The sequence below is a fragment of the Microcebus murinus genome, chromosome 12 (assembly GCF_040939455.1).
Source record: "Microcebus murinus isolate Inina chromosome 12, M.murinus_Inina_mat1.0, whole genome shotgun sequence".
Taxonomy (NCBI): Eukaryota; Metazoa; Chordata; class Mammalia; order Primates; family Cheirogaleidae; genus Microcebus; species Microcebus murinus.
In genome coordinates, this window is record NC_134115.1 from 13,984,413 (window position 1) to 14,045,360 (window position 60,948).

General features: G+C 43.3%; 1 protein-coding gene across 1 annotated transcript; it reads left to right on the plus strand.

Moving 5' to 3' along the window:
* Positions 1-6,533: 6,533 nt before the first annotated feature.
* Positions 6,534-60,607, plus strand: GOLM1 (golgi membrane protein 1). The gene is made up of 10 exons (XM_012787261.3): positions 6,534-6,704; positions 16,324-16,473; positions 17,387-17,566; positions 37,899-37,953; positions 42,117-42,219; positions 47,180-47,309; positions 51,941-52,100; positions 52,841-53,107; positions 54,903-55,016; positions 60,304-60,607. The coding sequence occupies exons 2-10, from the start codon at positions 16,345-16,347 to the stop codon at positions 60,378-60,380; spliced, it is 1,215 nt and encodes a 404-aa protein (XP_012642715.1). The 5' UTR covers positions 6,534-6,704; positions 16,324-16,344; the 3' UTR covers positions 60,381-60,607.
* The last annotated feature ends 341 nt before the right edge of the window (positions 60,608-60,948 follow it).

Sequence of the window (60,948 nt, forward strand, 5' to 3'; positions counted from 1 at the left end):
CATGCTAGCATTTGTTGTTTGGGGACTTTGTGATAAAGGCCATTTTCACTGGAGTTAAGTGATATCTCATTGTGGTTTTGATTTGCATTTCCCTGATGATTAGAGATGTTGAACATTTTTTTCATATGTTTGTTGGCCATTATTCTGTCTTCTTTTGAGAAGTTTCGGTTCATGTCCTTTGCCCTTTTTTTGTTAGGGTTGTTTGATTTTTTCTTGCTGATTTTCCTGAGTTCTAAATAGATTCTAGTTATCAGCCCTTTATCAGATGTGTAGCTTGCAAAAACTTTCTCCCGTTCTGTGGGTTGTCTGTTTGCTCTCTTGACAGTTTCTTTGGCTGTGCAGAAGCCTTTTAATTTGATCAGATCCCATTTGTTTATTTTTGTTGCTGTTGTGAATGCCTTTGGGGTCTTCTTCATAAATTATTTGTCTAGGCCAATGTCTAGAAGAGTATTTCCAACATTTTCCTCTAGCATTTAAATAGTTTCACATCTAAGGTTCAAGTCTGTTACCCAGTGTGAGTTTGATTTTGTGAGAGGTGAGGGGTGTGGGTCTTGTTTCAGTCTTCTACATGTGGCTATTCAGTTTTCCCAGCACCATTTATTGAATAAGGATTCTTTCTCCCAGTGTATGTTTTTGTCTGCTTTGTCAAAGATTAGTTGGCTATAGGAGGATGGTTTTATATCTGGGTTCTCTGTTCTGTTCCACTGGTCAATGTCCCTGTTCTTATGGCAGTCACAAGCTGTTTTAATGACTATAGCCTTGTAGTATAGTTTGAAATCTGGTAAATTGATACCTCCTATTTTGTTTTTATTGCCTAGGATTGATTTTGCTATACGGGGTCTTCTCTGATTCCATACGAAGTGTAAAATTATTTTTTCTATATCTGCGAAAACTGATGATGGTATTTTGATAGGGATTGTGTTGACTCTGTAGGTCACTTTGGGTAGTATAGACATTTTAACATTGTTGATTCTGCCAACCCATGAGCATGGTATATTCTTCCATCTGTTTACATCCTCTGCTATTTCCTTCTTCAGTGTTTCATAGTTCTCCCTGTAGAGGTCTTTTACCTCCTTAGTGAAATATATTCCAAGGTACTTTATTTTCTTTGTTGCTATTTTCAAGGGAATTGACTCTTTGATTTGGTTCTCACTTTTACTGTTGTTGGGGTATATGAATGCCTCTGATTTCTGTGTATTGATTTTGTATCCTGAGACTTTACCAAATTCATTTATCAGATCAAGGCATCTCTTGGTTGAATCCTTGGAGTTTTCTAGGTATGATATCATGTCATCAGCAAAGAGTGAGAGTTTGATCTCTTCTGGTCCCATTTGGATGCCCTTAATTCTGATCTCTTGTCTGATTGCTGTAGTGGCGAGAACTTCCAGCATTATGTTGAACAGAAGTGGGGATAGTGGGCAACTTTGTCTTGTTCCAAACAATTAAAAAAAATAGAAATTATACCATGTATCTTTTCAGACCACAATGGAATAAATGTAGAAATTGATCCTAACAGGAGTCCTCATTTGTACACAAAGTCATGGAAACTAAACAACCTTCTGCTGAATGATCACTTCATAAATGAGGAAATCAAGATGGAAATCAAAAGATTCTTTGAACTAAACGACAAAGGTGACACAAGTTACCAAGCCTGTGGGACACAGCTAAAGCAGTCCTTAGAGGAAAGTTTATTCCCATAAATGCCTATATCCAAAAGTCGAAAAGATCACAAATAGACAACCTAATGAATCACCTCAAAGAGCTGGAAAAAGAAGAACAGACCAACTCCAAACACAGCAGAAGAAGTGAAATCATTAAGTTCAAATCAGAACTAAATGGAATTGACAACAGGGAAACTATACGGAAGATTAATAAAACAAAAAGTTGGTTCTTTGAAAAAAATAAACAAAATTGACACACCCTTGGCTAGACTAATGAAAAGCAGAAAAGAAAAATCTCTAATAAGCTCCATCAGGAACAATAAAGGAGAAATTACAATGGATGCCACAGAGATACAAGATATAATATATGAATACTACAAAACCTCTATGCACACAAACTGGAAAATGTGGAGGAAATGGACAATTTCTTAGAAACACACTGCCTCCCTAGGCTCAACCAGGAAGAAATAGAATTCCTGAACAGACAGATATCAAGTACTGAAATTGAAACAGCAATAAAAAACCTTCCTAAAAAGAAAAGTCCTGGACCAGATGGTTTCACACCAGAATTTTACCACACCTACAAAGAAGAACTGGTGCCTATCCTGCAGAAATTATTCCACAGCATCGAGAAGGACAGAAGCCTCTCCAACACATTTTATGAAGCGAACATAACCCTGATATCAAAACCAGGTAAGGATGCAACAAAAAAAGAGAACTATATCCCTAATGAAAATAGATACAAAAATTCTCAACAAAATCCTAGCCAATAGAATCCAGGTGCTTGTCAAGAAAATAATTCATCACAACCAAGTGGGCTTCATCCCAGGGATGCAGGGATGGTTCAACATATGCAAATCTACAAATGTAATTCACCATATAAACAGAAGTAAAAACAAAGACCATATGATCCTCTCAATAGACGCAGAGAAAGCATTTGACAAAATTCAACACCCTTTGATGATAAGAACTCTCAAAAAAATAGGCATAGATGAGGCTTACCTAAAAATGAATTTTATTTTAATAGGACACCACTGTTCTACACATACCTTCTATATACTCTTTACTTATTTTCCTAAATGATATGACTTATCTCCCACTTTTGAACTTCCATGGCTCTTTGAATTTCTCTGAGGCTATTTATGGAAGAAATTTGCTATTTTTTTTTCTGCCCGCCAGCATCCTATTTCCTCTTTTCACTGGCATTCCAATCTTCTTTCTGGGGAATGTCCCATGGTGTGGAGTCCTGATGAAAATTGTTGGCCACTTCCCACTACATAAACCACAAGGGTTGTGTCTGCTAGCCTGGGGGATGGGCACACAAATTGAATCAGACTCCTCCAGTTGGAAACTTCCTCCCCACATTGTTTATCTTGAGCAAGTGTTCCCAAGTCATGTGAGGTCAGTTGGAGGTCCTATTCCTTAAAGCCACAGCAGATTATCACACATATACTACAGTCATTCTTCCTGCTTCATTTCTTTTGCAGTGATTCCTGCTGCCTAGTCCTATGCAACATCTAGGTTTTCTAACCTGACTGGAAATCAATCAATTTGATTTTACCAATTCTCACCACTGATTCTGTGAGACCCTGACAACTGTCCAATTCCCATTTTAAGATTAATAAAAGTTTGTTTCTGTTGTTTGCAACCAAGACCCCTGATTAATATTGCACAAATGCTATTCTACTATGTTTTACATTTAGTTCTAGCAAGCTCTAGACTCTGGGGAAAGTCTCAGAATTGAAGCATAAACAGGAGAGAAAGGTTTTGGGATGCACAGGAGCCAACCTTCCAGCTCTGTATACCAAGAAGGAAGGGTGCCATCATTGAAATGAGTGCACACCCATACTCTGCAGTCCTAGGGATGTATCTGTGTTCATTCCAGAAACAGAGTGTGATGAACAGTCTGAGGTTCTAGATCTGTGGTAGACAGAATAATGGCCTCCCAAAGAGTTCCACATCCTAAAATACCAGAATCTATGACTGTTATCTTACATATGGCAAATGTGACTTTGCAGATTTGATTAAGTTAAGGATCTTGAGGTGGGAGGTTATCCTGGACTATTTGGGTGGGACCAATGTAATCACAAGGGTCCTTAAAAGTGGAGAACGTTTCCCAGCTAAGTCAGAGAGATGTGACTATGGAAGCAAGACTAGAAAGAAGTCACACTTCTGGCAAGCCAAGGAAGGTGGGTGGCCTCCAGAAGCTGGAAAATGCAAAGAAACAGATCTTCCCTGGAGCCTCCAGGAAGCAGCACAGTCCTGCTGACACCTTGATGTTAGCCTGTGAGACTTCTGACGCATAGAACTGTAAGGTGATAAATTTGTGTTCTTTCAAGACATTAGGTTTATGATCACGTGTTATAGCAGCAAATAGAAAACTAACTCAGGGTCCACCCTTTGACCTGGAGAAGACACTGCCCAGAATAGTATTTGGCCATATCCCTTGGACAGTAGGGAGGAGGCCACAGTATGAAAATCAGGTGTCACTAGCAAATGAAGGGCTATGGTTTGAATGTGTCCCCCATAAAACTTGTGTTGAAAACTTAATTCCCATTGCAACCGTATTGGAAGGTGAGGCCTAATGGGAAGTGCTGATGTAATGAAAGCCCCACTTTCATAAATGGCTTAATGCCAATTAAAAAAGGGCTCAAGGCTCTTGAGTGCGCATGTGCTGTCTTACCCATCCACCTTCCGCCACGGGACAATGCCCCAAGAAGGCCCTCAGCAGATGCCAGCACCTTGGTATTAAACTCCTCAGCTTCCAGAACTGTGATAAATGCATTCCTTTCCTCTATAAATTACCCAGTCTGTGATATTCTGTAATAGCAACATGAATCAGACTAAGACAGGAGGGAAAGGATGCTGAACAGGCAAAACATGGATGCCCACTGCAACCAACCACCCCAGCGCCTTGTACATTGTTTAAGCAAAACCCATCCAGATGAATGTTTAAGGCCAGTAACTGATTAGCTTACATATTTTGGGTGAAAAGACTTGAGGAAATAGAAGGGAGCTTTAAGGAATATAAGTCATATATGTACATATATATAACTACATCTTAAAAACTCTAAATTTTATCACAAAGAATCTAATGAAACTTGAAAAGGACTAATTCTCCTTCAGTAAAGATGTAGCTAATTCAGCCAGCTGCCTTAGCACCTAGACATATGTACCTATTCCATAAATTGCTTAAGAATCACTGACTTAGGCCAGGTGTGGTAGCTCACACCTGTAATCCTAGCACTGTGGGACACCAAGGTGAAAGAATTGCTTGAGTTCAGGAGTTTGAGACCAGCCTGAGCAAAAGAGAGACCTCATCTCTACTAAAAATAGAAAAACTTAGCCAGGCGTGGTGTCGAGGGTCAGTAGTCCCAGCTACTCTGGAGGCTGAGGCAGGAGGATCACTTGAGCCCAGGAGTTTGAGGTTGCAGTGAGCCACGATGACACCACTGCATTCTACTCAGGCAACAGAGTGAGACTGTGTCTCAAAAAAAAAAAAAAAAAAAAATCACTGACTTAGTTACTAATTAGTTGCTGATAAATGAGAGACTAACAGAGACCTTCTTAGTGGCAAATGAGATGGAAATTATGGACCACCAGTCTAAGAATGCAAAAATACTAAAAAATCAAAAAGGTTAATAAAGGGGATTTATTGTACCTGTCCAAAAATGCTGATTGTGGTCACTCAGGGTTGCCAGAAGGTCAGAAGGACGATGCAAGTGACATCACCTGCACAGCTAGGGCTGATGTCAAGCATAGCCTCAGCTTCTAAATCCTTGGTCTGACCCTGCAAGAGTTTAACAGTCACAGGTAACAACAATATCATTTTGGAATATAACACAACTTTATTCTAAAGGGGTCATATATTGTCAGCTTCTAACTCAGCTGAGAGGTTTTGGCTCCTAAAAATACTTTTCCCGCAGTTAAAGGAGAGCTATGCTTGAACGGGCAGTAAGGCGTCTTGGTCACCTTTTTCAAGGTGAATCTTTGTTCCGATTAGAAACAATTTTTGGCTGTGAGCATTCCTTAAGGAGTTCATATATTGACTTGCCTGTGTTTTGTTGTTGGGATTTGGGAGTGGTGCAGAGGAAGGGGTTTCCTTTCCAGAGCTAAGAAGGCTTTAAAAGAGAGGATTCTAGAAACTTTCTCAGTGCTGGCTATATACTGTATTCCCGATGATCTGGGAGGCTTTAAAACAAACAAACAAAAAACCAGTGTTCAGTTTGAAAACTCTGGAGGTGGGACCCTGGCACATAAACGGTCTAAAAGCTCCCCAAACAACTCTGGTGTCTGGCCAGTGCTACCAGAGTTAAGAATCACTGCTTTCGAATTTTCTGGCGCGGTTACCGCGCGGGTCATTAGTTTCGTGGCCTCCTCTCAGGGCGGTAAGCTCTCACAGTGCTCCTCACGCGTCACTGCGCCCGAGAGTCACCTGAAGCGCTGTCTGAAACCCAGACTCCCAAGCTCCATCCTTAGAGAGTCCTAGAAGGTCACTCTTGCAGGCGCTAGGAGCCGTCGCCGTATCCGTTGCAAGTAGTCTGATGGTCCCTGAGGGCCAACAGGGACTGCCCGGTGCGCAAGAGACATTGCGTGAGTCTTGACTCCCTGAACACCAGGTTTTCGTCGGCCTCCCTCCTCTGGGCAGTTCTGTCCCAGACCACTGAAGAAGGCGACGGGAGTGCGGCGGGAACCGCGGCGCTGGGCGTGGTCGGCTCTATCTTCGGGAACATTCCCTCCGGGCGGGAGGGGGCGTCTCTCCCGGCGACCTTTCCCCCGCGCGTCAGGTTGGGGGCGGCTCTCGCCCGGGAAGCCGCGCTGGGGTGGGGGCGGGGCGGCGGCCGGGCGCGCGCACCGAGGCCCGGCCGCGCCTCTCCGCGCTCGCGGCGCCGCCCGGGGCGGGGACTCGCCGCTGCGGGGCCCGGACGCCAAGGCGCGGGGCGCGGCAAAGGGGGCGCGGGGCCCGGGGCGGCGGCGGGAGCGGCCGGGCGGCCTCGGAGCCGGGCCCGCAGCGCCGAGCGGCCGCCCGAGCCGCGGAAGGAGGTGAGTGTGCGGGGCGTCCCGGGCGCCGGCGCCGCGGTCCCTGTCCTCTCCGCTCCCCGGCCCGGCCCTGCGACACGGGTCGGTCCCGGTCCTCCCCGCTCCACTGTCCCCGGCCCTGCGACACGGGTGGGGCCCCGCTCGCTCCTGGCAGCTCGCGCGGCTGCAGCTTTTGCCGGCGGCGCTCGCGGCTGGGCGCCCGCCTTCCCGCTCGCGGGCACGCCGCCGCCGCCGCCGCCGCGGGCCCCGGGCTCTGTCCCCAAGGCCGGGCGCGGCCCCGGGCGCTGCGGCGAGGCCCGAGCGAAGGTCGCCTGCGCCCGCGGAGGCGGTGCGGGGCCTTTCTTTGTGTTCCGAGCGTTGTCACGCGCTCGGCATCCAGAGTCGGGAGCGTGCGCCCCGAGGTCGCGGTGGTTTCGGTTCTGCGGCGGATCTGCGCGAGGGCGCGGGCTGGCCGAGCCTGGAGCCGCCGCCGCCGCCCCTTCCTCCCCGGCCCCACGCGCGCTCGGCCGCCCGGGTCCCCGCGTCGCCGCGGCCGCCGCCGGGCAGGTGACCTGAGCGTGGCGCCGCCGGCTCCGAGGGGTGCCCCGGTTCTCTCGCATCCTTGCCGGTGTGCAGGGGCTACACAACTTTTGCCCTGCTATAAAAAATAGTGGCCTGGGTCCATTCACTCTTTATATTTCACACCCTATTTAATATTTGTAATTATTTGTTTCTAAAAATTAAAGCAAATGGGAAAAATACCCATTTCGATAAATGTTATTTTTAGCGGTATTTAAGAATCATCATATTCGAAATGCCATGGTGATGGTAGTCGTTTTCAGATGTCCCATCCCCAGACTTGGAAAACTAAATTGTGTGTCTTTCATGGGTTTGAGCTTTCCTTTGTCTGATTTGGGGTCCATGAGCCCTGCATTATACAAACATTGAGGACCATTTCTAAGGGCAGGTTATTAAGATGTACAACGACCTGATGAAGTATTTGGCAGCGCTAGAGTGACTTTGGTTCACGACCATCAGATTGCCTCAAATTTGGCAGTTTTGGTATTTCTGAATTTAAGGGGGTCTGGGGAGCAGTACAATCTCTTGTAGGTTTTTGTGGCTCTCCGAAGGCATTCTGGCTCCTTCTACGTGTGTTATAAAAGGTTAAGCTAAGTTCATGCTATTGGTAAGAATAATTTTACTTTCTTTGTGAATATAAACCAGTAACTTGCTAGGACTTACTGCACTTAGGGCAGGCACCCAGTTCTTAAGGTGTCAATGGACACAGATTGAATTCTTAGAGAGGATGTTTTACAAAAGAGAGGTTAGATTTTAAGACATGTTTTCCTCTCCCAATGAGCGGTTATCACATTTTTTTCATTGGGTTTACACAAAAATGAGAGAAATGAGAGGAAGTGCATGCTGGGGAGGTACAAATTGTGGTGACATGGATAGTAGGAGCAAAGGATGCCATCTGCTTTCTAATTACTGGTTATAGGTTCAGTTATTGATAGGAGATGAAAAGATTTAGCATTTACATTCCTTTTTTCCTATTTTTTATTTGAGAGGTGCGGCAGAAACAACAGTTAGGACACTTGAGTCTGCAGTAGCCATGCGTTTATGGGGCCACCTTCCCCCAGCAGGGAGGGAACTGCTGACCAGACCGTGTCCTGTGAAGGTGCAAACTGGCTTTCTGCATCAGAAGCAGAAAGGACAGAACCTGGGGAAAATGCCTCCGTGTGGGCCAGTTGGAAGGGTGGAGCATCATTGCTTTAAGCAGGTGTGCTGAGCAGGAGAGGGAGTCTGTTGATGGACACTGTTAGTGAAAGGGAGCTTGTAGGCAGCGTGGTTGCTGAAGACCAGCTCTGCTTCTCAAAGGACCTGGGGTGGAGAGGAAGGAGGAAGGTGTTCTCTTCTGTGCCTTTGGTTTTAATTGTGTTGCATTGTTGTTCTTATTTGTTTTTCCTTTTTTTAAAAGTTGTCTTATGAAAAGATTTATTTCTTTTTTAATAACCTAATGTGTGAAATAACATCTGTGATTGGGATTTTTTTTTTTTTACCTAAGCCCTTCTTTTTTGTAAAGAAAAAAAATCTTTAAAAACTTTCCTCAGCTGGGCATGGTGGCACATGCCTGTAATCCCATCACTTTGGGAGACCACGGTGGAAGCATCACTTGAGGCCAGAAGTTCAAGACCAGCCTGGGCAACATAGAGACACCCTGTCTCTGCAAAACAACAACAAAATTAGCTGGGTGGTGGTGCATGCCTGTAGTTCCTCCCAGCTACTCTGGAGGCTGAGGCAGAAGGATCGCTTGAGCCCAGGAGTTGGAGGTTATAGTGAGCTATGATCATGCCATTGCACTCCAGCCTGGGCAACAGTAAAATCCATTTCTTAAAATAAAATAAAATTTCTAAACATGTGAAAAAGTAGAAGGAATGATCCTACTATGCTTACTATGTTTTTGCTTTCCCCTTAGTAAAGGGTGTGTGATATTTCTCTTGCCCCCAAAAGATGTTTGTATAAATCATGGTTATCTTCTTTTCTAGACTTTTCCAGTTGCTGATGAAATTATGTTAAAAGAGAGACTGCTCTTGAAGTTTAAGAATTGTTTCCTAAATCTCCAGAGAGCCTTTGCTTTGTTTTACACAGAAAGTTCACATACATTCAGAAAAAGAGGTCCATGTCTTCTCAGATTTTTACAACATTTTGATCTTTATTTTCCTTTGAAATCTTTGAGGGTTATAGTAACAGAACTACTTTTTTTTTTTTCTTTTTGAGACAGAGTCTCACTCTATTGCCCAGGCTAGAGTGCCGTGGCGTCAGCCTAGCTCACAGCGACCTCAAACTCCTAGGCTCAAGCAATCCTTCTGCCTCAGCCTCCCGAGTGGCTGGGACTACAGGCATGTGCCATTATGCCCAGCTAATTTTTTTCTATATATTTTTAGTTGTCCAGTTAATTTCTTTCTATTTTTAGTAGAAACGGGGTCTCACTGTTGCTCAGGCTGGTCTCAAACTCTTGACCTAGAGTGATCCTCGCACCTTTGGCCTCCCAGAATGCTAGGATTACAGGCATGAGCCACCATGCCTGGCCAGTAGAACTTCTTGATAAGATTTTGGAGATTAGTGCCTGTCAGGAAAAAAGTACATATGTAAATACTATATAATGTGATTCTAGTGGTTTATATTGTAATTTATTATAGTTTCCCAACTTTTTTGATCATTCTCATTAGTAAAAAAAGGAAAAAAAAATAGCACTCCCCTGTGGGTGTGTTGCTTATTTATAAATTCTATACTTGTGCTGTTATGGTTATAATGTATTTCAAGGCCCAATATACACTGAGGGCTGGAGTCACTGTTAATGACACTGATAGTAAAACTCTATTCAACATGCTCTTTCTCTTAATTTTGAGTATTTTGGGCCTGTTTCTTGTCAGGTCGGATTATATTGTCATAGTTTTTGCTCCTTGATGTGCCTTTTGCAGAACTGACTCAATTCACAGTTTTGCCAGCCATGGTCTTGTGCTCGCCAGTGCTTGCATTTATAAGTGTAATAAGCAAGTCTCAGATTTGGTAGGTCTGGGATGAGCCGGAAAATTTGCATTGCTAACAAATTCCAAGGTGATGCTGATGCTGCTAACCTAGGTTTGAGAACCACTGGACTACGGCAGGCATTGGCACCCCTTTTCTGGAAAGGGCCAGATAGTATTTGCAGGCTACGTGCTCTCTGTCACAGCTACTTAACTCTGTTGTTGTAACCCCATAGCCATAGATGGTCTGTAAATGAATGGGCGTGTTTGTGTTCTAATAAAACTTTATGGACACTGAAGTTTTAATCCCGTGCAGTTTTCATATGTCATGAAATATATTTCTTTTTCCAAATAAAAAAACTATTTATTGAGCACTTACCATGTGATATATGCTTTATAGCTATTATAATTTTTAACCCTCACCAGAAAAAAATTTTTATAGATTTAAAAATCTCATATCACTGCACACTGGAACATGGGAACAGTAATACCTACTTTACTGGACTTTTATAAGGATTGAATAGGATACAGAGAGGTTGCATAACTCACCCAAATTGACACAAAAAGTAAGAGAGAGAGCTGGGATTACAACCACATTCTCTAGCAGTCTGGGAGGCTGAGGCGGGAGGATCGCTCGAGGCCAGGAGTTGGAGACCAGCCTGAGCAAGAACGAGACCCCATCGTCTCTACTAAAAAACAGAAAAATTAGCCAGGCATGGTGGCATGTGCCTGTAGTCCTAGCTACTCAGGAGGCTGAGGCAGGAGGATCGCTTGAGCTCTGGAGTTTGAGGTTGCTGTGAGTTATGATGACACCACTGCACTCTACCCAGGGTGACAGAAGGAGACTCTGTCTCAAAAAAACAAAAAAAAAATGAATTCTACCTGCCCCAAACGCATGTTCTTCTAAGGCACACTGCTTTAATAGTACCACTGTGGATGCACTCAAAATAGCATGTGGCTAAATAGACATCTAATATCACTTCATAGCCTGGAATTTCTCTGGTGTCTTAAACATAAGGGGCAGTGGAAAGAGCACTGGACTGGGAGTCACCTGACCAGATCCCTATCCGTCTAGCAGTAGGTCTGTGTGGGGCTTGGGGACCACATTGAAAGTTGCAGCCAGTTCTTAGTTCTCCATGGTTTTGGGTTTAGCTGGGCTCTCTTGGGTCTCCCTCATGCATCCAGCCAGCTGGGAATACGTGCAGAATTTATCTCAGCACTTTTGTACCGCTCTTTTATGAATATTATTCTTTTAACGTTTTGACCATTAAAAAAAAATAAAAACTAGCCTTTGCTTGTGGGTGGTATACAGAAACGGGGGGCTGGCAGGATTTGGTTGTTGGGCCGCAGTTCGAGACTCCTGGACTCAAGGAAGAATTTGGGAGCTTCTACCAAGATGTAGCCTTAGTGGCGGGCAGGGGTGGGGCTTTCTTCAGAGAATTCCAAGTACTAGATTAAACAAGATGGAATTTGGTTCTTTCATTTTCACTCATCCACTCACTTTTTGGTGTTTATACCGTCTCACACTAAATATGCACATTCATTTTTAAAGTTTTAATCTTTAGAATCTATCAGTTTCCAGCATTGGGGAGGACATGGTGATTACAACTGGGGGTTGGGGAAGTGAGAAGAGGGGATTCTGTGTGCTTCCTAGTAAGTTTTTAAAGTAGCTTAAGCAGAATACAGTGTTGGTCATTTAGCCCTAATGGGTTAGAGGGGGAGTTGACAAACTTTCCAAATGGCCAGATAGTAAATGTTCAATCCTCCCAATAACCCTAGGTTTAGGTCTCTGTCTCAACTATTCCATTCTGCCACGTAGCTGGAAAGCAGTACTTAATGAATGGGCATGGCTGTGTACAGTAAGTAACGCTTTAAAAAGCAGGCTGGGGTTTGCTGAACCCTGGCTTACAGACATTCTTGGGACAGAGTGAAATATTTTGAAACTGTTGAAAAACTTGGCGAGCTAGCAAATCTTTCACAAACTCTGGTGGGTGCTAGGGTGTGCTCAGGTCTGTTTGCGCGCTTTCACAAACTCTGGTGGGTGCTAGGGTGTGCTCAGGTCTGTTTGCGCGCTGAAGTGACTTCTGAACTTCCTGCCAAGCAGCTCACAGCACTGTTTCAGGCGGGGACCTTCCTGAGCAGGAACAGAGGTGTGGCCCCACTGTATGCGGAAACTCAATTGTCTCTACACTGGTGACATTGGTCAAACATGCTAATCTGATCTGATTGCTTGTGTATATTTGCCTATATGATTAAAAACCCTTTATGAAAAGAAGGAAATTTCAAAATACAATATTTAACTAGGAAGTTCAAGGGGCTTATGTACTTGGCAGGTTGTCCGTTTTCATATGTTGTTTCTTTAATAAGTAATCAGAGGTCTCAGTCTCTTAGAAAAATTTTTGTTTCATAAAACAATAATTTTAACCAGTAGGTTGAATTTTTTTAATTAACTAAGCCGGTAGGTAAGAATCTACAGTTTTTTGATGAGTTATCAAATGCAAAAATACACCACTTACCTTCATTCCAGGAACGCCAGGCGTTTCACAGAGTTTAGCTTATTTAAGTAAATCATTTTTCAGTATGTCAGATGCTCCTAATCAAGTATGCGACAAACACATTCAGAAGCCTGAATTTAACATAGGTATTAAATTAATATCTGTTTGATGCAGTATATCTCTCACCCACTCTGTCTTACCCCCAATCATAAATTCTAAGGCAGGGAAGAGGACAGTGTCTGAAGTATTAATATTTGACCACTGTCAACTCTGGCTCTGAGTCCCTGCCCTCAGTCTTTATCACTCTTGGTCATTTCTCACCGGTATCTGTCCCTTGTTTCTCATTCAGCAGTAAGGGTTTCTGCCATCCCTGAAAGCAGCGATGAAGTGCCTTGCAGGCTGAAGGCTCAGTGTGTGCCCTCCGCCCTGCGTCACTGTCCTACCTGGGCAGCCCTGGGCCTCTCCTGACGCTGCTCTTTGCACAGCTACTCACCTTCCTGGTCAGAATTGCGCTGGGTCTCAGTGATGGGCTTCTAGGGCTGGGCTCATGTTTGGCTTCCTCACATTTACCCTTTTTCATAACATGGTCCTGGTCTGAGATGGCTACTGCTGCCGTGACATCTGTGAGTCAGACTGATGGCAGTCACCATTGGTTCACTGGCAACCAGTCAGTGGGAGGGGAGCAGAAGGCTGGTCACCGCGAAGGTTTGGAAAGGAAACAGGCATCACCTTTTCCTCATAAAATGGGAAAAAATTGAATCTAGAAATGATCTGTCATTTATCTTTCCCTCCATGATAATAACGTCAACATTTGTAGAGCAGTTGGTATATGCCAGATGTGGTTCTAAGCTCTTCTCACTTAACTAATCCTCCTAATAACCTTGCGAGGAGGACAGTGAGGCACAGGCAGGTCCTGTTGCTCCTGGCAGGTGGAGCCAGGCTCACATGTGACTGTGGGCTTCCAGTTTGTCCTCTTAACACTACCCCGAGCTGCCTCATGCCAGCACGGCACCGACTCAATGGTAGTTGCTCAGTAAATTTTTTTATTGATTGGCTAAAGGAAGGACAATATGACATGCTCATTTGTACTCTTCCCTTGAAGTGAGAATTGTGTTTATGTTTTGCTTCCAACCTTGTAATACACCCGTCCCTGACTTATTGCATCTGCTGGAACAACAACAGGACTTGCCAGGTCCCATCTAAAAGTATATTGTTAGGGAATTTAATGTATGACAAAGATAGCTGTTCAAAACACTAGGTAAAAATAGATGATTCAGTGAAGGGTGCTGGAAGAACTGGCTAGTCATTACAGGAAAAAAAAAAAAAAAAGAAGCCATATTCTTTGTATTTCCTCCTTACGTAAAAAAGAATTCCAAATGGTTAAACTTAGAGTAGGAAATACCTTTCTAAGTGTAAACAAAATTCAGAAGCAATAAAAAAAACTGAAAAGATTAGGTTATTTAAAACAACCTTTATATAGGGTCTAGAGTGTCTGTGGATTGGGGGGGGGGTGGCAGTCCTGGAACCAATTCCCCTATGGATATTGAGGGAAACTGTATAAGGATGTTGGTAGCATTGTCGGAAATAAGCCTGGAAAACCCTGAATCAGTCCCTCTGTAGGAGACTGGTTAAGTAAATCCTAGCACAGAATGGTGCCCTATTCAGCCCTTTAAAAAGAATGGAACAAACTATAATGTGCTGCTAGGAAAAGGACATGGCAAGATGTGTTATGAGGAGACACATAAGGATTGTCAGAACAGTGTGAATGGTGTGATGTTGTTTGGATTAAGAATAAATATGTTGATGTCTGTGTATGCATCAGAAAGCATCAAGAGTAGTGGCTGCAACGTTTGAGTCAACTGGGAGGTTAAAAAAATACCAATACCTGGGGCTTGTCCTAAACCCATTGAATTAGAAATGCAGAGGTGGGGCCCAGATATTGGTATTTTAAGAAAGTGTCGCAGGTAATGCTGATGCCCTATGAAGTTGAGGGCTGTGGAAAAGAAGGACACAGACGTTGGAAAACGCTGCCTCTTTCTTTCGGCGTGGGATGAGGGAGATGTAATTTTACGCTTTACTGTGTGTAGTCTCCCCTGCCATAGTATTTGAACTTTTATATTTTTTTAAAAAAGGTTAAATGTAAAAAAAAAAAAAACACTTCTGTGATTAAAATTTGCTATGGTGGGGCAATAGAGACACATTTACGGCAGATCTGTGGAATCTTCTAGTTTAGTTTTTCTGAGCGACATTCTCCTTTATACAGTGCTTGTTGATATCAGCTTGTAACTGAATTAAAAACATTTTTTCCTCTTTTTGTCCCGAGAGACCAGAAGCTGCAGGTGAGTAAGGCGTCGGAGGAGGTCGGACTGGGTCATCAGCTCCACCAGTGGTGTCCCAGTGGTGCTTTGTTTCAGATGATTCACCTGGATTGCCTGTTTGTCCCCATTCAGGCCCCCACATCAGTAGCTAGCTGTTTAGACAGAAGACCCCTTTTGATGGCACACTGCAACCACAGCGTGAGAATCTGCTCTCAGGTGTTCTCACTTGTGAGAACTTTGTCCTGTAGTTGAGTCCCTGGTGGTCCCCCCTCCCCTCTTCTCCCCTTTGCTGGCCGCAGCTGTCATAAAAGGCTCTCTGTTCTCAGAGGCCAATTGTCGCAGCACAGCTCTGGTAAGGTTCGTTTTATCTGGCTCAACAAAAGCTGTTTGGAAAAGTCAGCTTTTCTTGTTCTTGGTGACCAGTGCTAGCATCCAGCCAGACCTGGTTTGGAGTTGAAGTCCATGAACAAAATTTATAATGCCTTTCTTCTAAGCCATATTTTTGCACACTCAGCTGTCACGCTGAGGGGCCAGTTTTTCTAACACTGCAGTCTCCGAAGTGGGACACACGAATGTTCCAAGGACGTGAATGCCTCATTTCCACCTTGAATTCTAAAATGGAACATGTTCTCCCCAGTGACAGGTCTCACACCTCCCTTGTATGTTGTGAAGGAAGAAGAGACACTCTGCCACCAGGGCCTTGCCTGAACAGTGACTTACGCGGGGCGAGTTCAGCGTTCACCTCCAGAATGGGTCTCCTGCATTGCTGGAGAAAGGCTTTAATTGGGTGTCACTGGTAACTTTGTCAAAGGGTTAACCAGACTTCCCTTGTTAGGAATCAAATCAAAAAGTTCTGTCTGGGAAATAATGAGAAATGTTTTCTTTCTCATTTGTTGCGGAAACAGTATTTGCCATAGCTGTCTGCAGAAATGATTAATTCTCAGACATTGCTGTTTATAGAACTGATTAAGTCTCAAACTATGTTGTGAAGGTGAGTACTACAATACCCGTTATGTAGATGAGGAATTGAAGAGTGAGAGAAATCCTGCTTTACCCAAGGTCTCGAGCTAGTCTGTGGCAGGCTTTGGGGCCCGTGCCCAGCCTGGCCACGCCGTCAGGGCACACAGAGCTGGGCTCTGCCTGTGCCACCCGCTCGCTGTCTCCTCCACAGCTTCAGGAGTCTGTGCGTGCTGGCAGGTCACCTTCCCTGGCGGCTGTGATGATGGTGCAGCCTGCTTTGGGGGTGGCGATGCTATCAGTGTGTATAAGCATTGAGGCTCATTTGTTTGTTATTGTTCGGCAGGTCCTCAGCCCGGCTTTTGAGATGATGGGATTGGGAAACGGGCGCCGCAGCATGAAGTCGCCGCCCCTCGTGTTGGCTGCCCTGGTGGCCTGCATCATCGTCCTGGGCTTCAACTATTGGATTGCGAGCTCGCGAAGTGTGGATCTCCAGGTGTTTTGGGTGTTTGTTTTGTTTGCGTGGATGCCGTGAAGTATTTAACGCTGCAGGGTGATGTAGTCCAGGACTGTGCTGCTCATGGTCCACCCCGTCCAGCCCTGGGCCAGACTTCACGCCAGCTCTGCTTTGGGTAGGAGAGGACCCCGCTGACTATTCAGGATTGCTGTTGAAATAGCCCCCCTGAGCTTTTCCATGACTCAGTAGTCATGACCCCTATTGCAGTAGTCTTGAGTAAAGTCTGTCTTACTGTTTTAATAAATATCAGAATGATTTCTCTTTACCAGCACTTTTTGTGCACAAATCCTCCAAGGTTGAGACTTGACTTTCTCCATTTCACAGGTGGCCCAACTGAGGCACAGAGAGGCTAAGTTACAGGTGCAGTAGGGATTCCGACCAGCGGGTTCTCAGCTGTGGAACTCCATCCCATCTGTTCTTTGTCCTGCTCTCAGGCTTACCCACTACAGTTACAGGCCCAGTGCCTGAGCTTGGACCAGAGCCCTGTTCTCTGGGCAGATGAGGTGTGGATGTCCGGAGGTGGAGAACTGAATCTGTTTTCAGAAATTTTGCCTGATGAGGAGTTGTTAAGGGCTTTATTAGCAGGGAGGAGGAACTAAACATTGGAGCACCACCTCACACCAGGTAAAGCGTGAGGTGTTCTGTGTGCTTCCCTCATTTAAACCTCACAGGAATGCTGTGAAGGCGTGGTGGTGAGCTCAGAGCGCCTTCCTCCACGTACAGCGCCATTTCTCCAGGAAACCCTGATCTAGCTTCTCTGCAGTTGACTGAGAACATGGAACCTTGGGCCCGCGTCACGGGCATGAGGCTGGGTGGTCTTGGTTGGGGGAGCTCAGAGGGTCCAGCCTGGGGCTGGCTTGGCATTGGCCCTGACTCCGTGGTCTCCTTGCAGACGCGGATCGTGGAGCTGGAAGGCAGGGTCCGCAGGGCGGCCGCGGAGAGGGGCGCCGTGGAGCTGAAGAAGAATGAGTTCCAGGGAGAGCTGGAAAAGCAACGGGAGCAGCTCGACAAAATCCAGTCCAGCCACAACTTTCAGCTGGAGAGCGTCAACAAGCTGTACCAGGACGAAAAGGCAGGACTGCTTTGTTTTCCTCATAGTTCTCTCCTTAAGGACAGTGTCTGTGTTGTCTGTCGCTAAGCGGCTGGGTGTCGATTTAGTAATTATGTGGAATGAGCCTGGGCACTTAGCCCCACCCACCCCTAAGTCTCTGGCTGGGCTGTCATGAAACCCTTTGCAAGCGCGATAGGCGGGAGAAATGCGGAAGAACTAAGGCGGCATCGGATTCATCCTCCTACTGGCCTTTTTGCCACTTTCTGCAAACAGGTATTAAATACCTACTCTGTGCCAGGCCTGTGCAAGGTGCTCATATCTCAGAGAGGAATAACATTTGTGCTTTCAAATATCTCAGGGAGGAGAGATGCAGACCCTTAAATAAATACTAACAAAGAAAGTAGGGGACTCAATAATGTTTGACTTTTAAGTTTTAAAAAACCAGATCCTGCATAACCTAAAAAGGGGCTTCTTGCTAATTAAAATATCTAAGCTTTAAATGTCTTGCTTTTTCTGTTTTTCGTAGGAATGAATGACTGTACTTTCTTGGATATTGAATTGTGTAACTGTGAGAGTTACTAATATCTTCCATTTTAAAGGGTATCAAACTCATGGCAACTTATTACCTAGAAGGGTTTGGCTTTTATAATGCACACACCTCTCTCTGTGGAATGGCTGGTTTATTGGAAGAAGGTTGTATATATCAACTTCCATTATCTTGAGTTATTTCAGAAAATGAATTATTTCTAGGAAGGGCCTCAGACTTTTCTTGCATAACTGATTTAAAATGCAAGAAGTACTTTTTTCATTTGCAGAATACTTTCCCATATTAGCAAATTCATGTTCTCTGGGCATTGTTCCAATTTTAATATTATTCTAATAAAGTGTTTCTTTATTTTTCTTCCCTTTTCTCATATGTGGGAGATAGTAGTATTTGTGCTCCTGAAATCCCCTTTACCTGAATGTAATAGGACCTGCGCATTTCTCGCAGTGTGTATGTACCCAGATGGGACCCCTTAAAACATTTTTTTGGAAGAAGTAGAGCTTATTCTGAAGGAATAAGGCTTGCAGAAATTCCATCTGGGGTTTGCAGGCTGTGCAGAGGACGTTGCTAGTGCCCTGGCAGTGGTTAGGAAGATGTCTGGTGGGAACTAGGGAATGTTTGGGGCCTGGGAAGTGAGCACCCAGGAGAGGCCAGCCAGATTCCCGACAGGGTCAGGGCTGAGATGGGCTCCTGAGGAGGGCAGGGTGAGTAGGATCTCCAGAGCTACTTCAGTGACCGCCTGTGGTCTGGAATGAGCCAGAGCACGTATTTCCCGTCTGCAGGAAGTGAGGAAAAGTATGGAGGATGTTTTGTGTGTCTGTCTGCCTCCCACCCTCTGTATGTGTCTCATTACCTGAGAGTTTAGCTCTCTTTTTCTTAGAAAGAATTGTGTTTTACTCTGAGCCTCTGGTCTTTCAATGCTTCTGTGTTTAAAATTTCTTTCTTTCTGAAATGGTTGTGATAAAAGCTAGTATGAGTATTGGTGAGTGCATGTGTCTGTGGTGTTCGGTTGCTGCTGTTCTGTGGTTTTGATTGTGGAGTCTGGTGTTTCCTTGTTTCCTTAAGTCTGTCAGTCTGCTCAGTACTTCTGAAATTATACTGGTCCATGAAGTTCCAGACTCTAGGAGCAGCTGATCTCTGTTCTCATAGTCCTCCGAGCTCCTGAGCATTGTTGCGCGTGCATGGGCCAGACAGTCTCGCCGTAGGGTGCTCCCCTTGTCCAGGGCAGCACGCGAGGGGTCTCCAGACCCTCTTGGGCTTCCTGTATTGTGTGGAATGCAGGAAGGGCAGAATCCTCAGAGAACGTGCTGCACGGATTCATTCCTTCTAGAGAATTCACGGTAACTCAGTCAGTGAAACATCATTACCACAGCAAGTCCTAGATATAGAAATTCTAGTTTGTTTGGATATAATCTGTTGTGGACCACAAGACCACAAACTTGGAATTTTAAAAAATATGATCGACTAGCTGTTTCTCTAAAAAATCTGCCTATAGAAAGAAATGAGGGAGAATATCTGCCAGGTAGAAACCAGGTGACTGTTTCACCCTGATTCTTAAACTTCGCTTTTACGGCTTCCTTTTTAAGAAGGGGCATATGTTTGAGGATATACAGGGTAGGAAGCTCTACTAGTCACAATAAACAAACTTATGGTATATATTTGAAAAGCTAGGAGTCATAGTTAACAAGGTAAAAATAGTTGAAGGAGCATCAACTAGCTGTTTAAAAAGACAATCTGTTTTCACTGAGAGTTTTTAACTTTTAGAATCTGTGATATAATTTTTTTTTTCATTATGGTAAGCAAGGGTGGGTCCCCTCATCACATGTTAGCCCCAGGAGCATTTCAGGTTTAGCTTGGTGTAGCGGAAGGTGTAGGCCTTCCAGTCAGGCAGATCTGGGCTCAGAATTTCCTTAGCTATGTGATTTTAGGCAAGTCACTTAAATTCTCTGAACCTGTTTTCTCGACTGTGGAATAGGAATAATGACAGAATCCCCTTACAGGGTGCCTGTGAGAATTCAGTCAGTGTGTGTAAATGATTTGGCACAGTGCTTGACATAGAATAAAAGTTCAAAAAGCAATAGCAAGTGTAACTACAGCTAATTGTACAAATAGTAGCAGCAACAGCAATAGAGGCATTAGTGGAGGCATTAGTGAACCACAGCAGCAGTAGTGATGTTATCTTTTTTATGTGGACTCTGTCTTAGTCCATTCTGGTTGCTATAATAAAAGACCATAGACTGGACGGCTTATAAACAACAAATATTTATTTATCGCAATTCGAGAGACTGGGAAGTCCAAGATCAAGATAACTGCAGATTTGGTGTCTGGCCAGGGCCTGCGTTTGGTTCATAGACGGGACCTTCTCGCTGTGCTCTCGCCTGGTGGAAGGGGCCAGGCAGCTCCCTCGGGCCTCTTTTATGGCACTGATCCCATGCATGAAGCTCCACCCTCACCCTAATCACCTCCTAATTGCCATCACCTTGGTGATTTGGTTTCAGCATATGGATTTGGGGTGGGTGGACACAAACATTCAGACCATTGCAGACTTATTTTTCCCTCCCTAATTGAAACCATGAAACCAAACTATAAGACTATAGTGCTAGCTATAAGAAGGGATTAGAAAGACGTTTTGGAAGGTGGGACCAAGAACAATGACAGTCACCACAGTAGCAGCAAGAGCCAAAGTTTGTAGAGCCTCTGCTTAGCCAGACGTCAGGCTGAGCACTCTGCAGGGATTGTTTCATGTGTTCCTCTCTCAGCCCCGTGAGGTTGGGGCTCACTTACTAGATGAGGGAACTAGGGCTCAGAGAGTTAGTAGCTAGAACAAGACATAGACCCTCGACAGCCTGCGGGCTGACTTCCACCCTGCTTTTCTCCCTCTTCCCTCTGTATAGACACAGCTTGAAGGATGGTGGGGCCATAGAGGAAACTGGACTGGCTGGAGTTGATCACTGTTAAAGCTGGGTGATTGATACATGGGAGTTCATCATACTGTTTTGCCATTAAAAACTTTTCACAGTATAAACTTTAAAAACATCATTTTTATATCTCTCTGCTTCCAAAGACTACTGTGTTCCAAGTAACTCTCTTTTGGCCACACCTCCTGTTCTCAGGTGAGACATACCTGATTCTTTCAGTGTGGCCAGGCTGGTTCTTCACCTGCATACTTGTCTCTACATTGTCTTTTCTAATCGTGGACGATTAGTACTTGTGGTTGGAATTGGAAGGAGGCTCCTTTTTAGAATTTTAAAGAATTACAGTGATTCTCAGCCTAGGAGCTGGGATGTGGGGACCTGTGGGTGGGGGTAGTTTGCAGATCTCACGTGACCTAGAGATTTCCCTGCCTGTCTCCCCCAGCGTTCCTGCCTTAAGCAGTCACGGTCACTCTGGGCAGCATTATGTCCCTCCAGTAGGGGCCTGGACAAAAGCTTGAAAACCAAACCTATCGGGGAAGGTGAACAGACACCTTTTCAAAATGAAATTACTGCTTTAGGTCAGCCCTGTCTGATAGAATCTTCTGTGATGATGGAAATAGTCTGTGATTGTGCTGTGTAGTACAGTAGCCACATGAGCCCGTGGAATACCTAAACTCTGGCCAGTGGGATTGAGAAACTGAATTTTATTGAGTTTCAACTAATTTCAATTTTTCTTCTACTTTAAATTTAAATGGCCAAATATGGCCTTACTGCACAGCACAGGTTTAGGCGATCGGCAGAACGTGGCTCATAAGCCTTGTTTGGGCCTCTGAGATAGAGTCATGTTCTGTGGAGGAGTAGAAGGCAGAGGTTGGGTCTCATGAGGTCTTTGGTGCCTTTCTCCCCTTTCCTGTGAGGGTCAGAAGCAGCCAGGGAGGATTGGGAGAGGGAAGATAAGATCAGTGTCTGGTTAGGTGGTTGTGCTTGCCCTGAAAGTCTCTGCAGCCTGCTGCTGTTCTGATGCAGAATTATCAGTTCAGCTTATCAGATTGGCTGTGGTTTATGGTCCATCTGGGGGTTTTGAACTTACTTGTTAGGAAAGTTGTTTCAGAGCGATCAATCCTAGCCTGGCTGTATACCGCAATCACCTGTGAGATTATAAAAAAAAAAAACAGATAAAAAAATACACTGGATCAGAGTCTCTGGGTGTTGGAGCTCAGAGAAATATATGATTTTTTAAAGATTACACAAGGGCACACACAATGCACAATTTTTTTCTGCATTCCCGAATCACTGTGATACAGCTAGCTAATCCAGAAACTGGCGAATGAGATAAGTGGTTTGCGGTGTTATACTTTTAAAAATAAAAATGCATTTTCAGGATTTTAATTTTTTTCAGGTTTTTTTAACCCTTCCTCAGTGAAATGATTTAAAAGTTAAAAGGCATTATAATTGAGAGATAAGCAGTCATGTGCTTCATAACAATGTTTCGGTCAATGATGGACTATATATACGATGGTAATCCCATGAGATTATAATACTATATTTTTACTGTACCTTTTCTATGTTTGGATATATTTATATACACAAATACTTACCCTTGTGTTACAGTTGCCTACAGTATTCAGTACAGTCACATGCTGTGCAGGATTGTAGCCTAGGCGTGTAGTAGGCTAACCCATCTAGGTTTGTGTGGTACACTCTATGATGTGCATACAATGATATAATTGCCTAATGACACATTTCTCAGAACACAGCCTTATCATTAAACAATGCATGACTGTAATTCATTTAAACATAATTTGCTAGAGCTGTTACAAAGCAATGGAGTTAATTGTTTTTCTAAGATACTTCTTTCATCTTTACCCACATTTACTGGAATCCTTGAACACTTTTAGAAGCTATGCCAGATTGGAAACTTGCTGCTCACCTCTTTTTCCCCAGGATAGATGACTCAACTGAGAATTTGAACATAGGTGGGTCTTGAGGTCCTCAGCACTGAGACCACTTGCTTAGACACCCTTCAAAAGTCACCCAGGACCAGTTATAGTGGCTCACACCTGTAATCCCAGCATTTGGGGAGGCCAAGAATTAGAGAACAGCCTGGGTAACATAGCCAGACCCCATCTCTACAAATAAAAAAATTTTAAAAAATTAGCTGAGCATAATGGTGTGCATGTCCCAGCTACTCAGGAGGCTGAGGCAGGAGGATTGCTTGAGCCCGGGAGTTTGAGACTATAGTGAGCTGTGATCACACCACTGCTCTCCAGCCTACATGACAGAGCAAGACCCTGTCTCTAAAAAAAAAAAAACAGAAAAAAGTCACCCAGAATGGGCAAGCATGAGACATCACGTGAGCTTCTTGACTGCTGTGTGATGGTACTGTAGTGAGATATAGAACAGTTTTCTTATGAAATAGCAGGACATACAGAAAGGTCGGAAAAATAAGCTCACATCTGTGTGCCCCTCAACCAGATATTACTTAACACAAAAAACATCATAAAGTTGAGCTCCTATGCGTTCCCCTTCCTACTCCTTTTCCCTCCTGCCTGTGTAACCACCATTGTGAACTTGAATGATTATCCTTGTACTTTATATTTCTGAACTCTTACTGCACATTGTCTAAGAACAATATTATTTTCTCTCTGAGTTTTTAATATATATTTTTGGTTAGTCTGTTATTCTATAACTTGCTTTTTGTAGTCAGCATTGTTTTTGAGGTCTTTAATTATTTTATAGATCTAATTCATTCATTCTGACTACTGGACCCTTTTTCTTTGTATAAATACACCACAGTTTATTTACCCACCCCTACTGAGGGGCCCTTGCATTGTTTCTAGTTTTTCACTATTTGAGAGAAGGTTATGGTGAACACGCTCATAGGCACTTGGCAGTGTCTCTTAGCCTACAGGTTGGGAACAGGTCCCAACCTGTTCCAGCCACAGGTTGGGACTTGTTAGTGAGCTGTGCATAATAATTTTGTGGGTTATGACCTACATTAAAAAAATTAAAAGTATGAGAGTATACATACTGACTATTGTTTTGTGAAACCATTGTTTTAGTTTATATAAAAATATATATGTGTAAATATTTGTACTGCCTTGCAAGATAAAATTTGTCATCGTGGGTCATGGTTAAAAGAGTTTGAAAGATAGAGGGCTATGTCTAGATGTTAAATTGCTGGATCATAACTTGTACATATTCTCATTTTTATTAGCTGTTGTCACATTGCTCCCCAAAGCGGTCCTACTGTTGTCTTTCACTGTGCATAGCTTCCTGGCCTGCAAGTCAGTTGGCCCTCGGTTGCAGTGTGTAGCATTTTCACTCTTTTCTGATTTGTTTCAGTCTAGGTTAAGTTATGTGCCTGATCATTTGGCATGTCTCATGGGTTTGAGACTGGCGTTTGGTAGAAGTTCAAGTTCTTGGTAGACGAGTGAGTGGGAGTCTTAGTCAGTGCACCTGCACTCCCTGGGTGTCTAGTGTGTGCCTGGGCCCTCAGCAGCTTGCTTTCCATCTTCCTCATCTTCCTCCAAATATCTAGAGAATAATTAGTTTTTAACAGCAACAGGAGTTATATGAAAGAAGAGATCAATATTGACTAAAATATTGTAGCTTTTTCCTAAAGGATTGTTTTTGAGCCTTAGGGGTTTACATGGGATTTAGAGAAGCTTGTGGAAGGATGGCATTTAGGCACATAGGGTAGCATGAAGCAGAGAGTTAGAGTGGGAACGTGGAGGGTGTGCTGGACCCTGCCCACTGGTGGGAAGGTGTGCTGGGCCATAAAGGTGTACATGGACCGGTGTCATGGCCAGCCTTGGCTAATGCTCGCCCCCGAGAATGCCCCTGCAACCTTTGCCGCTGCCCACATGGAAGGCTGGCTGGCCACTCAGGTTCCACTGTATCAAGTCCACGTCCACAGCCCACTGGACAGGGAGAGGAAGCTGGCCCAGGGGGAGCTTTCCAGTGGCCAGAGCATTGACAGTAATCAGATTCTCTGTCTTGATAAATTGAACCAAATCCCACAGACTATGATAATTTGATGGTAGATACTTCCAGCGCGATGTCAGCTGTCCCGATGAATTGGGAATTGAGCTGTCATTTTCATTTTTTTTTTTTTGCCTCCCTGTCTGTTGCAGTAGTAGGTGTGGTGAGGACGGTTTGACTGCATAAAGGCAATTGTGCAAGTTCACGAGAATTTATATAACTAAGTGGAAGCACTACACTTCCCATTCTGTATGTAAGAAGGGATATTAAGCTTTGTTTTGAAATGATTGTGTATATCCATTTTCAAAAAAATTGTCTTTTCCTTGATTAACAAAGTATTACTATTATTCTAGACAATTTTGAAAATACAAAAAAGAAAATTAAAGTCACCTGTAATTCTAATCACTCACATTAACCATTGGTAATCCTCCACTCTTTTTTAAAGTAGAGATTACATCTGAGCTTTTATCAATTATTGATTATATTCAAGCTTTTATAAATGTAGATGTGCCATGAAAATGATAGAATATAAGCAGAATCCTTTAAAGGATAAACTCATCTAAATGCTTCTAGTTTTTGCACATCATTTTTTTAAAACCCCAGAAATTTCTAGTTTATTATGCATTATTACCTCAGTTGAGGCAACTACTTCATAGGTGGGAAGTCGGGGGTATAATTGCAGACAAGAGGAGTCTTCATACATGTTTGTGGAAGGGAGCTTTGTAGATTGCCTTGGTGTTTAATGGGCACAGGTGACTGTTTTGAATGCGAAGCTCTACATTTGAGTTCTCGTGAATAGACATAGACATATATGGGCTGTTCTGGTTATGTTACTAAATTTCAGCTTGCTCTGAACCACAGTACTTTAAAACCATGACAAACAACACTTATTTTGCTCCGGCACCTGCAGTTTGGGAGGCTCAGCTCAGTGGGAACACGTTGTCTCTACTCCACCCCATCCTGCGGTGCTTGAGGCTGAGGCTAGAATCCTCTGAAGTCTCCCTCACTCCGGTGTCTGGCGATCAGTGAAGTTGTCACCTGAGACCTGAGCTGGGGTGGGGAATGTGAGGCTTTTCCACGTGGCTCTTTGGCTTCCTCACAAGAGGCTTGTCCCACGAGTTAGTGTCCTCACCCAGCAGGGAAGAGGGACCAGCCAGAGGAAGCTGTGTCATCTTTTGTATTCCTTTCCTAGGGCTGCCATTCAACTTACCACAAACTTGGTGGCTTTAAACAACAAAAATGTATTCTTCTGCAGTTCCAGAGGCTAGAAGTCCAAAATCAAGGTATTGGCAGGGTCATGCTTCCTCAAAGGCTCTGCAGGAGGGTCCTCCTTGCCGTCCTGGCTCCTGGTGTTTGCCGGCACCCCGACTCCCTTGGCTGTGAGTGCAGTGCCGCCCTGCGCCCCCACGTGGCCTTGGGGCTGCGTCTCTGTGTCTTCACCTCCTCTTAGGAGAACGCCAGTCACAGTGGGTACTGTACCTCATGACCTCATTGTAACTTAATTACACCTGCCTGGACCCTGTTTCTAAGTGAGGCCATCCACAGGTTCACCCACAGGTTCCAGGTGCACGTAGATTTGGGGAGCACACTGTTCCACCCACAGCACCTTTTACCGACCTTGCCTCGGAAGTCACAGGGTCACTTCCGTTGCATTCATTAGAAGGTCACTAAGGGTGGCTCAAATTTCAGGGGAAATTGGACTCTCCCTTTGAAAGTGGCACCAAAGAACTTGTGGTCATGATTTTAAACCATCACCTTTGTGTCAGTCTCAATAATCCTCAAGTAACCACTAGTGACACGCTGTTTTCTTTGTATGGTGCGCATGTGTGTCTGTATAAAACAGGATTCTCAGGGGCCTACGTAGAAACGGATCTTAGGGTTTTAGTTTTTGGCAAAAGCCAAGGAAGATGCACTTGTAAAGGTCTGTGTTGTCTCCCAAGGAGGGGACAGGTTGGTTTAATTCATTCTGAGTTTGTGGTGTTGTCAGAAGGCTGATTACTAATATGAGTCTGAAAACTTCAAAATGCCCAGGGTACTCCTTTACTCACTCCTGCTCGGGAGCCAGCAGTGGGGGTGGGTGAGAGCCATGCCACGCAGGCGTGGGCGTGCCCAGTCCCTGCCCTCTGAAACCTGCCTGGGGAAGAGTCTGGGAGACGCTGATTTGCCTGGTGGCACTTTTTGAAGGGAAATGCACATCCTCCTGCTATTGTGTTCATCTTTGCTTGCCAGAAGTTAGATCAGAAGTAGGTTTGTTTTTGGTGTCTGTGTTCATGGCGACCTTGCTAGGCTGCTTTCTTGCAACTGTGTATCCACTTTGACGTTTGTACTTTTCACTGATTTGTGCAGACATGTAACCTAGCACCGCAGAGGTACAAAGCAGATGTTTTAGCAGCAGTTCCTTTGTCATGGAAATACAGTTCCTGTGTCATTCCTGAAGGGGGAAAAAACCTTGCTGCAGGAAGGAAGGGAAGAGTAGTTGGTGACATGCCCACTGTATTGTGTCCGGAAGAAGGAAAGCTTGAAGACAGAGGTGGCGGGGGAGGTGGAGGGAGGACCTGCCTCAGCGGCCCATCTGTCACTCTGCTCACCTGTGCAACCCCCCCTTGCGTCAGGTGGCTTCAGCGGGCCGCCAGGTTGCTCCTCTTGCTCAGGAACGTGGGGCGCAAGGGGGCTCTGCGGGGCGCAAGGGGGCTCTGCGGGGCGCTGCCTGCAGTGTGTGGCGTGGAAATACTGTACGTACCTTTTGAGTGCTTTCCTCTTGTGCACAGCTGGTTTGTGGAGCCGGGAGAGCTTGAGGTGTCTGGCTCTTGGGTTCTTGTGTGTCATTCAGGTCTGGGACAGGGCTGCTTCTCCCAAGTTCAGTAGCATTTGTTGATGTAAGTGACTTTTCCTGAAAGATTCTTTCTGCCTCTTGAAAAGGAAATGACTAACATTAAGAAGGCTGGTCATTGGTCTTCCTTTAGAGTTTCAAAGTGCTTTTGCACACATGAACACATTACATTTCTCATTTGATCTCTTCAGGAGATAGTTATTTCCTTTTCCAAATTTCTTTTTTAAAGTTTTATTTATTTAGTTTTTTAGACACAGGGTCTCTGTCACTCAGAATGGAGTGCAGTGGTACAGTCATAGCTCATAGCTCACTCTTGGGCTCAGATGGTCCTCCCACCTCAGCCTCCCAGTCCTTGGACAGCAGGCACCACCATCCCTGGCTCTACTGTTGTTTCTACAGACAGAGAGGAAGAGACTGAGAGCTTGTGGAAATGGCCCCGGACCCGAGAGTGGGCGGCATGGGGACAATCCTGGGCTTTGGGGTCGTCCCACCAGCTCCACTGACTGCGTCCTCAGATGTCCAGACACAGTTCTCAGAGGGTCCTAGTTAGTGTCTTTTCTCTTGGCCAGCTTTTCTTGTCACCTGAGAATGTGATGGTTTTCTCCTGGAGGGTTGGTTTCCTTGGAGAACCAGAGTGGACTTGTGCGGATAAAAGTCCTGTCTTTGATTTTTATCACCTTTTATCTCTGTGATTGAGGAATCCAGGGTTCTAGAGCAGGTTTTCTGTTTTTATTCCCACTGATTTTCTGTGGCCGGTTCTGTCCATCTGCTCAGTATGTGTTCTGCCAGGCACTGGCTAGTGCCCAGTGGTGGGCAGGCCGTGTGCGTTGTCCATGCATTCGTTTCCCATTAAGTGCTGGAGAAAGACAAGTAGGTGGGCGTGTTGGGGTCAGTGAGAAACCACCCAGCTATTTCAAGCAGGAAGGATTTAATACAGGGCAGTTGGCACCTATAGGCTTGAGGGAAGGAGGGGTAGGCGGTGACGTAGGGTGGCTCGGGGCACCTCACTCCAGCTCTGTTCCGTGCCTCTGCCCCCTGAGGCTGTTCAGCATTCAGGTCTCTGGTAGGTGCATCTGATTGGACTCAAAATCCCAAATACTCTTCCAGACATTGGCCTAGGCAAAGAATCTATGATGAAGACCCCAAAGGCAGTCATAGCAGCAACAAAAATAAATAAATGAGACCTGATCAAATTAAAAAGCTTTTACACAGCCAAAGAAACTGTCAAGAGAGCAAACAGACAACCTGCAGAATGGGAGAAAATTTTCGTAAGCTACACATCTGATAAAGGGCTGATAACTAGATCTATTTAGAACTCAGAAAAATCAGCAAGGAAAAATCAAACAACCCTATCAAAAAGTGGGCAAATGACATGAACAGAAACTTTCCAAAAGAAGACAATGATGGCCAACAAACATGAAGAAAAAACTCAACATCTCTAATCATCAGGGAAATGCAAATCAAAACCATAATGAGATATCACTTATCTCCAGTGAGAATGGCCTTTATTAACAAGTCCCAAAACAATATGTGGATGCAGAGAGATAGGAACACTCCTACACTGCTGGTGGGACTGCAAACTAGTTCAACCTCTGTGGAAAGCAATATGGGGATACCTTAAAGTGATACAAGTACATCTATCATTTGATCCAGCAATCCCATTACTGGGCATCTACCCAAAAGAACAAAAGACGCTATAAAAAAGACACCTGCAAGCGAATGTTTATAGCAGCACAAATCACAATTGCAGAAATGTGGAAACAACCCAAGTGTCCATCAGTATATATGAGTGGATTAATAAAATGTGGTATATGTATACCGTGGAGTACTATTTGGCTGTAAGAAACAATGGTGATATAGCACTTCTTGTATTTTCCTGGATAGAGCTGGAACCCATTCTACTAAGTATGGAAAAATAAGCACCACATGTACTCACCAGCAAATTGGTTTCACTGATCAACACCTGAGTGCACATATAGGAATAACATTTATGGGGCAGAAGAGGGGGGAGGAGGGGATGGGTATGTACATACATAATGAGTGTGACACGCACCATCTGAGTGATGGAGACGCTTGAAGCTCTGACTCCTGGTGGGAAGGGTGAGAAAGGCAATACACATAATCTAAACATTTTACCCCCATAATATGCTGAAATAAAAAAAAGAAAAAAAATCCCATTGGAAATAAGTATGGAAGATGGATTTTTGGCTTTCAAGACTTTGCTGTCCAGGAAGGCACATTAAAAGGTGTGCGGAGCCAACACGGAAGAGCTGAACTGTTGTGTCCCCCACCTGGCAGGCGGGTGAGGGCGTCCGAGTGCCCTGGGAGGAGCTGTCCTGATGGTGTCTAACCTGGAAGGGACAGGTGGGTGGGGAGCCACTGTAGCCGTGCCGGGCAGAGTGTGGCTTCAGGTGTCGAGTGAGAGGAGTGCTGGGGCCCTCCGTAAGTGGGAGTTTGGACTTGAGCTGGGGACTCGGGAGCCATCCCGGGGTGAGCTGAGTTGGCAGCATAAGCAGACGGCCAGGTGTTGAAAGGCAGGCCCCAGCCCAGTGGGGCAAGGAGGTGGTGCAGTCAGGTGGCTCTTGAAATATTTGGAGCGCAAAGCGATCTCATACCGCATATAGGCAGAAGAAGGACAAATTCTGTGAAGTGAGCAGATTTGCGAGGCAGCCAGGAGGAGGGGTGGCCAGGCCAGGCCTCAGTGACAGGAGGGCTGGGGGCAGGGGGGAGTCTGAATTGAGGCAGAGTGAAAGCAGGTTGATAAAATCTATTGAAAATCCTTTTCCCTGAAAAAAGAAAAAGTGTTTGTCTCAGAAGACTTTCAGTCTCACTGGGTTGTAAATTTTCTCGTTTGCCGAGTGGATTTGGCCTTCAAAGATGGCTTCACAATTACCTTCAAGTATTTCATCGTTTACCTCCCAGGTTAACAGAACGTTTGCAGGAGAAACAGCAAAGCAGGTGCCATCTGGGTAGACGTCCTTTGCCATAGGTGGAGCTGTGAGGGTGCCCGGCGCTAGTTCTCCATCCCCGTCCTCTCGGTCCTCTCCTCCCACTCGAGTGGGGGGCTGGGCTGCCCCGTAGGGCAGCTCACTGGGTTCTCGCCTGAGCGGGTGTTAGGGTGCGCCGTGGCCGGGTCCCTCGTGGAAAGCGGCGTCTCGCGGTGTGAGGTGCCTGTGGTGGCTCAGGCCGACCAGACGAGGCGTGCAAGTGCACAGTTCAGTGGCATTAAATACAGTCAGGTCGTTGTGCCACCATCATCAGTATCCAGAACTTTTTCTTCTTCCTAAAATGAAACTGCACCATTAAACACTAACTCCCCATTCCTCCTCCCAGCCCCGGCAGCCACCATGCTGGTTTCTGTCTATGAATGTCACCACTCTAGGGGCCTCATGTAAGTGGTATCATGTAATATTTATCCTTCTGTGTCTGGCTCTTCCACTCGGCATAGCGTTTTTAGTACATTTCTTACGTTGTTCTCTCCCACTCACACTCATGTTGACACACACATAGACAAACGCATACACACGCACACACTCTGTCTCTCTCCTGTGCCACTACCATTTGCTGGACCTTGATTGATTAATCCAAGTTGTAAATTCTTCTGCTTTCTAGAGTCCTGGGACTATTCCTCAGAGGGTTTTGTTTAACCCCCAGGAGTAGGTTCTTAACTTTGTTGTTTTTTTTTAGACAGAGTCTCGCTTTGTTGCCCAGGCTAGAGTGAGTGCCGTGGCATCAGCCTGGCTCACAGCAACCTCAAACTCCTGGGCTCAAGCAATCCTCCTGCCTCAGCCTCCCAAGTAGCTGGGACTACAGGCATATGCCACCATGCCCCGCTAATTTTTTCTATATATATTAGTTGGCCAATTAATTTCTTTCTATTTTTAGTAGAGACGGGGTCTCACTCTTGCTTAGGCTGGTTTCGAACTCCTGACCTCGAGCAATCCTCCCGCCTCGGCCTCCCAGAGTGCTAGGATTACAGGCATGAGCCACCTCGCACCCGGCCTTAACTTTGAATTTAAAGCATAGGCCGGAATTTTCCCTCCCTGAACACCATCTCTTTGGGTCGGGTCCGTAGCTTCACTGCGCTGCCGCCAAAGCTGTGCAGGATCTTCGGTTGTCGTCTGCGCCGCCCGTGTCTCTCCATCCCTCCCTCCGGCCTTCTGTGGAGAGGCCCTCCCTGACCGCTCCCCCCACGGGGTGAGCCTGGAGGGCAACAATGTGGGATCCTGGCTCCTGTCCTCCTCCTGTGTAGACGGGGCAGCAGAGGATCCTTTGTAGAGAAGAACAGACGTGCTCTAGCCTCCATGCTGGCACCCTGGGGACATTTGGAAAAGTGTGAGGTGGGGCTCGTCTTTTTTGGGGAGGGGGAGCATGCTGCTGGCATTCAGAATGGGTGAGGGGCAGGGACAACTATGCTGCCATGGAGGACAGCAGGAGAACAGGGCAGTCCCACCTGAGACGCCCGCAGTGCGCCCCTGTTGAAACTCAGCAGGCCAAGCCCTGGGTTGCAGTTGTGGACAGAGGGCCAGGGAAGTCAAGTGATGGATGTGTCTGCAGTCCAGGAGCGAATTAGTCCCAGACCCCAAAGCAGAATCCACACATCTCAAGTCTTTAGCATTTTCTTCAAGAAAATCTCTTCCATACCCCATCTTCTCTATGTTGTGCTCTTTCTTTTTCCTCCGCTTTTCCGGAAAACCCCTGCTTTTTCCCATTAATGAGCCTCAAAAGGCCTTTGTCAAAGCTAGTAATTGTTGATTAAGCTATACTGTGATAAGAAAACTGCTTAATTTAGGAGCGAAGTTACGAGTAAGAAATAGCACACAGTAAAGATCTGTACTTCTGAAAGTCCTTGAACCTACCCAGAATTCCTTCAGAAAACAAGTTTTTTTTTATCTCACCATCTTCTGATTTTCCTTTCTTTTCTTGTAAAGCCAGCCTTGAAGTTAAGGTTTTAAAAAAAATTGCTGCTTTCCAGATTTATTGTCAGCATGCCACGGTCTGTGTGCAGACTGATTGTGGAAAACTTTAAGCGCAGAAAAGCAGACAACGTGTGCAATATCAGGCGTCAGGGATTGTACCTCCTGCTGTTTTAATCCTAAGCATTTCAGCGTGTGTCTCTGGAACGTGGGCTCCTCCTCCTCTTTTGGCCATGATTTCATTGTCACACCGGAGAATCCAGTGATTCCCTTAATATCAAAAATACCAGTCAGTGTTCACCTTTTTGTGCGTATTTTCTTAATCACAAGAGTTAATTATGTTAGCTCCAGGGTTTTGCGGTTGGGACTAGTGTCCTCAGCACTTTGTGCTGCTGTTTCTGTGGGAACATGCATCCAGCCATCAGCATTTGGCCCGGGGGGCTGTGGGCGCCGAAGCATTTGGGAGCCGGTGCTTGTTCCATTGTTGGTGTGTGTGAACTCATAATCTTAGCAGGATGCCATGAATAAATAACTCACTCGCAGGTCCGCGCTACTGGGCCTCTCTCCCTCCCCGGCCTTCTCGTTCCTCAGGAGCTGTGCGCCCCTAGCTCCAAGCGGCTATTGAGCACTTAAAACATCCCAGTTGAGATGTGCCGAATAAATGTAATATGTGCTGGAGTGCAAAGATTTAGTGTGCGGGGGGAAAAAATAAACTATCTCACTAATAGTTTTTATGCGGATGACATCTTGAAATGATAATGAGGATATATTAGGATAATTAAATATTAATATTAATTTCATATTCTTTTTTAAATTGGGATTTCTTTTTTTAAATGACATGAAATTCACTATTTTAACTGTTAACAGTGTGTCATACAACTCAGTGGTTTTGGATGTGTTCACAGGGCTACGCAACTGTCACCACTACCTGATTCCAGGACCCCTGATTTTCATCACCCCAGAAAGACACATGTGCTTACTAGGCAGTTACTTCCCATCTCCCCTCCCTCCAGCCCCTGGCCACCGCTAATGTGCTTCCTGTCTCCGTAGACTTGCCTATTCTGGACAGAGCATGTCAGGGGAGTCATAAATACGTGGCCTTTTGTGTCTGGCTTCTTTCACTTAGTATAGTGGCGTCACGGCTCGTCCACATTGCAGCACGCGTCAGCACTTCATTCCTTACAGTGGCTGCGTGACGTTCCTTTGTGTGGATGGCCATATTTTGTTTGTTTATCGGTTGGTGGACATTTGGGTTGTTTCCACTTTTTGGCTGTTATGAACAATTCTGCGAACATTTGTGGACAGGTTTTTGTGTGGAGATACGTTTTTGTTTCTCTTGGTTTTATACCTAGGAGCGGGGTCACTGGGTCACGTGGTAACTTGAAGGACTGACAGACTTTTTCATAGGGGCTGCACCATTTTACGTGCTCGTAAGCTGTGTGTGAGGGTTCCAGTTTCTCTGTGTCTTTGTCAACACTTGTTACTTTCCTTTTTTTTAGATTATAGTCATACTGATGGGTGTGAAGTGGCATCTTCTCATTTTGATTTGCATTTCTCTAGCAACTGATGATGTCGAGCATATTTCATGTACTTATTTACCGTTTATGTGTCTTCATTGGAGAAATGTCTGTTTAAATCCCTTGCCCAACCTGTTTATTTTTACTTAATTGAATGTGGCTATGAGAAAATTTTAAATGTCCATATGTGACTGATATATTTCTATTGGATAAGACAATTTTGAAATTGGGAAGGAGTAAAAAGAAGACTTCACACTCTTCCCTTCACTCTTACACTAAGATTAACTTCTGCATTTTGAGGTTCATCTCCCTGAGGCATTAACAGGAATTTCAGTACAAAGAAGTTATCAAGGCACCTTACTTGCAGTGGCCTGACAAGGATTAAATAGGGTGAGGATCTCTTTAAGTAAGTCTGAAAGTTAAGGTGGACCCATATCCTCAAAGCAGGTGGATTATTTTAATGAGCCAAACAAACACTGAAGTAAAAGCTGCCTTCAGCTTCTTATGATATGATCAGCATTCTGCTTCCAAGTGAGCTTTTCAAATATTAGTATTTTAAGAATTAGTCATTATATCTTATTGAGCTTTTGAAATATGTTAGTTTATTATAGATTTGTTGCTTTGAAAATTTATTATGAAACGTTGAGCTTATTTTTCTAGAAATCTAAGAAATATTTTCGTTTTTTTCTTAACTTTTTTATTCTTATTTTATTATAATTAAATTTTTTTTCTAATTCCTTCTTTCACGACTATACTTACTGAGGACTAATGCAGAAATGGTTTGATCAAGTATACTTATTTCTCATAATACAGTGGTTATAATATATTTATACATGGGTGATTCACACTAACGCCTTTGAGTTTATTTTGCAGTTAAATTCTGGTGGCACTTACTGCTTTCTCGTTTACGGCTGAGTGTTCCCTGAGATAGTTCACAAGCCTCAGGAAGTGCAGCTCCGCCCCAGAGGAAACAAGCTGGTTTTTCCCATCTGTTGGTTGTTTTGAGTAGAATATATAATTCATTTGAATGCAGGGTTTTTTCTTACTTATAATATATTGAACCCAGAAAGAGGCTGGGAAGCATGTTCATAGTTTTCCTGAAAATGAGTCAGCAAGAAATTTTCTATAAATGTAAAGCTGTATATAAAAGATCTTGATGATATTTTATGATGCTTTTTCATTTTAAGTGGAGGCTGTATTTTTCCATGCATAAATAAGTAGGTGGGGGAAGATTAAGGAAATTATATTTTCCTTGGGAGAGTAAAGTCACATGGAGACAAATATTTCGGGACCCTCAGCTGCAAACTCTAATATGGACTTTTTGAGGAGGGGCTAAGGGGAATGGGTGGAAAAGAAACAAGTCAAATTGCCATAATTTTTATAGAAATGATTTACCAAAGGAGAAATTGGCTTTGAGGATAATCAGCATGTATTTATTTAAGTGTTCCCTTTTTTTTTCTGTTTTAGCACTGGTGTTGAGAGGGAAGGTGGTTTCAACATCTGGGTACAGTAGAAATTTAAGTGTATAGTTCAGTGATGTGAAGTATATTCACATTGTTAAGCAACAGAGCTCTAGAACTTTTTCATCTTGCAGCACTGAGACTTTCTACCCACTAAATGCCAATTCCCTCTCCCCCTCCCACAGCCCTGGGCAACCTCTTTCTATTTTCTGTTTCTGTGATTTTGATTACTTGAGGTACTTCACATGAGTGGAGTCATATACAGTATTTGTTTTTTTGTGACTGGCTTATTTTTTTCACTTAGCACAATGTCTTGGAGGTTAATCCATGTTGTAGTGTGTCAGAATCTCCTTTTTGAAGGCTGAATAATATTCCAATGTATGTGTATACCAGATTTTGCTTGTCTGTTTCTCCATCTATGGCCACTTGGGTTGCTTTTCCTTCTTGGCTGTCGTGAATAATGCTGTGGGGAACATTGAGGTGCAGATGTCTCTTGGGGATCCTGCTTTGAATTATTTTGGGTTTAAACCCAAAAGTGGGATTACATTTTCATATGGTAATCCTTTATTTTTTAAATTGGATGTTTGTAAGCTTTTTCCAAGAGTAGTGGGAGCTGGGAGCTGTGTAAATCTGATTCCACTGTGCAGGTCCCCCTTTCACTTCCTGTTTGCTACCTGTACCCCTGCCCTTGTAGAATATTTATAAATACTCCTCTGGATAATCTCTCCCTGAGAGATGAATTTTACGCATACTATCACTGTGACCTCTTATCGGTTGCCCCAGGACGTGTTCTGTATCCTCAGATCTCCCAAAACGAACACCAGGTTTGTGTGGGTAGTTGTCATCTCTTGGCACGCATCCCTGTGTTTGTAACACCTTACCCCGGAGAGCCGTTGCTTCCGCTCAGCCCCCTTTCTGTCCAGGCCTAAGAAAGAGTGAAGGCTGCACAGAAAGGCGCCAGAGGGAGCAGGGGGCAGAGGAGGGGGGGATAGTGTGGTTCTCATCATGTACCACTGGCCAGAAATGTATCTCCACGTCATGGCAGCACATCAAGGAGTGGAGTGTTTGCACACTGTGTTGATGGTGGCAGTAAGAAGTTTCACAGTGTGGCCCAGCACACATGTGCTGTGTGTGTTTGTGCACTAAACACTTCACCTGTGTGATGTACTCCAATGTCTTGTATTCTGTTCCCTTCTATTTTTAGGTTTTTGCTTGTTTTTGGCATTGGGTGCAGTCCCTTAAATTGGTGTCCTGCTCATGTTCGTAGCAATTCGGCAAGCAGTGCAAAGAACTTGCTGTCTGGAGCACGCCTGTCGGAGCTGGAGTTTGGCTTTTCCTATTAGTAGAGAAGTGACCTTGAGCAACTTAAGCAGTCTGTGCCTCGCTGTCCTGTCCCCTAAGATGGGGTGATAGACTCCTCCTTGCACCCTGTTGGGAAGAGAGAATGAGCAAGTAGAGGGGAAGTGCTTAGCAGAGCTCCTGCATAGGGAGGTTGCCCAGTGCACACGGGCCACTCACTGCACCCCAATGACGCTTGCTCATCCTGCTTTTCCCTTCTTTTTATTATTATTTTAAGTCTTGGCTGGCTTCTGCTCTCCTCTGCTGTTGACTTTCCCAGCTTGGTGTAACTGACTGTGTGCGAAACCTCGTCCCTAAGCTCACAGACCGTGGACAGAAGCACAGCCAGAAGGTCAAATGCATCAAGTGGCCTCGTTAGCAGAGGCTTCTTGGTGTATTCCTTTTCCTTTGTTGTTTTAGCCTGCCTGGCACTTGGAGTTCAGCCTCTGATTGAGGAGGTGTGTGCCCAGCGGGGTTGCCGAGCCAGCCCTGCAGGCGCCTGTGCGTGTGCTGCTGTCCCTGCCGGGCGAAGAAGCCAGGCCTGCTGGGGCCTTTCACGGAGGAGGGAGGAGCCGTGGCGTCCTTGGCCCGGGACAGAGGCGGGGATGCGTTTTCTCCTTCCTCAGGGTACAGGCTGGTGGTCAGAAAGCAAGTCTCTAAGCAAGTGTGTTCCTTTTCTGCTGAGGACATGGGATAGTCCAGCGGGACAGCTGCCTGCCCGCTCCTGCCCTGACGGCTGCCTTGGGTTGGGGGAAGGCCTGTTCCTTTCCCTCGTTTCCAACACATCTGTCTTGGTAAGGCCACACTGTTAGGTTGCCGGAGTTTATTTTGTGTTTATCTTCCTTACAGGCGGTTCTGGTGAATAACATCACCACGGGTGAGAGGCTCATCAGAGTCCTGCAGGGTAAGTGCCCGCCCCGCCTTGACACCAGGCTCCAGCCTGCCAGGAACAATCCGCCGTCTTTCTCGTCCTCCTCTGGGGCTACTGGCGGTTCTCCTACTATAATCTCGGGATGGGCAGTGTTACGAGTAATTGAGCAATCTTTATCCTTTTTGCTTAACTCGATCTCTTCAAAAGGCTTTCCCTTTTAAAAATATTGCTGATTAATACATTGTAAACTCTTATGTGCAGAAGAATCCAGGCTCTCATTTATGAAGGTTAAATATTGTATATGAAATATATGTGATTTGTTTTATATTGCATTCCATATATGTGTGTATATATATGGCTTTTTAATTGAGTCACCCTGAATTTAGATGTTCCTCATGAAACTTAAGAAAACTGTCCAGCCCCATTTAATTCCATTTCTTTGCTACTCTGACTCTGTTTGGCAGCTGGGATTTGTGGGGCAGAAGATGGGGCCATATCCTCCCTGTGGGGGCTCCCCTTCTGTGTGACTGGAGGGTCAGCTCAGCAGGGCCATGTGGCCTGAGAACATGGTGAAAGGAGCACTGGTCCTGGTAGGAGGTTCCTGTGAGCCCCCGGAGCCTGAGTTTCCACCTCTCTAAAATGGGAAGGAGCCATGGTGGCTGATGAGCAGTTGATGTGGCCAGTGGGACAGAAGAACTGAATTTTTAATTTTTGTTAAATTTTCAGTACTTTAAAATTGATACTCAGTTATTTGGAAACTTCAGTATGTTTGGGACAATGTGTGTATATCAGTCTACTTCTTAATTGTAAATTTTATGAAATCTGAATTCCAATCAAGCATCTCTAATGAAAATTTAACAACTGAATTGAAATGTGTTATAATGGTCAAATATACCCCACATTTCAAAGACTCAGTATGAAAAAAGAATTTAAAATATCTTTGAAGTGAGGTATCATAAGAATGGAAAAACAAGCACCACGTGTACTTCGCCATCAAATTGGTACTAACTGATCAACACGAAGGTGCTCACAGGGTAGTTAATACTCACCGGGTGCCGGTCGGGGGGAGGGGGTCGTGGGGGTGGGTAAACTCACAGCTAGTGGGTGCGGAGCACACTGTATAGGGGAAGGGCACACTTGTAGCTCTGGCTTGGGTAAGGCAAAGGCATTATATGTAACCAAAATGTTTGTACCCCATAATATTCTTAAATAAAAAAATATAAAAATAGGATTCTGCATAGAAAAAAATTCATAATTTTTACAATCAGTATATATTGACATATTTTGTATCTGTTGGGTTAAATATTATTTATTTTTTTATTTTTTATTTTAGTGTATTATGGGGGTACAAGTGTTAAGGTTACGTATATTGCCCATGCCCCTCCCCCCCTTGAGTCAGAGCTGCAAGCGTGTCCATCCCCCAAACGTTGCACCTCTTACTCGTTGTGTTTGTATATACCCATCCCCTCCTTCCCCCTCCCACTTGCCCAACACCTGATAAATGTCATTCCTATATGTCCACTGAGGTGATGATCAGTTAATACCAATTAGCTGGTGAGTATATGTGGTGCTTGTTTTTCCATTCTTGAGCTACTTCACTTAGTAGAATGGGTTCTAGCTCTATCCAGGAAAATACAGGCAGTGCTATATCACCATTGTTTCTTAAAGCTGAATAGTACTCCATGGTATACATATACATTTTATTAATCCACTCATGAATTGATGGACACTTGGGTTATTTACATTTTTAAAACGTGGTTACTAAGAAATTAAGAATTCTCTACATGGCTTGAATTATGGTTCTGTTAGATAGCACTAGTTTAGAATTCTAGTTCCAAATAAGGTTCTAAGAATATTAACAGGTCTCAAGAGGTTGCTTTGTCAAATTTGCTTTGGGGAAACAAAGAGATTACCTGACTGCAGGGGGCTTCTCAGTGCTTGTATCTGCTGCTGAGACTGGTCAGTCCCCAGGGAGGAATGTGGCCTGCAGCCTTTCCTATACTCCGTGTTTTCCACAGCTTTAATCATGTATATTTGACACACAGTAAACTATACACAAAGTGTACACTTGATGAACTTTTACATATGCATGCATGTCACATAGCGACCACCAAAGTCACACTGTGTAGTGAACATCTCAGCATCCCTTAAAGCTTGCCTGTGCCGCTTGATATTCTTCCCACCTCACCCTCAGACAGCCTCTGATCTGCTTTCTGTCCTTACAGATTAGTTTCCATTTTTAATAATTGTATATGCGGTCAGATCGTATATACCTTTTTTTGTCTGGCTGCTTTCACTCAGCATAATTTTTTTTCTTTTTCTTTTTTTTTTTTTAAGACAGAATCTTATTCTGTAGCCCCTGCTGGAGTGCAGTGACATTATCGTAGCTCACTGCAACCTCCAACTCACTGGAGCGCTCCAGTGATCCTGCTTTCTCAGGCTCCCGAGTAGCTGAGACTAGAGCTGTGTACCACTGCACACAGCTAATTTTTAAAAACATTTGATGTAGGCCGGGCGCAGTGGCTCATGCCTGTAATCCTAGCACTCCGGGAGGCCGAGGCAGGCGGATTGCTCGAGGTCAGGTGTTCGAAACCAGCCTGAGTAAGAGCAAGACTCCGTCTCTACTATAAATAGAAAGAAATTAATTGGCCAACTAATATATAGAGGAAAAAAAATTAGCCGGGCATGGTGGCACATGCCTGTAGTCCCAGCTACTCGGGAGGCTGAGGCAGGAGGATTGCTTGAGCCCAGGAGTTTGAGGTTGCTGTGAGCTAGGCTGACGCCACGGCACTCACTGTAGCCTGGGCAACAAAGTGAGACTCTGTCTCAAAAAAAACAAAAAAACATTTTATGTATGGGGTCTTGTTTTGTTGCCCAGGCTGGTCTTGAACTCCTGGCCTCAAGTGATCCTCCCACCTCAGCTTCCCAAAGTGTTGAGATTACAGCCATGAGCCACCACGATCATCCTAGCACAATTATTTTGATATTTATTCATGTTGTTATGGATATCAGTAGTTCATTTCTTTTTTTTTTTTTTTTTGCTGAGTGATATTCCATTGTCTCATACTTAATTGGATTGTAGAATCTTTTAAAGTCAGATTTATTGAAGTCTAATTTATATTACTATAGTGTTACCGTTCGTAGTGTACAGTCGCATAAGTCTGACCAGTACTCAGCCTCACAGACTGCTGAAGTTGGCACACCACACACACTTGTCACCCCAGGGTACCCCACTCCCCAGTGTTCTGTAGTCAGTCTTCCTCCCCACGTGGACCTCAGGCACCCATGGAGCAGTTCTCTGTCACTATAGCTTTGTCTTCTAGGGCATGTCATACAGATGCTTTTGAGACTGGTCCATGTTGCTGTGTGTATCAATAGTTCATAGAATCCTTCAGTTTTATTTAATTTTATCTCCAATCCCCCCACATGGAGTCTTGTAGGTCTAGCATGGTGAGGACAGACCTCAGGGCATGCTAACCTCTGTCCCAGCCTGTCTGCCACCGGCTGTGCCCTGGCCCTAGCTGCTGCTGTCTGCCAGCTCTGGTGTCACCTCTGTAGCTGCTGCTCCACCCGCCACAGCTTGGCCCTTTGGAAGCTGCTGCTCCTTCCAGTAGAGCTTCAGCGAGCTGAGTGGTCAGCGCAGTGTGGATGGGCTGATGCATTTCCCCAAACACAGCTGCTCATTCCCAGTAAGAGGGTTGGGTGATTAAATAACTACATGGCCTTGGAGAATAGCGTGGCTGTGAATAAATGACAGAAGGAGCACGCTGGCAGGTAGCCTGACCAAGGGCAGGGGTCCAGCAGGAGTGGCTGCTTATCGGCCCAAACTTTGGAATCAGTGTTTGACAGACAAGAGTCTGCTGGGGCTGAGGGACACAGTGGTATGTGTGACTGTTGGGGACAGCTCAGGGCTTGTGATACCTAAGAGAGAAAGAGGGAAATAGAAACTCCTAATGCAGTTAAAGGGTTGAAGGCCAAAAAGGAGATTTCAAAGAGATATTTAGAAAAAAATCGAGATGCAGATTCCTTTAGGATTGCTGGTCTTCCAAGGCTGGGGTATAGTGATTACTAGGGAAGGGCTGTGTTATTGTTGGCCTTTTCTCTGTCCCCTCCTTAGTCCCTTTGTGTCCCTGCCCTTTTTGTTGTGATGTGTGTGTGTGCCTTTGTCATATTTACTTGTCCTTCTCTTGCTTTAGACCAGTTAAAGACTCTGCAGAGGAATTATGGCAGGCTGCAGCAGGATGTCCTCCAGTTTCAGAAGAACCAGACCAACCTGGAGAGGAAGTTCTCCTACGACCTGTAAGTGTGTCTCAGAGCCAAGTGCATGCCTCTCTCTCGAGAGGCTCGTGAGTTGTGAGGCAAGGGCAGCAGACAGAGAAATAACCTCCACTGGCTCTTCCTGTGATAGAGTGTCCACCGTCTGGTCCACACAAGGCTCTGTGAGAAAGGAACAGTCTAAGATTCATGTCCTTTAGAAATTTTGCATTTTATTTTGTGTCAGCAGTGCTTCAGAAAGCCATGAGTAAGTGTTGGCTAGCAGGCTCATGATACAAAATAAATTAGAAAAGTACACACACACACACACACACGGCAGTTCTCAGCAGGAAATGAATTACTCAGCATACTGTAAAACATAAGGTAACCTAAAACTGTATAAAGCACAGGTGTACTGGTTAAAACAACAGCCTAAAGCAGGCATCCTCAAACTACGGCCCGCGGGCCACATGCGGGTGTTTTTGTCCATTTGTTCTTTTACTTGAAAATAAGATATGTGCAGTGTGCATAGGAATTTGTTCATAGTTTTTTTAAAACTATAGTCCGGCCCTCCAACGGTCTGAGGGACAGTGAACTGGCCCCCTGTTTAAAAAGTTTGAGGACCCCTGGCCTAAAGCCTTTAAAAATGTGTTCCCAGAGTGCTCAGATGTGAGCAAAATCAAACTCATAGACTAAAAGACATTTTGGCAAAATATGAATACAATTTATTGCCGGGTGATGGGATTGTAGGTGTTTTGTTTTCTTGAGACTTTTCAGTGTTTTTCCACATTTCTGCAGTGAGAATGGAGTCCTTTTATAATTAAAGCAAAGCAATAAACTTTTAAAAAGCGAGCTCAACCCATGGGAAGATAGTAAAAAAACAATTTACAAGGTAGAGAATAATGTTGTAGTCTGTGCATTTCCTCCTTTTTTTCTCATAAAAGCAATATAACAATATAATTAAAGCACAGAAGTTTGGGATCAGAGAGCACCGCCCCCACCCATGACCCAACCGTCATGGGACTCTTTTTCCCCTTGTCTGACTTCTCTCCAGGCCGTGCCCAAGTTTATATGAAATTTTTTTAATAGAGTTTCACTCTGTTGCCCAGTACAGTGGTATCATCATAGCTCACTGCAGTTTCGAACTCCAAGGCTCAAATGATCGTCCTGCCTCAGCCTCCCAAGTAGTTGGGACTACAGGTGCACACCACCCACACCTGGCTAATTTTTAAATTTTTTTGTAGAGATGGGACCTTGGTATTGCCCAGGCTGGTCTCAAACTCCTGGCCTCAAGCCTGCCTTGGCTTCCCAAAGTGCTGGGATTATAGGTGTGAACCACCATGCCTGGCTATATGTGAATTTTTTAAAAAATTACAGTCACCATAAAATTTTTAAAATTACTTTTTCACTTGCATTTATATATTTTTTATCGCAAAAAATTTATTTTTCAAAATAAAATAGACATGCAATGATAAAAGGGATTTTAAGGAAAAAAAATATTCATTGTCATAATTTGTCTCCTAAATAATGACAGTAGGTGAACTATAGCCTCTTTTATTTTTAATTTTTAAGTAAACATTTTTTATTTTCATTACATATAAAATCCATATAGCTCCAAAATGTTTTATCTTTTAAAAATTACTGTGGATTATTTCCTTCTAAGAGACACAACAGTAGGTTTATTAGCTTGTCACTAGGTGTAAAGTGCCAAATTGCTTTCTGAAAGGATTTTAGCCATCTGCAAAGCCTGTTGTTCTCAAGGCGTCAGTCTTGCCACCAGGAGACCTTTGGCAGTGTTCGGAGACATTTTTACTTCTCACAACTTGGTGGGAGAGTGCTGCTGGCATCTAGTGGAGAGGCCAGGGATGCTGCTGAACATCCTGCAGCACCCAGGACAGCTCTTCACAGTAAAGCTTTATCTGGCCCAAGACATCTATAGTACCAAGGTTGAGAAACCCTGAGTTAGGCTGATAATCAAGGAATTGCATTTATACAAAAATGAAGCACCCCAGCCTTATTTAATTGTTGGTCCTTAAAAGACCCCTTAATAAGAGTATATCTCTTCCATTGCTTGAATACAAAAAGCTATTAATAGCTTTACCAAATTAACATCGATCCAGAAGATTTTGACCTAGCTGGAAATCAGCCAGGGCCCAGTGACAGGGAAGGAATCTCTGCTGTTCACGTAGGAGAGCCCAGATCTAGGGCAGCGAGTGAACAGCTCTAACCTGGCTGGGTGTGCATGCAGGATGCACTCCTTTTTCCTCATAACAGGTCATACCTAGTTAGAAAGCTCTTTCTGGCTGATTCTTCTATTTCACTAGTTGTGCCCAAGACCCTGTACTAGTTATAGATGTTTCCTGGTGGTGATGTTCATGGAATGTTGGAAGCTAAAAAGAGCTAGTTGCACTTAACTTTCTTTACATTATAAACCCTTTTTGAGAATCTGATAAAAGCTATGGACACTTTGTTAGCAAATTTTTAAATGCATATATCCATAAAGTTGTGCATTTAATTTGTGGGGCTTCATAGGTCCCTTGAAACATACCCTCACACCCTCCATTAAAACACTCTGTCTCGTCTAATCTTTTTATAGAAGGCAGGGCTGAAGTGGAAAGGCAAGGTTTCCTCATGTACAAGTTTTAGTGTTCTTTCCTCAGAATCAGCACACATCCCATTTCTTACTTCTACACCTGTGGCAGACATCACTAAGCAATCACTGCACTAGATTCAGATGTAGTCTTGCATTCTCTCCCCAAAGCACTTAGAGTGAGTGCATGAGATGAACTGCTAGCCATCTCATCTCCATGCTATGAGGAAACAGAGTTTGCAAATGCCGATACTGGAGTGTACTTACAATACTCCGACAGTCAGTGCCCTTGATGACGGGATCAGCACCTTGATAGACTCCTGGATTGAGCACATTCTGTTAATGATACTCCAGCCATCAATGACACCAGTCAGAATAATTACTAGTGGCCAAGTCCTGAATGTCTCTCCAGTTTAGCTCCTGTTAATGCTGGAACATTTACCATATACATGTAAGAAAAAGCCAGCCTGAGGCCTTCAGGGAATAAATAAGACCTGTCACAGTCTGTGTGACCAACGTCTCAGAATTGAATTCTGTACTGAGATTGTTCTGCTTATTGATGTTGAGCTGGAATGTGGAAAGTTGAACTTTCATCTGCAAGGCTCAGAGATAGAGGCTCTTTGTACTGGATTTTGGCAGGGCTGGAAGCAGGTGAAACCAGCATTTCCCTTTTGTTGGTTTAAAGGTTCAGGGATAGCAAATGACCTGCTTGCTTAGTTCTTCAGTATTCAGATGTCTCTCTTTTTTGGCTGTGTTTAAGCTCCTTTGTACTAGTCTACCATTTGTGGCTTGTATGTTTGTGAGAATTTTATTTAAGTGAATTTTTCACTTTATGTCTCAGCTGTCCAGGGTTAGGAACTATGCATTTCATTATTTCTGAAGTACCTGGTAGCCTTTTTGTGTGTGGTACCTTGTGGCCCAGTGGTGCTTTGAACTGCATGGTATATTCCAGGAGTTAGAGGTTTAGTGTAGTGACTTACACTTGGCTCCCAAATACCTGCAACTGAGAAAAGTCCAGCTGTATGGTAGAGAGCCCTGCCCAGGCAGGAAACCTTGAGTCTGGCTTCTAGTTTTAGCCTCAGCAGTTTCTTTCTCTGTGACCCTTATCCATGGCAGACAATGAAGTCATCCCTTAGCTTCCTTATTTACAAAATAAGCGGGTAATTCTTTTAATTACTTTATAGCTCTGATACTTGTTGAAATACTCTTAAATACCAGCCAGAGAGCAGAAGTGATGCCTTAAAGTATGTTCCAACAGCAGTTCTTTGACAACAGGGTATCCTTCAATTCAGTTCAATTTTGACACTACTCAGGATTAGCACAGACCCCACAGGTTGAGAAGCTCTAACCCCAAAGACTGCCCTCAGCTAAGATGCCAGCCACAAAGTCCTAGATGTTCTCTAGTCACCATCACTTCTGTCCTGCTGGCTACAAATTTAGAGCTGCCCGCCACCCCTTCAGGTGTGATACTTTGCCAGAATGACTCACAGAATTCAGGCAAACTACACTTAACTATGACAGAACAGCCAAATGGTAGAGACTCATAAGGTAAGTGGGGCAGGGGGTGGGTGTCAGGAGCTTCTGTCCCGTGGAGTCAGGGTTCCATCTTTCCAGTGTATAGTTATGTTCACCAGCCAGGAAGCTTACTGAGCCTCGTGGTCCAGAGTTTTTATCTGGGTTCTGTTATATAGGCACGGTTGATTAAATCATTGGCTATCCTATCCCTGTCCCCTCCCCCAGAGGGGGTGGAACTGAAAGTTCAAACCCTCTAGTCATGTGGTTGGTTTTCCTGATAGTCAATCCCCATCCTGAAACTACCTAACACCCCTCCCTGTACCATACCCATGAGTCAGTCACACCATTAACATAAAGTCTTGCCTGGTCTAGAGGGCCTTGTTATGAATATCAAGACATTCCTATCAGGAAATTCCAAGGTTTTAGGAGCTATGTGCCAGTAGCCGGGGACAAAGACCAATATATTTCATTATTCTACAGATTGTATATTAAAAATTTTTGTTGTTGTTATTTGTTTTTAAGAGACTAGAGTCTCGATATGTTGCCCAGGCTGGTCTTAGATTCCTGGGCTCAAGCAATCCTCCTGTCTCAGCATCCTGAGTAGCTGGGACTACAGATGCATGCCACCATGCTTGGCTGAAAAATTGTTTTCTTCCTACTCAATGAAGTTCACCTGTTTTAGAACAATGTGACAAATTTTCAGTGAGTTTCAGTTAACTATAGTTTTTTGGTCGTTTAATAGTTAGAAACACATATGTTGCCTTGTCTTAAGTGCCCTCTTCAGATAAAGTGCCTGATGCAGGAAAAAGATGGCCTATGTCTCTTGCTGAAGTGGATTTCACAGCTCAGCAGGGACACATCCATAGATATTTGTCCTTTCTTTGCTTTCTTTCACTAAAGGAGCCAGTGCATCAATCAGATGAAGGAAGTGAAGGAGCAATGTGAGGAGCGAATAGAAGAGGTCACCAAAAAGGGAAATGAAGCTGTAGTTTCCAGAGACCTGAGTGAAAAAAAAGACCCAAGTCAGCAGGTAACTTTGGGGATCTTCTGCCAGGGATTGATTTCTAGGAGGTATTCTTATCTTCTCTTCAGACATTTTATTCCTTTTATCTACTGTCTGATTTGCTCTAATCTCTGCTGTCCCTTGTGGGTTTGGTTCCCTGAGATAGAACAGAGCAAACCTGGTCCTCACTTTGCAGGCTGGCCTCCAGTCCCTGTTCCCAAGCTCAGGCCTTTATAGAAATTACTTCACTTAAAGCTCATGGCCTAGACTAGCTTATTGATGTGGGGGCAAAGAGAAAAGAGCTTATAGCCAACCTGGGAGAGCTTCACTGCCATTTGCCTCTTGAGGACACTGAGGCGCATGGAGATGGTTGTGTTCTGTGGCCGGTGTCACACCACCTGGTCAGTGGTAGAGCCCATTAAGAGCCTAGTGCAGGCATCCTCAAACTGGGGATATAGTCCCAGCTCCTGAGTAGCTGGGACTATAGGTGTGTGCCCTGACACCTGGCTAATTTTTCTATTTTTAGTAGAGACGGGGTCTCACTCTTCCTTAGGCTGTTCTCAAACTCCTGAGCTCAAGCACTCTTCTCTCCTTGGTCTCCCAGAGTGTTAGGATTCTAGGCATGAGCCACTGCGCCCAGCCCTCTTTTTTTTTTTTTTTAATTAGACTGGCTAGAGACTTATGAACTTTATCTTTTCAAAGAATAAACTTAATTTCATTGATTTTTTTTCTTTATTGGTTTCCTTTTTTTTCAATTTTATTGATTTCTGCTCTAATTCTTATTTCTTTTCTTCTACTTATTTTGGATTTAAGTTGCTAGGTTTTTTCCTAGCTTCCTAAAGTGGGAACTTAGATTATTGATTTTAGAACTGTTTTTTTTTAATATATGCATTCAATGCTATAAATTTAAGCACTGCTTTTACTTCATTTTGATAAGTTGTATTTTCATTTTCATTTAGGCCAGAATATTTTTTTAATTTCTCATGAAATTTCTACTTTGACTCATGTGTTATTTAGAAATATGTTGTTTAATCTCCACATATTTTGGGATTTTCCAGTTACTTTTTCTATTATTGATTTCTTGTTTACTTCCACTGTGATCTGAGAGTAGATACTGTATAAATTCTATTCTTTTAAATTTGTTAAGGTGTGTTTTATAGTCCATAACATGGTCCATCTTGGTGCATGTGCAATATGAGCTTAAGAAAGTGTAATCAGTTGTTGTTGGATGTAGTCGTCTATAGATGTCCATTATGTCCAGTTGATTGATGGTGCTGTTGGTTAAACGATGTCCTTACTAATTTTCTGCCTGCTAGATCTATCCATATTTGATGGTTTTGAACTTTCCAGCTGTAATAGTGGATTCATCTATTTCTGTTTGCAAGTCTATCAGTTTTTGCCTTATGTAGTTTAATGCTCTGTTGCTAGGTACATACATGTTAAGGGTGTCTTGGAAAATTGACCTGTTTATTATTTTGTAATGCCCCTCTTTATTCCTAGTAACTTCCCTTTCCATTGCTTTAAAGTCTGCTCTATTTAAAATTAATTTGCCTACTCCTTTTCATAAGTTTTAGCGTGATATATTTTCTCTATTTACTTTTATCTTTATTTAAAAATTTTTTTTCCAACCATTTACTTTTAATCTAGTGTCTTTATATGTAAAGTAGGTTTCTTGTAGACAACATATAATTAGATCTTGTGTTTTGATCTACTCTGACAATCTGTCTTTTAATAGGTGCATTTAGACCATTGACAATGTGATTATTGTCCAAAGTGATTACTGATATAGTTGGAGGAATAGCTGCCATACTTTTTATTGTTTTCTATTTCATTGTCCTGTTCTTTGTTCTTATTTTTATCTTCACTTTTTCTGCCTTTTATGGTTTTAACGGAACATTTTATATAATTCTATTTGTTTTTCCTTCCTTGGCATATCAGTTTCATTTTTAAATTTTTTTTAGTGTTTACTATAGAGTTTGCAATATACTTTTACAGCTAATTCATGCCACTTTCAGATAACACTATACCGCTTCACAGGTCATGTGAGGACTTTGTAACAAAATAATCCTTATTCCTACCTTCCTATCCCTTGTATTATTGCTGTCATTCATTTCAGTCATATATAAACCTAGATAGGTACCCAGATATACATGTGTTACATAAATAAGCATACATAATAGAATATATTGATGCCAATAGTATTTTGAACAAACTGTTATCTGTTAGATCAATTAAGAAGGAAAATAAAAGTTTTTATTTTACTTTATTCCTGTTTTGATGCTCTTCCTTTCTTTATGTACATCTGAGTTTCTGACCTATATTATTTTCCTTCTCTCTAAAGAATTTCTTTTAACATTTCTTGCAAGACAGGTCTACTGGCAACAAATCACCAATTTGTCTGAGAAAGTATTTCTCCTTCACTTTCGAAGATAATTTTGCAGTGCACAGAATTTTAGGTTGGTGGTTTTTTCTCTTAACACTTTACTCTCTCTTCTTTGCATAGTTTCTTAGAAGTCAGATGTAATTATTATCTTGTTGCTCTATAGGTTATATATATGTTTTTCCTCTGGCTTCTTTCAGGATTTTTTTTTTTTAATTTTTTTTATCAGGATTTTTTCTTTATGTTTTATTTTCTGTAGTTTTGAAATGGTATGCCTAGGTGTGAGTTTCTTAGTATTTATCCAGCTTGGTGTTCTCTAAGCTTCCTTGTTCTATGGTTTGGTGTTTGACATTAGTTTGGGGAAGTCCTTAGTCGTCATTGTTTCAAATATTTCCAAGTAACTTCTGTTACTTTCTTTTTTTTCTGATATTCTCATACCAGAGTTATCCCACAACTGTTGGTTGTTCTGTTTTTTTCAGTCTTTGTTCTTTTTGTCTTTCAGTTTTAGAGGTTTCTATTTAGATATACTCAGCCTCAGAGATTCTTTCCTCTTGTGTCTACTCTGCTAATGAGCCCATCAGAGGCATTCTTCATTTCTGTTACAGTGCTTTTTTTATCTCTAGTATTGGGGGGGGTTCTTTTTTAGGATTTTCATCTCTCTGCTCATATTGCCCAATCATTCATTTTTTTTAAATGCCCATCCATTCTTGCATACTATCTACTTTATCCATTAGAGATCTTAGCATATTATCATAGTTATTAGAGATTTCATCTGATAATTCCAGTATGTCTGCCATGTATGGTTTTTATGCTTGTTCTGTGTCTCCAAATGGTGTTTTAGCTTTGTAGTAAATTTTTTTCTTGATAGCTGGACATGATATACTGGGTAAATGGAACTGCTGTAAATAAGCTGTTAGTAATGTGGTGGTGTGTTGTATGCAGAGGGGAAGTGTTCTATAGTTCTATGACTAGTCTTTTAATGGGCCTGTCCCTCTTGGCTGTGAACTTCACGTGTGCTTCTTGCTATCCACCTACCCCACCCCTTAGGTGGGACAGCATGGCTAGAGAATGGGATGGGAGTTGGGTATTTCTCTTTCCCACACAGAAGGGGTTGAATGTTTCCCTTCCCTCAGGTAAGTTAGGCTCTGAGTTTCTCCTGAGGGCAGGCTTTGTTAAGGAGAACAGAATGCTCTGGCCTGTTTCAAAATGGTTCCTTTTCCCTTCCCACTGCTGAAAACACAGGGGATTTTTCTCCAGTGGTATCCGTGAGAAACCCGGTCAAGCCCCTGGAGGTAAAACTCACAAAAGTGTTTTATTAGGCTTGTCCACACTAAGCCTCCAGCAGTTCCTGAATTACAGTTCAGGTTTTCCTCCCTGGACACTGATTTCCCCAGTGGTTTCTGCTTGAGTATTGTCCTGGCAGGCCATGACTCTTTGTTGTGGCTGGCTGTCTCTAGTCTTAGGGGCAGTGATTTACTCTGTGCCTTCACCTCTCTTCCGGATCCAAGAAGAGTTGATGATTTTTCCATTTGTTCTGCTTTTTACTTGTTTTTGTCAGGACTGAGTGACGACTTCTAAGCTCCTTACGTGAGGCACTAAAAACTGGAAGGAAGTCTTCTTTCTTAATATAGGCGTTTAGAGGTGTAAGTTTCCTAATAAGTACTACTTTAGCTGCCTCCCATAAGTTTCAGTATGTTTTGTTTTTGTCTCAAAGCATTTTCTAATTTGCCCTGTGATTTATTGTTTGACTCATTGGTTATTTAGGAATATGGTATTCAATTTTCAAATGTTTGTGACTTTCTCAAGATTCATGGTTTATAATTCATTCCATTGTTATTGGTTAACATACTTTGTGTGATATTAGTTATTTAAATTTATTGAGGTTTGCTTTGTGGCCTAACATATGTCTGTCCTGGAGAATATTCCATGTGTACCTGAGAAGAATGTGCATTTTGGCTCTTGTTGGGTAGAGTGTTCTATAGATGTTTGTTTAGTCTGGTTGGTTTACTGTGTTGTCCATGTCTTTTCCCCTGTTGATCTTCTGCATAGCTATTAATCCCACATTGAAGTGCTTTCTGGGAGGCCTTGACTCAATTTCACATGTTGATTTAAGCCTTGCAATAGGCATGACCAGAGCAGATCATGGTATTTCTCAGGGTTTTTGTTGTTGTTGTTCTTATTTGTGGGGAAGATGTGGTGGTGCTTTTGCATTGTGTGAGGTTCTTGTAAGGTTTTTGGTCACCTCGGAGCCCTGCCATCTCCTATGCTCTTGTTTCAGCTCCAAACTCTCAGCAAGCCTCAGCCCAGGCTGCAGGGAGCAGGCCTGCTACAGGCAGAGGTGCCACAAAGGGAAGGAAACACACCCAGTGATGGTGAGTCCCAGATGCCAACCCCCAGTTCTAAGGTGGCTTTGGAATTGAAGAGTCGAGGTAAGAAAGGTGAGTGGAAAGTTACATTTTTACCTCCTCCAGTCTTGTTCAATTTGGAAAAGTAGCAGCACTCCTGTGTTCCAGTCCATACAGAGACTCCAGGGGCAGAGCATGTGGCTTGAGACAGTAGGTGAACTTAGCAGTTGGGCTGCCAGGAGGCAGGGCAGTCCCTCTCTGGGCACCTGGAATTGGGGCTACAGGGCTTCTCCTGTCTTTCTGATGTCTTTTACTTGTAAACTAAGTGCCTTGTTTTTGGCAGCTGTGAGAGAAAGGTCCAGGCTGCACCTTTCTTTATTCAGGACATCAGTGGGATTATTGGAGTTAAGGGGAGGTGCCTGAGCCCCAGGCAGCTGTCACTGGGAACCAAGGGGGCTATAATGTCTGTATGTGACTCCTGGGTCAACTGGCATGCCCTGGCTGCCAAGTATCTGTCTCAGATGGACATAATGATCAGATAACTCAGCAGTACACCCTTCTCTACTTGGAGTTGTTGAGATAATTTAGTCCAGTTTTTTTCTAACGTGCTTTTTGCTTCCTTGTGGTTCTGAAGGTGAGCTGCAGGCATAGAGAGGCCTGCAGTCTGCTGCTGAGGCTACAAAATAAGTTACCCACCTGCTCTCCTGCATGCAGCCCATCCCATCCCTACTCCTTGGAAAAGCTCTGGGAATTGAGTGGCATGAGGTTTTTGTTTTGTTGTTTGTTTTAATTAAATGCTGGTGAGGTCACAGGTAACTCTGTTCTGTGCACAGAGGAAACTAATGAGATCCAGTTTGTCAGCGAGAAGGAGCCTCAGAGGGACAGCCTGGGGCTGCCACAGGAGCCAGGCCAGGAGCAGGCTGTGGAGGACAGACCTGTGGGCGGAAGAGACTTGGGGAGAGCCAGAGAACTAAGCCGAACCCCACAAGTACCAGCTGCCCTGTTGCTGAGCCAGGAAAATCAGGAGACTGAAGACCCTGAGCGGGACCAGCTTGTCATTCCCGATGGGCAGGAGGAGGAGCAGGATGCTGCTGAGGAAGGTGGGTTAGAGGCCCCATGGTTGCCCACACATGCTTTTCTACTGGACACTCAGTCCTCTCGATCTTCCTAACACGAGACAGATCTCCTTGAATTTTACCAACAGCACTTCGTGATTTGGTAGTTCCTTTTTGTCTCTATGTTTGTTATCCATTATCAAGTGAGAGTCAGGAAGGAAAAGCAGCATACACTCCAGTGCTTGAGGTTTCAGAAACAATATTAATAGGAAGTGAAGGTAGATGACCTGGAGTGAGCATCAGCTCCTAGCATGCAGTCCACATGCCTGGTCTTTGTATCTCCACTTCCTCATGCAGTGTTTGGTGCAGCAGACATAGCTAGTCAGTGCCTGGTTAATGAAAAATTGGAGGACGGAAGGAATGAATGATTGAGTAAATGGAGGTTAATACATATTTGAGCATTGAGGAAAAGTGACATGTGACTCCCACCTTTCTGGTTTGGTTTACCATTTTCTTTTTAAAGAAATAAAGTGTGGGAATATTCTGAGATCAACAGAATATTCTGAGATATATTTCAGTCCCTTAAAGATATAGAAAATTTCCATCCTGAGTCAGGAGCACTTCTGAAGACAGGACAGCTGAGATCTGGGGAAGACCAAGTAACAGAAGTTGGAAAATATGCTTATTTGCAGAAGTTACCCTGATTCCATTCTAATTTTCGCTTTGGTTTCTCGTTCTGAAGAATGTGTCCTCCCAAGTTCCAGTTAAAGAATTGCATTTTGTCAGCCTCCCTGACAGCATTCCTGCTTGGGTCTCTTCTCCATGCCTGCCCAGCACGATACTCATGGTGTGAGGGCGGGAGAGCACACTTGGGCAGCTCAGCCAGTGGGGCTCAAGTGTCAGACCACTCAGCAGCTGGTCGCAAAGTGCAACAGCTAACGGTGGACCTTTGATACTGCAGGCCCTACATCAGGCGTCCTCAAACTACGGCCCATGGGCCATATGCAGGCCGCCTAGCACATTTATCCGGCCCTCTGGGTGTTTTTGCTGCCTGTCCTGCTTAGCAGCCGACTCGTCCCAGGCCCACAGTGCACACTCTCCAACGGTCTGAGGGACAGTGAACTGGCCCCCTGTTTAAAAAGTTTGAGGGCCCCTGCCCTACATGATATATCTGGTTCTAGATGCAGTTGTAGTGATCTCATTTGAAGAATAAATCTGTTGGGCATGCAGGCTTGTGCTTTGTTTCCACCACAGGCAGTGAGTGCAGAGAAATAGAATAGAACTAGAGCTGGTTTTCCCCGGCATGCTTTTCAAAAAACAAAAATGATTTTGTTTACCTATCTGTATACAAATATAGAATGTTTAGGTTAAACCCTTTGAATAGTTCTCTATGCAGTATGTCCTGATCTTTTCTGGTTGCTGTTCTCTCTAGAGATGAATGTAGTAATCAACATTGTAATTCTGTAAGTATGGTGGGCAGTTTTACCCTTGGGCATACAATAACGACTCCATTTCTTCTCTCAGAGCGATGAGCTGTTCAAAGGAGATGCTATCATTAATTAGAAATCTTTCGTTTCCTGGAACAGTGGTACCTTTAACCTTGAGATGATTGACTCTTTAAAAAACTGGGATTTTAGTTTAGCTAGTTAGTTTCTCCATTTCCAGCCTAGAATATAGCCTTTTATAGTAGAAGCAAGCACATGAGTCCCTCTCATTTCCAGAGAGGTAGCAAAAAGACCTGACTAGGATGAGCAGGATAAACCCCAGACCCGGGCTCTGGTGTTCCTCTGGCATCAAGAGAGAAATGATGTAGCTTATATTTTATGGGCTAATTTTACAGGGAGAAACGAGCAAAAACTGGGAGGAGATGATGACTACAACATGGATGAAAATGAGGCGGAATCTGAAACAGACAAACAGGCAGCCCTTGCAGGGAATGACAAAAACCTAAATGGTAATAACAGTGGTGATGGTGGTAGCGGGAGAGGGTGAGGGGAGTGGGTTCCCTTCCATTTTCTCTTTCTAGTCCTCCACTTTGTCCTATGAATCCCAGCAATAAGATTTTAAGTAATTGATCATTTCAAGGAGGCTATCTTTTTCTTCAGGAGCCTTTGAAAGTAAGGGCAGTGAAGCAAGGTGAGGGTTGCACACCCCAAGGTGATGATGACCTTTCAGAAAGTCTGCATATTCACTGGGGCTCAAGCCTTAAGGTATCCATTGGAAGATTTGTTTTCAGTGCCACTGCCCCACAAAATGGCTAGGTCACCACTTGATCGGTCTGCATCACAAATGAAAAAACTCTAATATATGCACAGAGCTTCCAAGCAGCTTTTATAGCTTCCAAGCAGTTTTTATAGCTGTACTTTATTATTATCTTGAATTTTTAAAGAGTCCAGGCCAGTGTCTTATCAAATTTTAGATATGTCTGTTTCCTTATGATGGATTCAGGTTGAACATTTTTGTAAGCGACAGTTTTGTTCCTTTTGCTTTTCTACCAGGAGGCATAAAATGGCAGCTTTTCTTACTGGTGGTATTGATGCCTTGGCTAAAGTGGCACCTACCAGGTCTCTCTATGGTAAAGGTCCATTTTCTCTTTGTAATTAATGTCATCTTGAAGAGGATGCTTTGAAATGGTGTGGTTTTACCATTCATTGATGAACTGCCTAAATGGTGACATTTTAAATTCTGTTGTCTCTACACATTTATTACCTGACATTCTTTAAGGAACTTCCTTTCCCAACCCCAACACACTTGTTTGTCTTAGTATCACTATGGACTCATGGTGTCCTTTTTTAAAATTCATTTTTCTATCGGATTCTTGGTATTTTCCTTCTTAATTTGTAAGAGCTCTTTATATGTTAGGGAGATTGCCCTTTATATGTAGTGTTAAGTTGTAGATACTTTCTCTCAATTTCTCTTGGTTTTGCTTTTGGTGTGTTTGCCATGCAAAAGTTTCAAACATTTTAATCTTTCATTGCTTTTGCATGTGAGTCATAGTTAGAAAGGCTTGCCTATTCAGTGTTGGAAAGAATTCACCCTTGTTTTCATTTGGTATGTTTACATCCAGAATGCTTTCCAGTTTTTCTTGTAGTTGCTATTACAAAGTAAAACACAGATTCAGAAAACCACATCAAACAAATGAGATTTCGAAGGTGAACACCTTGTAACTGTCTCCCCAGTCAAGAAACAGAACTTGGCCAGTCCCTCCAGAGACCCCTGCATGTCCCCTGTCCCAGCATTGTCTCTAATAGTATCAGCTCTCCTCACCTTTACAGTTAAGCATTTTCTTGAATTTATGGGCTTATCACCCAAGTGGGCATCCCCAGACACCATAGTATATGGTCCTGCTCATTTTCTTAAATTCGATGTGTCTTTAAGTCTTTCTTAATCTAGGTTTCCCCTCCATTCCTTTCTTTCCTTTATAATTTGTTAAAAACCTAAGCCATGCAACCTGTGGTTTCCCAATGTCTGAATATTGCTGATTATATATGCATGGGCCAGTTTCACATGTTCTATTCTATTTTCTGCAGATTGGCAGCTGGATCCATAGGCTTGGTCAGACTCAGCTTCAGGCTCAAGCCCTTGGTCAGATGATAGGTAGTGATGTGTTCTTTCATCAGTAGGCACCTAATGTGTGATGTCTTTCTTTTTGTGATGTTGCTCAGTACTTGATGCTCAGTACCTATGTTAATTCATTTCTGTTTCATTTGTTAATTGGAATATTCTTTTATAGACATTTTAGTGGTATTGCTCATATAGGATAAGCAGGATAAATGCTTGATTCTATTTACCAGTTTTCAGAATAAATGAATTATATCCCCATCCCCTGAAGGTGACCTCTTTTTTATATTAATATCATTATAACTAAAATGATATAAACATATTCGATCGGTTTCACTCAATTGCATTTATTATCCCTTTGTGAGGTTCAGATTGTTTTATCTTCTTTGGCTGGTAGGACCTCCCCTACTTTTATCTGAGACTTCAGTTTCCTTTTTTTCTCTTGTTAATGTCCTGCAATCTTCCCTCCACATTTAGCACTTTTTCTCTGCCTGGGAAGGAACCCCAGAAAGGAGCCCTGGCCTATCAGTTTCAGGAGTCCACAGGCTTAGCCTCTGCCAGTCCCTTTAACCTGTGCCATGGCTGCCTTGTGGTTACCTTCTATGAGAGCAGCAGGACCCCTCCCACTCCCAGGGGCAGTTCTCCTGGCCCATGAACTTGCTGGTGTATACCTGTTGGCTGTTTGGACTTCTATTCTCAGGTCCATCACATGCTCCATTGCTTCCCTGATTTTTTTTTTTTTTTTCCAGATGCTGCTAACACATGGGTTGTTGTCCATAGTTTGCCTTTAACTGCTTGAATTTTAGGGTCTATAGGATTCCTTCTCATCTAATTTTGTTGTAAATGTCCATGATTTTTGAGTTTTTTAATTCAATTGCTTTATGTAGGAATCCTGAAATATTTAAAAACTATTCCACTTATTACCATCTTTCCAGGATTATCCTCTGCTTTCATATTTTATATTAAGATCCAATTCATTTGAATGTTGGTATGGCATGAGGGTATGGGTCCATTTAATCTCTTTCAAAAGAGCTATTCCAATTGGCCCAACACCATTTCAAATCACCATTTGCAATGCCACCTTTACCAAATACTAAATTTCCATATGTATTTGGGTCTACTTTTGGACTTTCTGTTTCTCTTCCATTAGTTGCTCTGTGGATTCACACTGTACCATACTATTCTAAGTATAACATAACAGCTTTCTTTAATAGCTGGTAAAGATATTCTCTCTGGAAAATCTCAGACATTTCTTTGCATAATGCTTCTTTCCTTTTTGATTCCTTCTCAGACTCAGATTTAAAGTGTTAGATTTCATTCTATTCATGTCTCTTACCTTCTTTTTTCATATTTTCCATTTCTGCCTATCTGGGCTGCATTCAGAATATTTCCTCAGAAATACCTTCCAGTTCACAAAGTTTTCTTCAGCTATACCTTATCTGCTCTTTAACTGGTAAGTTTTTTAGTTATTTTTTTCTGCAGGTGCTCATTCATGGTAACTTGCTTGCTTGTGTGTTTTGTGCTTTTTAACTGTGAGCTACTAGTTTTCTTGGGACTTTTTCTGTGGTCTTTAAGGGTTGAGTTAGTTACATTTCACTGAATGTGGTGGCCCTACCAGTTGAAATGAGGGCACTACAGACTCACAGCCTCCTTAAAGTAAATTCTCTAAGTTTTTTGGATCATATAGGAAATGTGAATTCAAATTATAAACCTTCAGACATCTTGTGGTTAGTCCTCATGTGGTTAAGATGCCCCCCCATTTCACACACAGGGCTTTCTTTGCTGTCCCATTTTCAGGTTAGCTTTTTTCCCATTATCTTTCAACCAGGGATACGAGCCTTTGTGTGTCTGTGTGTGTGTGTGTGTGTGTGTGTGTGTGTGTGTGTGTGTGTGTGTGTGTGTGTGTGTGTGTGTGTGTGTGTGTAGGGTCTCCTACTTGACACCCCACCTTGAGTATAGCCCAAGTTGTTAGTTTCTGTACCCCTGCACCTTTTGAAGCTATGAAGGGAGAAGCCTAGTATCTTCAGGCCTCAGTGTCAGGGCCAATGCTGGCTTTGATGCTTACCTTCCCTTCATTTTTGGCCTTGCAGATGCCTTCTTTTTTTACCATATGGGCAATGCATTATTTTTAATGTTTTAGTATTTAAAAAAATTTTTTTAAGTTTTCATTTTGAAATGATTTAGATTTTAAAGTACAGTAAACAAGAATTTCTGTATACTCTTCATCAGGGTTTCCCCAAATGTTAACATCTTATATAACCACAGTACAATTACCAAAATAAGGAAATTAATGTTGATATAATGCTATTATCTAATCCATAGACTTTATTCAAATTTAATGAATGTCCAACTAATCTTTTTTCTCATCCAAGATTTAATCCAGGATCACACACACTGCATTTATTGTCATACCTCTTTAGTGTCCCTTAATCTGGAGCTGTTTCTGTCTTTATCATTCATTTCGTCCATTTTTTTTTTTTGAAGTACAATGGCCCAGTTGTTTTGTAGACAGTCCTTTAATTTGTGTTTGTCCGATCCAGCAATGCATTCTTAAACATTGTCTTTTGTATTTATCCGGGATGTCAGTTGTTTCAGTTGGCACAGTTGTTTGGAGTTTCTAGAAATGTAAGTCCTAACTTGATTTTTAAGTTATTTTTCAAGGACTTTGAGGTAATTTTTTTTAAAAGGCAAAAAACTAACACATTAGCAGTAAGAATAAGTAAATATAGAGTCTCTCCATCTTTCTATTCTTGGTGTCATTTACGCCACTCATTTGTGTACTTTAGTTCTTCAAGAGCATGTTTCATGGTCTGGTCACATCTGTTTTAACAACCTTTTAAATGGGCCTAGTGTCTTACAAAATGCATAGCTTTGCAGTGAAGCCTTGTGATCTTGCATCCCCTACACTCAGGTGTCCTAAGGACTTGACCTTGTGCAAGATATTAAAGTGAGGTAGGCAAGGCAAGGAAAATAAATGCCCTGTCAGCCCTTCTAAGAAAGTGTTAAGTTCAAGAAATGTCAACATCAGCTTCAACAGTATTTTAAGATTATGTCTTTGAAATAGTTTAAGACCCTGGTTGCTGTAGGGAAATTAGAAGAAAAAGGCAATAGTTCGAACTTAGAGACTTTAAAGGACACTACTAATTTAATATGGCAATCATTTAATTGTCATTAAATGTCCGTTGTGTGTCAAAGGATAGGGTAAGACCAGATGGTGGAGGCCACGTACTTTAGCTCTGTCAAGGGGGGAGCTTTGGAGTAGCAGGAGCTGTCTGAAGCCACAGATGGCTCTTTAGGAGGCTGCGTGTGCTGCTGGAAAGGTGCAGTAGTGAGGGAGTCATGTCACACAAGAGGGCTGTGATTATACTAAAACTTCATGAAAGTACATTTTATTTTGTCCATTTTGTAGGACATGGGGCATTATTTTATTGTTTTAAACAATTATGGAATCTAGGTATTTTAACTTTGTTACATGGAACACTGTTCGCCATACATATATGGACTCTTTTGCCATCTTGCCCTTGATTAGGAATGCAATTCCAAATTATAGTGTTGGTATGGGAGATATAGTCCTCTTTATGACACACTTTCTAGAAACTTATGCATAATGGGACCTGTCTGGGCTACTTTCTCAAGATGTTAAAATATTAGAATGTTATGTGTGAGTTTTTCCTTTTTAGTTTTTATTGCTGAAGATCAGAAAAGAGACGCCATAAATTTATTTGATCAGCGTGAAAAGCGGAATCATACACTCTGAATTGAGCTGGAATTCACATATTTTACTTCAGGACCGAAGACAACCCTACAAAATATTCATGAGGGACTGGATACTCAAAGCTGTGAAATGTACTAAGTAAAATGTACATCTAAAGATGATTATTGTGGAAATGAGGACATACTTTATGTAGGAAAAATTGGACTTTAAGATGGTTTGGGGGGGTACTTTTGAACTATCTAATAAAATTTGTCAAAATTTCTGGCTAATAGGTATTTCATGAGAAGATCAACACCAAAAATAGAACACAAGTTCTCTTTCAAGTGTGGCAGCAGTGGTACTCCTTTATTCTGGACTGTAACTATGTAAAAAAAAAAAAAAAAACCAACCTGTAGAGAAGAGTCTGTCTGCTGATGTAAAGGAGACTGAATTTACAGAGAACTCCTTTTTTCCCCGCTCTGGTGTCCTCTTCTCTGAACAGAACATGCTGGGCTAATTTCTGTTCTCACTGGTATACACAGGGAATGATTGGCTTATGCTCTTGTGCAGTCACTTCCTATTCTGACAATCAATGGCCTAGAGCACTGACTGTTAACACAAACATCACTAG

Excerpts from the sequence above, each read along its gene's own strand:
- GOLM1 (XM_012787261.3), top strand. The coding sequence starts at position 16,345 with ATGATGGGATTGGGAAACGGGCGCCGCAGCATGAAGTCGCCGCCCCTC. Across the intron at positions 16,474-17,386 it reads CGCGAAGTGTGGATCTCCAG|ACGCGGATCGTGGAGCTGGA; the intron begins GTGTTTTGGGTG and ends GTCTCCTTGCAG. Across the intron at positions 17,567-37,898 it reads AGCTGTACCAGGACGAAAAG|GCGGTTCTGGTGAATAACAT; the intron begins GCAGGACTGCTT and ends TCTTCCTTACAG.